A 72089-nucleotide genomic window follows, 5' to 3' on the forward strand; every position below is an offset into this window, starting at 1 on the left:
TCTTCCTCTTGCAACGTAGATTATAAATATGTCCACGAAATCGTCTAAAGATTAACGTACAAAAAGATCTAATCGAAAGAAGTTTCATACACAAATATTCGGATCAACATATCTAGCTCAATACTTAACGGAATCGCGCGATTCAAACATCAAATTAACCTACATTCCACGCACTATCTAAGCCACATCTTGATTTCACGAATTAAAGATTTCGAAAAATCACCTTCTTGAAGCGCAGCCGTGAAATTCTCGTGTTATTGGCCTTGATTCTTGAAAACAGATCAAGATTGATGATGTATGAGGTGAATGATGAAGAATTATGAGCTCAAAGATGCACGAGGAAGTGGATTTTTGCAGCTGCCATGTGAGAACTCAAGCTTCCAACAGTTGGAAATGGTGCGGTTTCTTGCTTCAATTCCTTCAAACAGAACTTCAACAGTACCTACACATGAAGATTCAAACAAAAACTTGCAAGAACAATGGTGAATTTTGATGAAATGGTGAAAAAATGCTTATGTGAAAATGGAGAAAAAGTGAGAGAATTTGGAGATTTTTTGGATGGATCTGAAAATTGTGATTATTCCCTGAGTTTCTGTTAGAATTAAGCTTATATATGATTGCCTAATCCACCTCATAATCATGATTAGCAAAAATTTGATAATTAGCAAATGTGCACTTGTAAGCAATTTGGCCTTTTTGCCCTTGGATGACTAGAACCAATGTAACAGTGATTTATCAATTTGAACAAGTCATAATTTTCATTTAGAAGCTATTGGAATTGGTCCCATGCCAAAATTCCATATACTTTGAGTTTTGGACCATTTTGCCCTTGGTTTTTAATTAGTACACTTGAAAAATGGCCTTTTTATGTGAAGGTTTTTGGCAAAATGTGGTGATGGATTATGAAAGTACATGTTAAATGTGGTTTGCTCAAAGAAGAACCATCCAATTTGGCCATTCCATGTGAAAGTTATGCCACTTTGAATTTAGGCGTTTTCTGAAAATGATTTGATCATAACTTGCCAACCATAAATGAGAATTGCATGTTCTTGGACTTTTTGGAAAGGCAAGAACAAGATCTTCAACTTTCATGTTGGACAAATTTTGGTTTGAAGCTTGGTTCATGATGTAATTTTGAGGAGCATAACTTTCCATTTTGGGCAGGTGAGAATTACAGGTCATTTCCATTTTGGGAAACTTTTCGTCTGACTTCAAATCCTTCAACCTTGATCTTTGAAATGCCAACTGAGGCTTATATGGACATGAATGAGACCTTTCCAACCATCTCACACCTTCAAATTCCTGATTAAATGCACAGTTGACCACAGTTGACTTTTCTAGGGTTTTGGTGGATTGGGCCATGTTCTGATGAATTTCAAGCCTTTTTCAATTGAGATCTTAATTCCAAATGATATCACAAGTTATATGAACTCTTGATGAATGATCATGGTGCCCAAATTCTTCAAGAATGGTCACCATCCAGCTCAATGGCTGATTTTGACTGTTTGACTGATGATTGCTTCAGCTGCAAGAAACAAGGTTAGATGACAATATTTTTGTACTTTTTGGTTAGTAAACAAATGAAACGCAATGATATACAAAAGCAATGCATGCTTGGTGATCAAGAACCACACTCACAAGGTGACCCACCCACTAGGAGGGAAGCTAAGGCATGCAATGATCCTTGAGGCTATGATATGATATGATATGAGCCATGAGGGATCTTAGGGCCAAAATTGGGGTCTTACAAGTAGCAACGGGAGACAACACCTGATAGCTCCACACTTACCATGCCTGTTGTGTATCGCATAATAGGTGTCGGATAACAAGGTAGGCACCGAGTTTCCTCCAATGAAAATAGTGATTGCTCCCAGGTCCACGAAACTAGGCATACTAGGGAACAAAACAACTCCATAAATCATGACAGCCAGCTGAGCGTTGAAAGCTATCCAATTTCCTTCCTTTGCTTCTTCCTTAGCCATCCTTACCAAGAACTTCAAGGATAAGCCCTCAACATCACCGCTTGGTTTCCAATTATCGCTCATTTCCTTGATGCTCAGGTAAAGAGCCTTAGCGACAACTTTGAAATCCACCTCCTTTGGCACATCCAGGAAAGGTACTCGATTTTTGATTCGGACATTCATAAGGATGGAATACTCTTCAAGAGTGGGCGCTAACTGGTAATCCTGAAAAGTAAAGCAACGAAGCTCCGGATCATAGAACTGTAAGAGAGTATGCAGAGGTACCGGATCAACCACCATCTTCAACAATGCCAAGATATCCCCATACTGATTATTAAAAACTTTCTGATTACGGTCGGTCACGAGATTACCCAATTCTTCCAAAGCTGTCAACGGCTCACGGTAAAAGTTGTAGGTGCAAGTCTTCCTCTTCAACTCTGGAATGGCAACCATTTCTCGGCGTGAACAGACTCCTGAATAAACCTGAAAAACTGATATGCATATGCGGGTTAACCCTTTTTTTTGTTGAAAATAAACATGCTATGATACAAAATAAACACGGTCATCGACTTAGAACCCATACTTCAGAACCAACGGTCACCAACAAGAACCAAACAAAAGTCACCAACATGGCACGGTCACCAACAGAACAAGTCACTATCAGTACCTGTAAGTGATTCATTCCCGCCCCACTCACGGGCGTAATCTAGGCCAGGGTAAGGTCAAGAGAAACGCAGGATAAACAATCCTTTCAAGAATATCATCATATGCATACCAGGTGTATGCAACGATAATACCCCATCAGAATTTGAACTGCTCGTGATACCATGTTCCGCTAAGTGGCGCCATACCACCCGCTTCCCATGAATCACTCTATTCCTAGGTGTCCTAAAGTTCACTCATAGCCTATGTATTGGGTCTTTTACCTCTTGTGACTCCCACCCAACAGTAAAACAGAAACACAACCAGCACAGTATGCATGAAACAGTAAAGCGCACAAAGGATGCAATGCAAGCAGATAAATATGCAAAATAATAAATAAATAATACACAATAGGCAATAAACAAACAAACGCTAGGAAAGGCCCACTAGGGAAAATAAGTCCCCAGTAGAGTCGCCAGCTGTCGTAGCCTAAAAAATATAGTATGCGAAAAAGAACAACCGGCGAAGAAGAAATGACAGAAGAGTCGCCACCGTGCGTTATTTATCCCAAAGGAGGGAAACGAAACGCTCGAAGTAAACCTGGAAGAAGGAAAGGAAAAGACAAGGTCTCGCAACCAAATCTTGGGTTCGGGAGCCGATTATGCGAAGGGAAGGTATTAGCACCCCTACGCATCCGTAGTACTCTACGGGATCCACTCTTGTTGTTCTTGTCTAAAGGGTGTGGGTTTATCTAATGTACTATCTACTAAAAGAGGGGTTAAAAGAAAATGACTCGCACAGATGTCGCATCCACTGCATACGTATCTCATCTGAATATGAGAATCAGAGTCTTCGTAGCTCGGCTGACCTATGGGCTAAAGAGGAGTGTGCTCGCTAAGACATCGCGTCTTATGCCTACGTATCTCATCTGGAATGAGAATCAGAGCATGCCGTAGTTCGGCTAACTACGGGTTTGTTTTGGGTTTTTGAGGTGAACGACGTTACTACGCAATCTACCGAATGCTCGACCTTTGGAGACTTACTCGCCTGTAGTAGAAGGAGTTAACGTGTTCTTAGGAGAAGAAAAATCAATGAGTTTGTTTGCGTTTTAGGAATGCTCATGCAAAAAAAGGAAGTCCTAGACGAAGGAACAATGCTACCTTAATTGACATGCACGAGAGACTATACGAAGCCTAGCAATCCTATGGGGAGACGATCACACCATACAAAACAAACATGCATAAAGTAAACAGTCAACAAGGGGGCTCAAACATACGTGGGTAGGGCTTTAGTCAAGAGGGGTCATATCAACCTCGACAAACAAGCCATGGAAAGGTAATCAAACGGGCTCTTAACCACTGACACTGAACGTCAGGGTGAGCAGATCAAAAGGGTAATGAGGATAAGACCTCATAGCTCTTAACCCTGGACAGGGTGAGCTCATGACAAAAAGTGGGGATTCAGAAAGGTGGAACCCTCTCCACTGACTGACCGGACAAAAGATCTTGGGCTTTTGTTCTAAAGCATCGACACGTAGTGTGAGCATAAAGAACGACACGCAGAATAACGGGGGATTGACTACTAATCCCTTTTATCCGTCAATTGCCTCTTCGGGGAGGTCTTTAGCACTGATGCCTCTTCTTGGAGATCTTTGGGCACAAAAGTAAACACACAGAAGAAAACATTGCCTCCTATTGAGGCCTTCCAGCTAAGAAAGCGGTAAAATGCAGGAAAGATAAAGAGATCAAGAGATATACCACACGGATAAAAATCCGAAGTAACAGCAACTAAAGGAACGAGAAACCCGGAGATCTCTCAAACTAGCACCATCAAAGAAAGCAAATCAGCAGAGTAATCAGAATAAATCTCTGAATGGTACCCCATAAATAAAGTGGAATACCAAGCAAGCTATCTCTTCAAGAGTCATGTGAGCCCTCACCAAAACTCAACAAACAAGTTAGAATAATAGGATGGGGTGCAATCAAGGGTTGCACCAAACAAGATGTAACCACATGAATCATGTCATTAAAGTTCACAAAAAAAAAAGCTCACAAGAAGCAACCAAGGGTAGGAGGCCTAAACCTCTTATCAAACAAATGCATCGAAAGGGTATCAAAGTTCAAAATTAGGGGGCAAGGATCCACACGTCAGTACATGACATACATACCAAAACATGTGCCCGGACGTAATAGAAAGCATGTCATAACAAACACCAAACAGATTAGAGAGCAAAAAGCAGCTACTGTCGCGATCGCTACTGCATCGCTTAGCGAAGGCTTAGCGAAGCTTCGCTGCAGGCTCGCCTAGCGAAAGTGCTAGCGAGTGCCTGCGGTTTCTGGATTTTTCTCTGATAATAGTACGATCCCAGGAATTAGGTGATCAAACATTCAAGGAATTGTTCTACATATTCAAGCATATCTAAACTCGTGGGCAAAACCGAACGATACCCACTCTTTCAAATTCACCATAATACCTCGTACATTTAGAAATTTCAAATTGAAGGCATAAAATAATGGGAATAAGGCAAACCTGATGGGAGAGATCGAATGAAATTGAATTGCACCGTTGGGTTTGCAAAACAATCTTAGGGTTTATATGAGGTGGAATAGGTTCTTTGCAAATGAGTTCCCTTCAGTGTCCGGAGGCTGCTATGAATCCTGTTAGCTCTTCTCATTTGCCAGGGTAATAGGAATAGAATAGGGTTTGGCTCAATGAAATTCTGAATTTATGACCTGATTTCGTGGCTTTGTGGGCTCAAATGAGGAAGGTCCAAGTCCAAGATTTTCTGTTATATTTTTTGAAAACGCGTGCGCTTCGCCTAGCGAAGAATTTGCTCACCTAGCGAGCATGACAGTTCAGATTCGCTAAGCGAACCACGTTGTTCGCCTAGCGAGTATGACAGACTTTTTCTCCTTCAAGATTAGCGTTTTGAATGATAAATAGACCCCATTTGAACATGTTGGAAGTAACTTAAGTCATTCCCTTGTGTTGACTGACCACCCAGATAGAACCCACAAAGTGTCTTGGATGATATTCAAGTTTCTTGGAGTTAATTCTGATGGACATGATGAAATGCAATATGAAATGTCAAATGACCTAAAAATGAATGTATGAATGAGGGGGGGGGGGAAATTTGAGGTGCTACACAAAGAAACACACACATCAAAAGGTTCTATTAACAATCAAAGAATGGACAATAGGGAGTTTAGAATATGGTCCTTTCAATGTTCATCTTCAAGCTTTAAGCATTCTAAAGGCATGAGGCCTAGTTGCTCTTTGACATTTATAGCATTCTAAAGGTATGAGACCTAGTTGCTCTTCAAACTCCAATAGCTTGGGTAAAGTCCTAAGATCTAAGTCCATTTTGTCCAATTCTTTGCATTTGGTTCACAACAAACAGACAAACATAAGCACAAAAGATATATACACAATTATGTGCTCAAGTGAGCAAAAGGCAAATTACATTAACATAAACATGTGCTCAAGTGAGCAAAGGAAAGAACAAATAGATAATATGTGCAAGAATAGTAAATTGCATAAAAGTAAAGAGCAAAAGTAAATGTTAATGGTTAATGGTTAGTGTTAGTAGTTAGTGTGCCATAAGGCAAATTTAGCGCTATGTTAAGCAATCGTAATTGGACTTATGTAGAAGCCACAACTATCTGGGGCCGGTCAATACTAATGTAGGCAACAACACAAGTTAGAAGTCTTGATTAGTGAACCAAGTTCCAACAACTTGCCATGCCAAAAAGAAAAAGAGAATTGATCTTGTATTGGTTTAAGTCTTTTGCATGATTTAGGAAACAACCTATCCTTAATGCAAAGCCATTCACTTGATCAATTGATCAAGATGAATTAGATTTGAATCAAGGAAGATTAAGTCTCCCTAATCAATTCTAACTTATCAACCTTCAACTCATTGATCAAAAAGAAAAAGAAGAAGAAGAAGAAAGAGATGAATAATGGAAAAGGAAATGGGAAGAATAAAGTGCATAAGGTGAAATAAAATGTACCAATCCATGTGTGTTGACCAAATGACATTTGAAGTCAAAGTCAAACCATGAGAAACCAGAAATGGGATGAAGATTGGAGGTCAAACAATAAGCAAAATATTTTTGGCATTTTTTAATATCAAAATAAACTTGAATTAAAAATAAAAGAAAGGTCAAACTTCAAAATCACTTCAAATCAACCTTGAAAGGTCCAAGTGATTTATCCCAAGTTCAACAAGGTCAAACAAGATTTGACAAAAAAAATCAGCATTTTTAAAAGTCGGAAACTATTTTTAATCAATTAAAAATGAATAAAAATAACCTAATTGAACTAAAATCTCAAATAAATCTCAAATCAATTAAAAAATTGATGAGAATATTTTTCATAGATCCATCATCATTCAAATAGGTTAGAAAAATATTTTTGTATTTTTTGAATATCAAAAACTATTTAAAATGAATTAAAAATAACCAGAAAAGAGAAAATTCACAAAAAATATCAAATGACAAAATAAAAAATATTAAAAATCAAAATTAGAAACTAGAAATTATTTGGAGAAGAATGCAATTGGTCCCATATTTTTTGAATTTAAAATGAAGAAGATATGAATTTTTGAAAATAATGGAAATAAAAGAAATTAAATCAGAAAATAGGAAAATAAAAAAAACCAGGAGCGTCTGATCAAGCCTCATTAATTGACGTGGCTGATCAAACGCTCCAGATGCGCGCTTCCACCATACGTCCAAGTCAATGTGTCACACAAACATTAAAACAAAGTCATAACATTGGATAGTGGAGATTAAATCTGGAGATCAGATCCAAGGGCTCACGATGCATCTGGCAAGGGGACGGTGACCGGAGCCACCGTCTTCTCCGGTGAGCATGAAGATTCCGGCCAAAATTGCAGGTTTCAAAAGCTTAACCAAAATACACAATCCATACATCATTGAAAAGCTGGGGTGATGTACATCACCCCTGTACCATTAGTTTCTCCTCTTGATCCTCATTGAGAGAGAAATCAGAGAGAGAAAAACATGGTGTTCATACTGAACTTCATGGATTTCAACAATTGAGCACTCAAAATAGTTGCCTCTATGAAGAGGACTTCAGCCAACACAATATCCAAGCAAATAGGTCAAGAAGTAGTGAGTTTCAAAGAAAAAACCAGTTGGAGAGAACCTTTGAACTGTGGTGATCTGAGCTTGCTTCCTTGCTTCCTTTGGCTAAACAGAGCTTCAATGGATTATGAAAGAGAGGTCTAGGAACTTTAGATCTAGAAATTCAACCAGATTTAGTTGAATTTCAGATCTGAGAAATTTGAGTGAAAATGAAATAGTTCCTTTGGTGAGAGGTTTGGTTTTCAGTTCAGCAGCATTTCAGGTTGATTCTGAAAGAGAATTGCCATCCAAGGCACAGCGGAATTTAAAAATTTCTCCATTTAGTGATCCTTACGAATGGGCATGATCAGTGATAGAATCGTTACCTCTTGTGGCGATTCAAACCTTTGGTGCAGATCTCTAATAATGATCAAAACCTTTGATACAGATCCACGGGGCGATCACGAACATTGAACGATGACAACGTCTCTACTCAGTCCACACGAACGAATTCCTTCAATCGCAGTGCTAGCTGTTATGAATGAAGGCTTTGAGTGAGAGAAAGAGAGAAACAAAATTCCAAGTCTCTACTTGAATTTCTGTCTGAGTGGATTGGAGTGACAATGCTTCTACCCAAGGGGTTCTATTTATAGAACCACTTGTGTGGGCTTCAAGCTAAAAAGCCCACTTAAGTGTATTTTGGCCCATATCTTATAATATACCCAAAATCACTTAAGTATTTGGTACCTTACCATATTTCGTCTCCCACTTAAGTGCACTGTACCTTACGGTGTTCCTTAGTTACTCTATCTCTCATCAATCCGTCCTTTGTGTGTGACCCTATAGGTTTTCGCGGCGTTGACAATTATATTAAATCACGCATTTAACATAATAAACAGTGAGCGGTATCTAGCAACACATCACTGCTACCCAAGTCACGAAAATGTCATGTGATCTGACAAAACCTCCTGTGATAATAATTATGTGTATAATTACCCATTTGCCCTTATGTCTATATTGAACACAAGGTATAGACCGTGTCATCCTTGTCCAGTTCAATATTGGGCCCATAGACATTTATCCTGTTACGCAGGATGGGCAAATTCCATCTAGGACACTCATGTCCCTCAGCATGCTTTGTGGAGTACCCATAAACTGTCTTTATGGTTATCCAGTTACGGACAACGTTGGATCAACAATAAAGCACTCGACTCTACATCTAGGATCCATAGTGGTTTCAGGTCGAAGAGTGGTATACACTATTATCACCATGAGAATAACTTATGACACTTTGCATAACTTTCTATATAGTATTCTCATAGCGGGTCAATCCGGTATAAATATTACTCCTAATATTCATACCTATGTTTAAGACTTGATAACTCTTTATCCATGATCCATGAGATGTGATCATGAGTCTACAAACATAATAGTCTTAATGCTTTAATGTTATCCCACTTCACACTAAAGCTCGACTACGGATACTTTAAGAATAGTGTCCTTATGTTTAATGTGTTCTCATGATTAAGTCACACTTAATACATTAAACGGACTATCTATTCCAGGGACTTTATTAATCAACCATAATAAAGAAAATGCCTTTAAATAATTCGATACAAGTACCAAAAGTATTGGCCTCTAGGGCTTACACCAACAATCTCCCACTAGCACTAGAGCCAATCAGGCATACCCCGTATGCCCATTGATCTAGTATGGCCATCATGCTTCTGCTGCGCAAGTGGCTTTGTCAGTGGGTTAGCAATATTGTCAAGTGTAGGTACTTTACATATTTTCACACAACGCCTAAGTATGTCTTTGGATCGTTGGTGAGATCTAGGCTCCTTAGCTTGTGCGATAACACCATTGTTATCATAATAGAGACCAATGGGATCCACAATGCTAGGGACTATGCCAAGTTTATTGATCCAAATAGCTTCCTTTGCTGCACTTAAGGCAGCAATATACTCGGCCTCAGTTGTAGAATCAGCAACTGCATCTTGCGTTGAACTTTTCAAGCTCACAGTGCCACCATTTAAGCAAAACACATAACCAGATTGGAATCATTCATATTAAAGCGTCTCAGCACTTTGTCTATGTATGTACTCTGACTTAAGCAGTTTTGTGATCTATCTCTATAGATTCTGATTCCTAATATATAGGCTGTTTCACCTAGGTCCTTCATAGAAAAGCATTTCCCCAACCAAGACTTTACTTGTTGCAGGGTAGGGATATCGATTCCAATGAGTAATATGTCATCTACATATAATACCAGGAATACGATCATGCTCCCACTAACCTTCTTGTAGACACAAGGCTCATCTTCGTTCTTGATGAATCCATACAGTTTTACTGTTTCATCAAAGCGAAGATTCCATGAGTAGGTCACAGGCTCATCTTGATCCATGAGTAATACATCACCTAGATCAGATATCCATATATCTCAGGTAGGTGACGTATCCTGCTTGACCTACGCTGGTCTTGTTCTACTTGAGCAGGTTGCTCTTACACAACTACTTGTGTTTCCTGCTCTAATTCCTCCATAGGTGTATCGATGCTTTGTGATTCTTGAATTTCTTCAAGCTCTACTTTCCTCCCACTGGTTCCTTTGGAAATAAAGTCCCTTTCTAGGAAAACTCAAGTTCGAGCGACAAACACTTTTCCCTCAGAAGGATTGTAGAAATAATATCCTCTTGTTTCTTTAGGATACCCCACAAATAAGCATTTGTCAGATTTGGGCTCAAGCTTAGTTGAAATTTGTCGTTTCACATAAACTTCGCAACCCCAAATCTTCATGTAAGACATATGTGGTCTCTTACCACTCCATATCTCATATGGTGTCTTTTCAACCTTTTGGATGGAACACGGTTAAGTGTGTAAGCTGATGTCAATGGTGTATGTCCTCAAAAGGAGTTTGGAAGATTGGTGTGACTCATCATGGATCGGACCATGTCCAGCAGGGTTCGATTTCTTCTCTCAGATACACCCTTCCATTGGGATGTGCCAGGAGGAGTAAGTTGGGATAGGATCCTACACTCTTTCAGATGGTCATCAAACTCTAGGATTAAATACTCACCACTTCGATCTGATCGAAGAGTTTTAATATTCTTACCTAGTTGGTTTTAACTCGTTAGGTTTCACCCTTTTGTATTAATGTTATTAATAGGCATTTCAAGATCAAGGACATATAGTCCATTGTTCATTTGTGCAGTAGCATAGAATATATCATTCAAATAAATTGAGCAACAATTGTTCTTTATTATAAATGAAAAACCAAACTTGTCCAAACAAGCAATGGAAATAATATTCCTGCTAATTGCAGGTACATAATAACAGTTCTCTAACTGAATTATTAAACCACTAGGTAAAGTCAATACAAAAGTTCCTACGGCTAAAGCAGCAACCTTTGCTCCATAGCCAACTCGTAGGTCGACTTTACCTTTTGCCAAATCTCTACTCCTTTTTAGTTCCTGCACATTTGTACAAATGTGAGAACTGCATCCAGTATCTAATACCCATGATGCAGAAGTAGATAAATTAATAACAAAAATACCTGAAGTTGAAGTCTCTACTCCATTCTTCTTATCTTCCAGGTACTTTGGGCAGTTCCTCTTCCAGTGTCCGGTCTTACCGCAATGGAAGCAGGTGCCTTCTTTTGCTATGCCTCCACTAGGCTTCAAAGCAGCAGTGGGTCTGGGATTGGCAACTTCCTTGCCTTTCCCCTTATCACTCTGCTTAGTGGGCCTTTTGTTCTGTCTCTTTCCATTTCCGATCATCAGAATGGACTTCCCTTTTGACTTCAGATTCTGCTCGGCAGTTCTTAACATGGCGAGCAGTTCAGGAAGAGATTTGTCCATATCAATCATATTGAAATTTAGGACAAATTGATTGAAACTATCTGGCAACGATTGCAAGATCAAATCAGTTGCAAGTTCCTTTTCGAGGGGAAAACCCAATCTCTCAAGGTTTTCCACATACCCAATCATCTTGAGTACATGGGGACCTACAGGGGCTCCCTCAGCTAACTTGCTTTGAAAAAGGACTTTTGAAACTTCAAACCTCTCATGCCTTGCTTGCTCTTGATAGAGCAACTTCAGGTGTTCGATCATATCGAACGCTGACATGTTCTCATGTTGCTTTTGCAATTCTGAGTTCATGGTAGCCAGCATGAGACAAGCAGTTTCATTGACATCATCGACATGCTTCTTATAAGCATCTCTTTCTGCCTTAGGTGCAGAACTAGGAGGTTCCTCTTCAGGAATAGGTGTCTCCAAGACATACAGCTTTTTATCATGTTTGAGGACAATCCTCAGGTTTCGGTGCCAATCTAGAAAATTTGTCCCAGACAATTTTTCCTTATCAAGGATTGATCGCAAGATGTTGTTAGAGGTGTTTGCTGTCATGGTAATCTACACAAGGATTAATGAAAAATATAAGTATCATTGACATATTTAATTAGGCCTTTTAATTAAACATGCTCCCACTATTTTACTCAAAATAAATGACCCTCATCATCTAATTCGGAAAATCCCGTTGGAAGATTTTCTAGTGGGTCGAGATCCATATTTCACTTCGTTCTAAGTCCGCGTAGGCGGATTACACAAAACTAGGTTATTTAGGTAGGAACTCCTTCCAATTGTATCTCATACAACTCTCGAAAATTTCATTTGGGTGAATAACTCCTTATTCCAATCCATCATATGGATCATTCCCAACTCTTGCTTCTAAACATACACTACGCCAAAAACTGGAATAGACAGCGCCCCTTAGAGGGCGCTTTATTACAAAAGCGCACTCTAAAGTGAAGAGAAAAAATAAGGAGCGAACAACTGGAATAGACAGCGCACTTTAGAGGGCGCTTTTGTAATAAAGCGCCCTCTAAGGTGAAGCGAAAAAATAAGGAGGAGATAGAGGGACAACAATACAGGGCGCTTCTTAGAAAGCGCCCTCTAAGGTTACCCTTAGAGGGCGCTTTTAAAAAAGCGCTCTATAAGTCCATGTGCATTTCCAGTTTATAAAGCGCTTTTGGAAAGCCTTAGAGAGCGCTTTTAGAAGCGCCCTCTTAGGCCCCCTTTAGAGGGCGCTTTTGTAACAAAGCGCCCTCTAAAGTGAAGCCAAAAAAAATATGGAGGGACAACAATAGAGGGCGCTTTTGTGAAAGCGCCCTCTAAGGTTACCCTTAGAGGGCGCTTTTGAAAAAGCGCTCTCTAAGTCCATGTACATTTCCAGTTTATAAAGCGCTTCTGGAAAGCCTTAGAGAGCGCTTTCATAAGCGCCCTCTTAGGCCCCCTTTAGAGGGCGCTTTTTTTAAAAAAGCGCCCTCTAAGGTCCCCTTTAGTAAACATTAAAAATATAACATACTGCGCGTTTTGTTATTTCACTATCTGTTATTAGCGTTCTTTTTCACGTTAGGGTTCTGAGGCGTTTTCCTTCCACCTCTGTTAGATCTACATGCGCGTTTCCTCCTTCTACCAATCAAAGGTACACGCTTTTCCCAATTACTGTTTTATGTTATTGCTTTGTTTTAGCTTTGCCCAATTTCTGTTTTACCTTATTACTGCGCGTTTCCTCCTTCTACGTTTGTTTCGACCATGATAGCGGATGCACTAGGAAATTGACGGTTGGTTTTTAGTGACCATGATTGCGGATGCAATGGGTTATACGACCTATGAACATCTGATTTTGTGTCAACACCAGTATCATTAGAAACCTAGGTCCAAATGTGTTTGAACTCTTCTGAAATTGTTTTTTATTTATTCTAATTAGTAATGGATAATACATGGATGTCTTCCAATCGGTTGTCGAGAGAGTACGAGAATGGGGTATCAGAATTCGTTAAGTTTGCCGTTGCGCACGCCGAAGACCCCAGTAGAATGATATGTCCTTGCTTGGGTTGTTGTTATGGGAAACGGGTTGACGCAGTTCAGTTGACATCGCATCTAATGAGGCATGGAATTGATCGAAGTTATACATGTTGGAATTTGCATGGTGAGAAAAGTAACGAGAATGTTGAACCGGGGGATAGTACGACATATGCCTCAAACTATAGTGGCGCAGATACATACGATTGTGATCGAGTTGAAGAGATTGCAGAAGCACTTGAAGGAGATCTTAAGGATTGTCCCGAAATGTTTGAGAGGTTGGTAAGTGATGCAGAGAAACCTTTGTATGATGGTTGCACTAAATTCACAAGATTGTCTGCGGTATTAAAGTTGTACAACTTAAAGGCGGGCAATGGGTGGTCGGATAAAAGTTTCACAGAGTTATTAGCCCTTTTGAAAGATATGCTTCCTGAGGATAATGTTCTTCCCAATCGAACATATGAGACCAAAAAGATGTTGTGCTCTATTGGCATGAGCTATGATAAGATACATGCATGTCCAAACGATTGCGTTTTGTTTCGAAATGAGTATGCATCGTTAAATGAGTGTCCTAAATGCGGTGTCTCGCGATATAAGAACAAGTTGTCTCCAGCAAAGGTCTTGTGGTATTTTCCTGTTATTCCGAGATTTAGACGCATGTTTCGTAGTGAAACCGATTCAAGACACTTAACCTGGCATGCAGATGAAAGAATTATAGATGGAAAGTATCGACATCCGGCAGATTCACCACAGTGGTTGAAAATTGATAATGATTATCCTGAATTTGGAGAAGAATCAAGAAACCTTCGCTTGGCATTATCTACTGATGGAATGAACCCACACGGTATCCAGAGTATCTCACACAGTACATGGCCTGTGATTATTATGATTTATAACCTACCTCCATGGCTATGTATGAAGCGTAAGTACATGATGTTGTCTATGTTGATTTCTGGACCTAAACAACCAGGAAATGACATAGACGTGTACTTGAAGCCCTTAATCGAAGATTTAAAGATTTTGTGGGAGACCGGTGTGGAGGTTTATGATGGATATAGGAAAGAAAGTTTCAACTTGAGGGCGATGTTGTTTGGCACAATTAATGATTTTCCAGCATACGGAAATCTATCAGGGTATAGCATAAAAGGTCAATGTGCGTGTCCTGTTTGTGAAGATAAAACAGATTGGAAGCGCTTGGAGTTTGGTCAGAAGAATGTCTTTCTCGGTCATCGGAGATTCTTAAATTCAAATCATCACTACCGTGGATGGAGAAAGGGGTTCAATGGAGAGACAGAACAAGGCAGAGCTCCACCTATATTGACGGGTGATCAAATTTTTGAAAAGGTGAAAGATTTGGATACTCAGTTTGGCAAGCCTTTTGCCCACACACTTGTCAAAAGTGGGTGGAAGAAGAGGTCAGTTTTTTTTGAATTGCCGTATTGGAAGTCCTTGTATGTGAGACATTTTCTTGATGTTATGCATATTGAAAAAAATGTATTTGAAAGTGTTATTGGCACGTTACTCAATATACAAGGAAAGTCTAAGGATGGCCTTAAGGCAAGAAAGGACTTGATAGCGATGGGAATAAGAGTTGAATTAGGACCCTTGAAGAAAGGAAAACGAACATATCTACCGCCTGCTGCTTATACTCTATCTAGAAAGGAGAAAAAAACATTGTGTAAGTTTCTAAGTGAAGTTAAAGTTCCAGAAGGGTACTCTTCAGATATTAGAAGACTTGTGTCTATGAAAGACCTCAAGTTAAAGAGTTTAAAGACCCATGATTGCCATGTTATAATGGAACATTTTCTCCCAATAGGTATACGTTCTATTCTTCCAGAAAAAGTAAGAAGCTCTATAACTAAGTTGTGTTCTTTCTTCAAGTCAATTTGCAGTAAGGTGATCAATCCTGCGATCTTACCAATGTTGCAAAAAGAAATCGTTATTACTTTGTGTGAGCTTGAAATGTTTTTTCCTCCATCATTTTTTGACATAATGGTACATCTAGTTGTTCATCTTGTGAAAGAGACACAATTGTGTGGACCAGCTTATATGAGATGGATGTACCCTGTTGAACGTTATATGAAAATATTAAAAGGGTACGTGAAGAACCGAAGTCGACCAGAAGGTTGTATGGTTGAAAGATACATTGTTGAAGAAGGGATTGAGTTTTGTACTGAATATTTGTCTAATGTTCAGTCAATCGGACTCCCCAAGTCTCAGCTTGTCGAAAAGAAAGAAGGAAAAATCTAATTGGAAATAAAATCGTGGCAGTATCAAGGGTCGAACGGGATCAAGTGCATTTGTATGTTCTGCACAATGAGAATGAGGTTGAGCCGTATGTTGAAATTCACAAGGATGTTCTCCGAGGTTTAAATCCCAATAGAAATGAAAATTGGATAGTACGAGAGCACAATCGATGTTTTATACCTTGGTTTAAGGATCATATTTATTCAAAGTATTATTCAGATCCCGCTTCAATAACAGAAAGGTTGAGATGCTTAGCATATGGTCCAAGTTTCCATGTTTTTTCTTATAGCGCATATGCGATTAATGGATACACATTTTATACCAAAGAACAAGATGATAAAAGTACTATGCAGAATAGTGGTGTCACCGTGGTAGCTGAAGCAATGCACATATCAAGTGTGAAGGACTTAAACCCCAAATTTGCAAATCTGTCGTATTTTGGTGTTATCGAGCGCATTTGGGTGTTTGATTATGAGAAGTTTCAGATTCCTATATTTGGTTGCAAGTGGGTTGAAAATAATAACGGCATTCGAATGGATAAGTCAGGATTTTTGCAAGTGGATCTTAATATGGTGGGATACAAAGATGAGTCTTTTATTCTAGCCTCTCAAGCTAGACAAGTGTTCTATGTCAATGATCCGAAAAGTACGAAATGGTCTATAGTTCTTTTTTCCAACAAAGTAATTGATGAAAACACTGGAGATCAAGGTGATATTGATGTTGAGATTGAATCGTTTACCAGAAATGATCAAGATGAGAATATTATATCAAATGATTCATATATTAGAAATGATCATAATGAGGGTATTTGGATCAATCCAACCGTCCGTGTTGTTAAGAGACATGTAGAACATATTCCAACCAAGAAAAGAAAGAGAACTTAGTGAAAAAGGTACAGGTCAAATGATTTTAATTGTTTTCTTTATTACAGGTAAAATGACTTTTATGATTTTAATTGTTTTTACATTTGTCATCTGATTTTAATTGTTTTCTTTTTTTACAGGTAAAATGATGATGCTGGATATTTGTTTAGATGGAGATGCTCTATTGTCGTCAAGCCTCATTCGCGTAGATGATGATGCTGGATATTTGAAAGTATCCCTCTACGACAATGGAACATGTCCATCTAAACATATATCAATTCTATCTTCAAAAGATAAGGGTTCAATGTTGGCAAGTTACATTGGTTTCCTTGTTCGACAACATATTCCGATTACATGTGATAATTGGAGAAGTCCGGACTTGAAGGTTGGCAAAGAAAAAATATGGTCGGAGATACAGGTACTTACCATATATTGTTATATGTTTTTTGTTGCATCAACTTTGCAGCCCTGTATTGTAGGCAGAATTTAGGACTTCTCAAAGTTGATTTCTTGTTACTTTGTCGTTCATAAAATACACCACTAAATTCTATGCGTTTAATTTTTAATTTTTTTTCATCAGGCTTGTGTCTCAATAGAGGATGGGTATCTACCTAAAGTTACTTTTGTAGTGGTCCAAAAGAGACATCACACCCGTCTCTTTCCTGTCAACCCCAAAGAGACCGATAGAAGTGGAAATATTATGCCAGGTTTTTTCAATATATTTCTCAACGCAGCTGGTATATATTATCATTTGAATTTATCACTTTTTGCTGATTTTGTTGTTCTAAATTGTCAAAGGAACCGTGGTAGACACCAGCATTTGTCACCCTAGGGAATTTGATTTTTACCTTAACAGCCATGCAGGAATTCAGGTAATATTAGCTATGTCATTTAACTTTATGCCATTGTTTACTATTTGTTGCTCAATCGCCTTTTGACAGTTCTGTGTTATTTGCATTTGGACGTGTTCTTTTTGCAGGGGACTACTTATGCTGCCATCTGTTGTTTTGGTTGAGCCTTATTTTGTATGGATGTGCGATAGAACTACTAGACAGCTTTTGGATATACAGAACATGTTTGCCACCATGGGTGGATGGGCGTTTTTGTTTAGTATTGGTTAGAACTACTAGACAGCTTTTGGATACAGTGGTCACTGGGTGTTGGTTGCTATGTTTTATTCTCTTAATTGTAGTACTTTGAGAATATGTTGTTGTATATTGTTGATCAAAGAATCATATATTAATGTTGTATATATGGAGGATTAATGTTGTATATAAATGGATTCATGTTGTATATATCAATGGATTAATGGTGTATAACATTGGATTAAAGGATGAAATCAATATGAATTTTACACTTTTGCAGCATGCGAACAGGTTACCAATTAAATATATATCCACTGTTTTTCAAACAAATTTTTTTAAAATAACTAACACTTTAGAGGGCGCTTTGTCCAGAAAGCGCCCTCTAAACACTTTACATTGACAACTTTAGAGGGCGCTTTTTCCTGAAAGCGCCCTCTAAACACTTTACATTGACAACTTTAGAGGGCGCTTTTTCCTGAAAGCGCCCTCTAAACACTTTACAATGACAACTTTAGAGGGCGCTTCTTCCTGAAAGCGCCCTCTAAACACTTTACATTGACAACTTTAGAGGGCGCTTTTTCCAGAAAGCGCCCTCTAAACACTTTACACTGACAACTTTAGAGGGCGCTTTTTCCAGAAAGCGCCCTCTAAACACTTTACACTGACAACTTTAGAGGGCGCTTTTTCCAGAAAGCGCCCTCTAAGGTGTCCCTTTATGGACCACTCCAGAGGGCGCTTTTTTCTTAAAGCGCACTATAATGTGGCCACTTTAGACAGCGCTTTCTCCAGGAGAACAAAGCGCTGTCTTTACCTATGCCAGCGCCAGATTAGAGGGCGCTTAAAAGCGCTGTTATAGGCCAAAATAAGCGCCCTCTTTTCCCTTATTTGGCGTAGTGATATATATAATCTTATTATAATTTGTTTAGTTAAGTTTGACCCATTGTTTTAACAGTTGGATATTACAATTATCCCATCGCACCTTACTAATATAGAACATGCACCTCGCGTAGGCGAAACCTACATTATTCGATACTAGTCTTGATGAGTGTTAAAACTTGGAAAGCTTAAAACTTAATATTTATTTTGAGGGAATTGCAATTTTTCTGATCTCACCGGCTTGTTTATCATATAAACCGTCTCTCACATGCATCAACATACATTCACATGCATCAACATACATACATACATAATGAAACAGTTATGGCCCCTAGCGCAATTGTTCTCCCAAGCCAATGAGAGAACCTAAGCTAACCTACAACGATCTAAGCTTCTCCAAGCAAGATCTTCAAGGTTGTCCTCCTTTGGCACTGACTTCTTTGCTTTCTTCATATCATTACATTACATGAAAGAAACTCGTTTTACATACGAGGGAGTGAGATGAGAAAAGAAGTTACATTTGGGAGATTAAGAGAGAGGCACGACACGCAGGTCATATTTTAAAAACCCAAAACAAAACAAAGGAAAACTAAGGCCATAACCGATCACCACAAGACAATAATAAACACTTTATTATTATTATTATTATTAATTCCTTTAATTAATTAAAATCAAATTAAATTTCGACGATCGATCACACTACGCAGAGTTAGAACGCACAACTCTTGTGCAGTCAAACCCCAATCGCATAACTCTCTGACAACATAACCCTTGTGCCGTCACTAACCCTGATGCACCAATTTCAGACCGTCAAACACATCTCGATTGTTAATTCAGTATGATTGATCAACACGTCATTGCTTCACCATACTAATGTCGGATCAAGAAGCAAACGACCATTGATCACTCAAAGGAAAACAATCACTGAGGGTTTGAATGAACGAAACGAGAACACTATATCATATATAATGTATTTTGCATCAGGATTACATATATCACGTATATGTAACTTGATCGATCTTAATTTAACCTTTGATTCATTCTGTCTTTAATCATATTATTACAGAACAAAAACAGTTATCAGATTCATGGTTTCGTAAGTGGCTCTGATACCACTGAAGGAGAATTGCCATCCAAGGCGCAGTGGAATTTAAAAATTTCTCCATTTAGTGATCCTTACGAATGGGCATGATCAGTGATAGAATCGTTACCTCTTGTGGCGATTCAAACCTTTGGTGCAGATCTCTGATAATGATCAAAACCTTTGATACAGATCCACGGGGCGATCACGAACGTTGAACGATGACAACGTCTCTACTCAGTCCACACGAACGGATTCCTTCAATCGCAGTGCTAGCTGTTATGAATGAAGACTTTGAGTGAGAGAAAGAGGGAAACAAAATTCCAAGTCTCTACTTGAATTTCTGTCTGAGTGGATTGGAGTGACAATGCTTCTACCCAAGGGGTTCTATTTATAGAACCACTTGTGCGGGCTTTAAGCTAAAAAGCCCACTTAAGTGTATTTTGGCCCATATCTTATAATATGCCCAAAATCACTTAAGTATTTGGTACCTTACCATATTTCGTCTCCCACTTAAGTGCACTGTACCTTACGGTGTTCCTTAGTTACTCTATCTCTCATCAATCCGTCCTTTGTGTGTGACCCTATAGGTTTTCGCGGCGTTGGCAATTATATTAAATCACGCATTTAACATAATAAACAGTGAGCGGTATCTAGCAACACATCACTGCTACCCAAGTCACGAAAATGTCATGTGATCTGACAAAACCTTCTGTGATTATAATTATGTGTATAATTACCCCTTTGCCCTTATGTCTATATTGAACACAAGGTATAGACCGTGTCATCCTTGTCCAGTTCAATATTGGGCCCATAGACATTTATCCTGTTACACAGGATGGGCAAATTCCATCTAGGACACTCATGTCCCTCAGCATGCTTTGTGGAGTACCCATCAATTGTCTTTATGGTTATCCAGTTACGGACAATATTGGATCAGCAATAAAGCACTCGACTTTACATCTAGGATCCATAGTGGTTTCAGGTCGAAGAGTGGTATACACTATTATCACCATGAGAATAACTTATGACACTTTGCATAACTTTCTATATAGTATTCTCATGGCGGGTCAATCCGGTATAAATATTACTCCTAATATTCATACCTATGTTTAAGACTTGATAACTCTTTATCCATGATCCATGAGATGTGATCATCAGTCTACAAACATAATAGTCTTAATGCTTTAATGTTATCCCACTTCACACTAAAGCTCGACTACGGATACTTTAATAATAGTGTCTTTATGTTTAATGTGTTCTCATGATTAAGTCACACTTAATACATTAAACGGACTATCTATTCCAGGGACTTTATTAATCAACCATAATAAAGAAAATGCCTTTAAATAATTCGATACAAGTACCAAAAGTATTGGCCTCTAGGGCTTACACCAACAGATTCATGGATGATTTCAAGTGAAGCAAGCAAGTGTATTTATAGTAGAAGCTGATGCAAGGAGGTGGAAAATCCGTGTGCATGGCAAGAGGATCTTCACTACATGGGCCTGCATGATCATGTAGAAGGCCCAAATCCAATGCCAAATGCAATCTGAAGTATAATTGAGCTGAAATGGACGTGTAGTTGGCAATGCATAGGCTTGTGTGATGAGTTTCAACATGTTATGCACAATTATGCCTAAAACTTCTCCTCTTCGAAAATGCCATTTGCCAAATCCAAACATGAGCATGTGAGTAATGGTTAGAAAGGTCTTGATGTAAGGAACAAATGTTATGTTGGGAAAAAAATCCATTTGAAGTGTGGAAATTAGTGAATTTTGAGTTTAAAGTGTAAGGTGCAAAACATGCAAAGGTGAGGTTTCCGAATTTGGCCAATGTTCAAGCCCCTCTGGTTTGATGATGCAAACTTCAAATGAAAAACCCTTAAACATCAAAGTTGTAGATCTTTTCAATAAAATCAAAATGGACTTAAATTTTGAATCATTTGGATTTTTGATGAAAGAGTTATGGGCACTTGAAGTTGGACTTTTTTGCCTTTCAATGCATTTGGTCCAAAGTGACCTATAATGTTTTGCATTATCACATGTATTTACTTTGAGATTTTGAAATTTTGTTCAACATAACATTTGAAGTAGACATCTTAAGATTTCCAACTAATTTAATCCCACCTAAAAATCATAAAAAATGAATGAGTTATGTTCTTGGGAAGTTAACCCAAAATTAGGGTTTCAGTCAAAATGACCTATAATGTATTGGAATGGGAGATGACCTTCAAAGCTTCAAATAAATTTTTGATGAACATGAAAGTTGTTCATATTGTCCTTAATAACAATTTTGATTTTGGGATCATCTCCATTTGACCAACACATAAAAAGTTAGGTCTCAGTGCATTTCAAAATAGTCAGATGAATTGACTGATCAACTTCTCAAGTCCATGCCTCATATCTTGATGAATTGATGATTGAGGACACTCAAATAAGTTCAAATATGCATGAAATGATGAATTAAAGAACTTCCCTTGATTGTATTTGATCATGGGCTGAGGTTGCTTCAAGAGCAAGGCATTGTGGTACACATATGAATTAGGGTTTCCTTTGGAAACAAATCTCAAACTCTTTGACTTGCTTTGATAAAAAATGATGAATTGAGATGCTAGGGAGGCATATTTGATGGATGAGAGCTTTGGGAACCATTACCATGCTTGCTATCATCTTCACTTGGCCATATCTCTACACAAAGGATCTCCTTGAAGCTCTTGACTTTGTGATTGCTCAAGCTACAAACAAGAAATGTTAGTGACATATTTTTGTGCTTTTGGTTAGTAAAAAAAATAAGAAAAGCAATAATATACAATTCAAGCATGCTTGGTGATCTCAAACCACTCACAAGAGGCCCCACCCAAAGGTAGAGGGAACCAAGATGCTTATGATCCTTGAGGCAATGCAAATGCAATGTTATGATGCCATGAGGGATCTTAGGGACAAAATTGGGGTCTTACAAGTCTATGGTTGGCAAAAAGCTTGCATCAAGAGAGCGCTAAAAGAAAATATATGCGCAAATGAACCTCAGCAAAGAAAAAATGGTGTCCAAAAGAAATACCCCCGAGTTTGAAATTTGAACAAACGGCACAAGGGTAACAACACGAAATCTGAGCCTAAACCCCTGGTATTCACTTTTTTTGTTTCTATTACCCACCTTACACCTTAGCCCTGTTACAACCGAGAAAGTCCTCAAATAGTGTGTGTTGTGTGTTACTTGTTATGAAGGTATCTGTATTTCAAACCTAAAAGCTGATTTTGCATACTCTATTTTCTTGAGTGTAAACACTTCGACCCCGAGAGATTTGGTGAGAGGGTGAAAAGCTACAGGCCAAAAGATGTGTCAAAGTTAAAGTGTGGTTAAAGTCGGAAATCGGGAAAGAGTAAAACTATGATTGAAAGTGAACAGGAGAACGCGAAAGATCGTGGTAGCATTGTGGATTCATTCATTTGGGGGCAACCGTCCTGATGTCTCGAGCATCACTTGAGGACAAGCAATGAGATAAGTTTGGGGTTGTGATCAGTCGGCAATTCTCCTTGTTTTCTGACATTCATTCGGCACCTTTGTAAGGAATCGGTAACACATTAGTCACTTATTTTATTATTTTGTTGCGTTATTTATATGTTTGATATTGTTGTCTCTATTTATGGAGCACATATTATATGCATTATCATACTCCGTTTTATGTCCTTTTGTGGTAGTTCTTTTGGTTTCAGGTATAAACAAGTGCACCAGAGGGATAGACAGGCAAAACAGACATTCTGGACCCAACAGAAGAAGAAAAATGGACCTACAATAGCCCTGACACGGCCACCCATGTTGGCCAACATGGGTTGTGTCAGGTGAGAAGGTTGGGAAATGGAAAACATGGAGCTGACACGGCCCGTGTCAGCCTCCCTGAAGGGCGTGTCACAACATAATTGTGCCCAGAGGCCAACACGGCCAGGCATGTTGCCTGACACGGCAAGTGTTGGCTTGGGCACTTGAATTTCCAATTTTTTGTTGTTTTTGGCACGACTTATCCAGGAGGGCATTTTGGAATTTTACGTAAGGAAATTTGTCATCAGGAACTATTTACAGTGGTTTTGAATTGGAGAAAAGGAACTTTTTACACGGTAGAAAATTGGAAACGATCAAGATTGAAGAAGTGACAAGAAGCGAAGAACGGGGATCTTTCAAGAGCGGACGCGATCGAAGATCAACGAAACTCCGACCTTTTTGTAATGTCTCAATTTTACTTTGTATCTGATTTGAATAATATGATAGGCTAAATCCCCCAATGCCAGGGGGTGTCCCTGAATTGATCATGTAATGACTCAGATGTTTGATTTCCCTTAGTATATGTTATTTGATTTCAATTTCACTGTATGATTTGCGTAATGCTTTCTTTTTGGCAAAAATTAAGATTGATGTATAGTTAACGATTAACAGAACTGCAATGGTTAAGGTTTTCATACAGTGAAACCATAGTAGAGATCACCTAAGACTAGGGATACCCTATGGTCACCGGATTAATCTTGTTAATTTAAAATGCTTGATTTCATCATAATCACCTAAGGACTTAGAGGTTAGATTTAATATCAAAGGTTTCCCTCCGAGGACTTAGGGGGAAATAATCTTAAGATCCGGTAATTGAAATAATATTCAGTATTAAGGAGATATACACTCAAAGGGTCATTACAGGAGATGTTTATACACCTTCCCTGACATATCATATTAACTTGTGAAAATATTTATTTGTTAAATTTTTCCTTACAGTGAATTCTTCAAAACCATACTTATAACTTTTGTTCAATTGAGTGACTGTTTATGTTTATATTGCTGCGCAATCCTCGAGATCGATCTTTGGGAAAATTCCCTCTTATTACTACATCGGCGAAAACAGTACACTTGCTATTTTTCCGATCACACATCATATTCCAATTCTTATGTCAAAATAGAACCACCACCGGAGCTCTGGCACCACCGTGCCGGAGTTGGCCGAAATCAAGAAAAAGTACCATTTTCTTACTTCTCTCAACCTCTTCCATCCTACTCTCTCATCCATTCTAACCACAAATTAATTAATTCTGGAAATTGAGCCATTAAAGTCAAGAACCCTAAGCACAAAATCTAAAATTAAATGGGGGTGGAGGAGAATCAAACCATCAAACCTTGGGGTTTTGATTCTTCACTACATATTCTACAATGTGGTATCAAAAATTCAGCAAACAAGTAAAGATGAAGATTCACCGACCTACAAGACAGAGGATTGTCTTGGAACTTGTTGAATTTGGAGGTGATGAAGATGAAGAATAGAAAACCATAGGTATGCTACTTTGAACCTTTAATCTTCTACTTCTACTATGAACTCATCCTCTTCAAGAATCAACTCTGAAAAATTCTGAATTGAATTATTGTTGTTGGTGTTAATTATGTGAATGTAGGGATGATTATTGAGTGCAAGAGGTTTAGCTCAATTGATAACAAACTTCAATGTGAAGCTTGCTCCAACGGTGGTTTGAGCTTTGGTGTAGGGTGAAGAATTGGAGAAGATGAAGTGAGAAAAGTTGAATTTGCAATGAGTAATTTGAGAGTAATGATCAAATTCTAAGAGCTTTGGTGTAATGAGAGTGATGTGTTTCTATAGGTTATAGGTTTGGATCAAATAGAGGTTCAGAGTTAGTTTTGATGTGGCTTAGAATGAGTTAAATGATGCTTGGAATAAGTTAAAATGGTTTGGAATTAGTTTGATGTGGTTTAGAATTAGTTTGATGTGGCTTGGAATTAGTTTGATGTGGTTTGGTTTGGGACTGTTATGACAGTTAGGGGATGTTAGAATAGCTTAAAATTAATGATTTAAAGTGTTGGGAATACTTGGTTTAATGCACAAATGTTATGGTTGGTTGCTGCATAATTGTGTAGAGACTTCAAGGTGTATTGATGGAAGCATTGGAGTTGTTTTTTAGTGCAAAGAAAACTGCATTATTGCTGAAATATGTTATATTTTGACCCACTGTTCCAGGGTAAATCGATTTACCAAGCATGGAAATCGATTTCCATAATTAAAAATGATTTTTTTTTGCTATTGTCCCAGGGTAAATCGATTTACCAAGCATGGAAATCGATTTCCATCATCCAGAAATGCATTTTTTTGCTATTGGAGCAGGGTAAATCGATTTACCAAGCATGGTAATCGCCTTCCATCATCTAGAAATGAAATTTTTGGCTACTGGTGCAGGGGAATCGATTTCCCAAACATGGTAATTGATTTTCATCATGCAAAATGAGTTTTTTTTCCTTTGTTTTGATGCACGAGGTCATGTGTGAGGCATAATGGCTTGGCTTTCTTTGAATGAATGAATGAAATTGAAATAATGGTTCATAGAAAGACTTGATCAAATGAATTTGTATCAATGAGACTATAAATCAAAGCATGAATGAATCTTGCCATTTTAATAAAACCATGAAAGTAATGGATGAAGTGGGGACGAAATAAGACTCGGATCAAATGGATCATGAGACCATGAGGTCAATGAAACATGAATGTAAACATGCCTCGAATCAATCACATAACACCATGAATTAGGGTTTACTAGGTCAAAGTTCAAATATGTGTATCAATCAAGAATCTCAAGCCAGGAGAGAAGTCATCTCGAGTGGCGCATAAATGCTATGAACCATAACTATGGTTTCCACTACCTCAATGCAAACTGTAGGGTTCACAAACCTCAAAGATAAGGACTAGGGTTTTGATGAACCGTAGATTAGAAAGCCAAACCAACAAAGCACCTGAATAACAATTATCCCTGATTAGGGTTTCAAACAAAGCCTAAAGCTCCACAGGCAACACCTCAAACCATAGACCCACAATTAGGGTTCAGAAGTCAGGTTAATTATACAGAAGGTCAAACACAAGATCCTATAGGAGCAAAAATCAGGCACAATATCTCATATAACTATAATAAAAAATCTCACAAAACCCTAAACTATAAATACGAATTCGTGATTAACCCTAGATCAGAAAAAGTACTTCCCTGTCGAAGATAACCGGAGGTATGAGTAGCCAAATCCTCTTCCAAGGAGTGCTTATAACGTTTGATATAAGCGCGTCTCATAGTAACAAATATATTCCAATATCTACGTTGAAATACTTCGATTCATAGATCTTTGTAAATCCTCCAAGAACTTTGTAATCTTTGTTGAAGAAAAGCAAGAGAGAAGAAAGAAGAAGAGGAAAAAAGAAGGAAGAAGAAGAAGATAGAGGTAGTCGACCAGAGAAGAAATAAGAAGAGGAAGAGAAAGGCAACATAAGAGAGAAAGAAGAAGAGGAAGAGAGAGAACATGATAATGCATTGTTTAGGGAAAAGAAGAAAAACCTTTTGAATTGGAGCTGACATTTGGAAAAGAGAAAATAGGAAAAACAATTGCAATTGAACCATGTGACATCATCAATTAATCCAAACTTAGGAAACAAAGACATAATACAATAAATATATAGTTGGAATGGAACAATGTGACGTTATTAGTTGCAAAATGTATTTTTTGAACTAAAATTGCCTTCATTTTGGTGAGGTGGCAAAAAAAGAGAAAAGGACAAATTAGTGTTTTCCATAACATCTAAGTTTCTTATATTATAGATTGAAAAGAATACACTTAATTATCATACATTATAGATTGAAAAGATTAAATACACTTAATTATCATACTTAATAAACATGAAAATTATCCTTTATATATATATATATATATATATCAAACATGAATAGTATAATTATTTTTTAAAAATCAACTCAAATAAATATTTTAATATATATTTATTTGAGTTGATTTAATCAAATACATTTCTAAAAAATATATTTGATCGTTATAAATATTAATCTCTTGAAAAAAAAATCGAACTAAACCAATCCGTTAGATCACTAAAAATTGAAAACCATAGTTAAAATTTAACCATAGTTAAGTTGGTTGGGTCCCATTCCATTATAAAAAGTAGTATGTTTGGGTTAAGAGAACAAAAATATAGACAAGAAAAAGGAAAATGATTAACCAGCAAAGCAAGAGGCAGTAGTAGTAAAATTGGGGCAAGATAGATTCTTCACAGTTCGTAAGGGCTTTGACAGATGGGTCACTGTACATCGTGACCGTCTTCTCAGATTCAAATTTCTCAACGTTACAACCTTTTTCTCCAATTAGGTAATTCCATTTGTTCGTCATTTTATCAAACACCTCGTGTTATGTCTTTTGCTGTTTAACTTTTTGTTCAATTCGATACGCGCGCAAGTTCTAGGGTTTCCATTTCTTGATCGACGAGCTCAATTGCGATCTTTTTGTGAATTTTAACCGTTCTTGTTTGTTTTCAATTGTTCAGCTCCTGTAGATCTGTGGCGGGATTTTGTTAGCTTCGAAATTCGTGTCCCAAAGTCACAGGTTGGTTTCAGAACATTCCTCACTCTGTCATCTCTTTTTATTATGCTTTTGTTGTCCTTTTTTTTCTCAGTAAGATTCTCTTAAGAATATGGATTTTTTTTTGGTGAGAATTTGGATCGTTTGGTGTGTTCGGTGCTTTTGATTTGTGATTACTTCACGCTAGTTACTATGTTCATAGAATAAGTTTTTTTTTTTAACTGGGCTGCGTAAGTGTATGTTTGGTTGAGTTTGTAAATGAGTAGTTGATTATGGAATGCCATTTATTAACCATGTTCTTGTGATTATGACTGGAAAAAGTGTTGCTATTTGCATCTTGGTTTTGTAAACAAGTTCTAACTATATGATTTGTGGCAGTTTGCGATGTCGAGCTGTCCTCCACATCTAACACATGCTTTGTATAAGGAAAAAATAGAGCTGGTCTTACTTATAGTGTTGCTAAAAACTTGGTATGAAGAGAATTGAAATATTTATTTTGTTAACGCTGATGGGTTCTGTATGAGTATTTGAGTAGGATATTTTTGTATACATGGATTGTCTTATTGCTATACCATAAAACAATGTAATTATGGAGAACAATCTGAAGGGGAGCTTATTAATGTTAACATTTTGTTCCAAGGTGTAACTCAAGTGATTGAGTTGGGAAATCCGAAGGACTTTGAGAATGAGGCTCAAGATTCAAATCCTAAATACTAACATAATACACTAACGACCAGCATTTTCCTATAAAAACTCAAGTTTACCTTTTCTGCCCTTTCAAAGTGTACTTGATTATTTGTTTAGGCTTTATAACTATATAAGTCAGTGATACATCAGTTCTATGCATTGATAGGTTGGATTAATTGCCAAATATCTTTCTGCATAAGTTCCACTTGAACTATAATTAAGTTCCACTGGCACACTTATTCCTGTATATCTCATTTCTCAAATCACGTTGGAATCAGACCTGGTTGGACACTGTTTTTCCATTTTTCTTTATTTGCTTTTATGCTGATTTGCTATGATGTTGTAATTTGAAAAAAATGACACTTGAAACTTGTCTCTCTTTGACACATGTAACATAGGTTGTTCCATACAGGTGCCCATAGAAATTTTCTATGATGCTCAATGCAAGACCCCAAGTTTAATTATTAAAAAATGAATATTCTTACAAGTTGCTAACATGATTTAAGAAATCATGGTCATTTTCTGTAATAGTTTTGAATATTGATATGTGATGCATACTTTGAAAAGCTGGTTTGGTTTAATTGTTGCTCAACACACCTAAATCTCAAGAATTTTAGTGATACGTCTCAGCTTGTTTTTCTGTTGGTTCAGGTACACGAGGTTTCTTCATGCAAAGGTGGCTTGCTACAAACTCCAGTCTTCGGGGGGGTTAAATCATTTGTCTTTTAGCTTAGTGTGGAAGAAAACATATCACAAGTTTTAAATGATGGAGTGCAACAAGGATGAAGCAGTTAGGGCCAAAGAAATAGCAGAGAGGAAATTTTCTGAAAGGGAATATATTGGTGCAAAGAAGTTTGCTATTAAGGCTCAAAATTTGTATCCTGATTTGGAGGATGTTCCCCAGTTTTTGACTACTATTGATATTTATATATCTGCTGAGAACAAAGTAAGTGGAGAAATGGATTGGTATGGTATACTTGGAGTGAGCCCCTTTGCTGATGAAGAGACTGTTAGAAAGCAGTACAGGAAGTTAGCTCTAACCCTTCATCCTGACAAAAACAAGTCTTTAGGTGCAGAGGGTGCATTTAAGCTGGTTTCAGAGGCATGGAGTTTGTTATCAGATAAGACAAAGAGATTAGAATATAACCAGAAGAGGAGTTTGAAAGGCTTCCAACATAATACTCCCAACCGTGGGCATCCATCAGCAGCGCCTAGTTCAAATAGTTATTATCATTTTAAGAAGAATGCATCTTCAAATGCGAGGACTGGGAATACTAACGTGAGGGCGCCTGCAACTTCTGTTCCTCCTCCTCAGAAAAAGGCTGAAACCTTTTGGACTATCTGTAACCGGTGTAGGACACATTATGAATATCTCAGAGTTTATTTGAATCACACCCTTTTATGTCCCAACTGTAATGAAGCTTTTGTGGCTGTAGAGAGGGGTCCTCCTCCCAATGTTTTTAAGCCATCAAGTTTGCCCTCCTCCCATCAGCAGCACCAGAATTCTCGACGTCATCCTGGAAGTAACAATTCAAACCATCTGTGGGGTTCCCACTCCAGAATGGCTGGTTTTGGTAGCACAGATGGATCATCATCTGTTGCTGCCCAAGCTGCAAGTGTTGTGCAGAAGGCAAGTGAGAAAGTGAAGAGAGAAGGAGCACCGTCAATTGCTGAATGGGAGAGGATTCAAATGTCTAAGAGGGCTGATGGTTCTATGAAGAAAAGGAGGACAGATGATATGCGCGCTAATGGTCATCCAGGATATATGGCAAATCATATGGCTATGGGACATGGAGCAGCAGCAGGTTTAGGCAGTTTCTCTGAACCAGGAAAGGTTAACATGGAAAAAGAAAAGATTTATGGTTTTTCAGGTCTCGCAAGCAAGCATTACAGCACGCGAGAGTTGTCAATGTATGAGTTACGAAATATGTTGGTAGATAAGGCACGGATTGAAATTCGTAAGAAACTTGAAGAATGGAAGTTAAGGGCTGAAGCTAGGATTATCAACAAGAACAAAGAGAACAAGAGACACAAAAATATGCCTAATGACAAAACAACCGGTTCAGAGAAGTATAGAGAGTCCAATGTTAATGGTAATAAGCATGTTGGTATTGATTCTTTACCTGTCACATCTGATGATACAGTTAAGAGCCAAGCCTATGTTACAATCAATGTTCCGGATCCTGATTTTCACAATTTTGACTTGGATAGAGCTGAAAGTTCCTTTGCAGAGGATCAGGTCTGGGCTGCTTATGATGATGATGATGGAATGCCTAGATACTATGCTAGAATTCACAAGGTGATCTCCATAAAGCCATTTAGAATGCGAATCAGTTGGCTTAACTCTCGAAACAACACTGAATTGGGCCCAATAGATTGGGTAGGTTCTGGTTTTTATAAAACTTGTGGGGATTTCAGAACTGGAAAGCATGAAGTAACCGAATCATTAAATTCATTTTCACACAAGGTTAGGTGGACAAAAGGCAACAGAGGAGTTGTGCGCATCTTTCCAGGTAGGGGAGAAGTCTGGGCACTTTATAGAAACTGGTCTCCTGATTGGAATGAACATACTCCTGATGAAGTGATTCATAAGTATGACATGGTAGAGGTACTTGATGATTTCAGTGAAGAGCAAGGAATATCAGTTACTCCCCTTGTTAAGTTTCCAGGCTTTAGGACAGTATTTCGAAGGCACCAGGACCAGAATGAGGTTAGGAGGATTCCTAAAGAGGAGATGTTCCGATTCTCTCATCAGGTTCCTAATCACTTGCTCAGTGGTCAAGAGGCTCATAATGCTCCAATAGGCTGTCGAGAGTTGGATCCAGCAGCTACTCCTTTAGACCTCCTTCAGATAGAAACGGAAGCTAATGAGACAGCAGGTAATGTTAAGAAACCCTGAGCAAGACACAACCTACAGTTCAGTTCTTCTAAAGAACATGCATTTTGAATAGGAGAGAGGATGCTTCAAAACCTTGTAGAGCAGAAATGTTCAAACGAGGATGACAAACAAAAAATGGGATGGTAGATGATAATGCGCAACATGGTGTGACCTTTTATGAAATAGGCTTGGGAAATTCGAATTAAAATTTGATGAAAATACACCCTCTTACTCAACTTTTTGATTTTGTAAGTCCAACCCAGATAATCTCTAGTGTCTTTTGGTTTTTTGGTTTTTTGTTGTATAATTTTTAGACATGTTATTCCTAGACTTTATATGGAATGTCCATACTCATGGTGAACACAGTTATTACTCATCAATCTTCAAACAAGATGATTATACTGTTGGTTTAGAATTACATGCTTTCCGTGCCTGGTGATTTGCTTTTCCAGTTTATGAACAGGCCCATTCTATTAATAGGTTTTACTTCCGTTTGATTTATTTGCTAATTGCAGTTTTATACGTGAGGCAGTGAAGCATTTTTACTTATATAAATCTGCACTTTATGTAGATTAAAAAAAAACGGCACATAGTTTATTATTACGACTTCCCGCTTATAATAGAAAAACACATATTCTTGTGTGATTTAAGGATGTTTTTGTGTGATCTAAGGCGGGTTGTGTTTTGTGCATATATTTCGTTTTGAATTGCCTATGGGTCTGTTTAAAGATCAATACATTAAAAAACACTCCGCTTGGCAACTACCACTAAGTAAGTATCGGTTGGTGAATGGTAGATTACATACCAAGTACATATGTTAGGAGGGGAAGTGAGACTCTGTGTCAATAGGAAGATGAGGTAGTAGGATTTTGTATGTGAAATTATTGTTAGTTCGCAGTGCACTTTTAGTTAAAAGAGAAAGAGATATAATAAGGAAATAAGAATTATATTATTGTATTATTGAATTGAATGAATAATAAAATTGAATTATAAAATATCTATTTATATACACCTAAGTAACTTGATTACTAAGTAAAATAATAAACTAAGTAACAAACTCAATATAGTTTTGGGCTTGGGCCACACAACTCAACTTGAATTATATCTAATATCTCAACATATCCCCTATAATCTAAGTTCTCAAAACACATTAATTTTTGTCGATCTGAATTATTTCTAATTTCTTTCTCAATGTTAGGAACCCGCGGATCTTCAATTCTTTGGTGAAAATGTCGGTCAATTGTGCTTCACTTGAGCAGTGTCTTACTTCAAGTTCACCTCGATTCACCTTATCCATTAAGAAGTGAAATCTAGCTTCTATGTGCTTATTTCTTTAATGCAAAACTGGATTCTTCGCAAGATTTATGGCTGACTTGTTGTCGATATGCAGTATCATAAGTTTCTTCACTTCGACCTTGATCTCTTCTAGCACAGATCCGATCCAAATTGTCTGACACGTAACTAAGACCCTGCTATATATTCAGTCTCACACGATGACAATGCCACTGCATGTTGCTTTCTCGAGCACCATGAGATTGGGGCACCAAATACTTGAAAGAAATATCCAATAGTGCTTATTCGATCTTCATTATCTCCACACCAATTAACATCTGAATAACAAGTAATCATATCTTCTTTGCTTTCAGAGTCTCGTCGAAATAAAATTTCATAGTTTGTCGACCCTTTTAAGTATTTCAGGATTCTTCTTACAACTTTCACGTGTGACACCCTTGGCTCACTCATATATCTGCTCACTAATCTGAATGAGAAACATATATCAGGTCGACCGTTGCACTCATATCTCAAAGATCCGACAATTTGTTTGAACAAAGTTGGATCGACTTTGTCCCTCTCCATGCTTCTCCAACTTCAAATTTGGTTCGATAGACGAAGATGCAAGAGTCAAATTATCCATCCCGAATCTCTTGAGTATCTCATTGACATACTTTCTTTGATGTAGCACCATACTTTGCTTCGACATTTCAAATTCTATGCCTAGGAAGAATGACAATTTTCCCAGATCCGAAATTTCAAATTCTTTCTTCATCGGCTCTTTGAACTTTGACAAGTTCTTCAAGCTATTTCCAGTTACTAGCAAATCATCGATATATAAACAGATGATTGTTATATATTGTGCCACAACCTGAACATATACACCATACTCATATTTACATTTGACGAATCCTAATTCGATCAAGTAGAGTCGATCTTCTTGTTCCATGCCCTAGGTGTCTGCTTGAGACCATATAATGCTTTGTGAAACTTGTAGACTTTCCTTGCTTCCTCTTGAATCACAAACACAGAGGTTGTGTGACATACACCTCTTAATCTAAAGGTCCATTAAAAAAAAATGCCGATTTCACATCTAAGTAAAATGTCGACCAACCTGGCTTACATGCCAAGGCTATCACTAGTAGAACAGTTTCCAATCTTGCAATATGTACAAAGACTTCAGAGTAGTCGAGTCCTGCTCGTTGAAGAAATCGTCGAGCTACCAATCTCGCCTTATGTTTTGCTATTGACATATCAACAATGTGCTTCAACTTGAACACCCACTTCACTTCGATAACTTTCGTATGTACTAGGAATTCGACCAACTCCCATGTGTTATTTCTTTCAATTGCTTGTAACTCTTTGACCATAGAAGACTTCCATTTCATATTCTTTAAAGCCTCGCTATAGTTGATTGGTTCAGCACCTACAAGTAAAGCAAAATGACTAGTTCTCCATCCGTTGTGACTTCATCATCACCGACCACTTCATAGTCTTGAAGTCTTGTTGGACGAGTTCTAGTTGTTTGAGGTCTCTTACTTATGCTAGCCATAACCTCTCAGACTTTGACTGTGTCAGGTATGTCAACAATAACTTTGACTTCAACTGGAATATTGACAATATCTTCGACTTCGACATCATTACCCGCTTTGTCGAAATCATAACTCATACATGGCTTGTCAATTGCATTACTAGAATTCCAATACCAGACATAATTTTCATCAATCATAATATCTCGACTATTCATAATTTTCTGGTTAATTAGATTGAACAACCTGTATGCTCCAGTCATATGATATCCTACCAGAATCATTGGTTCACTCTTGTCATCAAGCTTCCTTCTTCTTACATTAGGAACATGCTTGTAACACATAGATACAAACACCTTAAAATGACTCACTGATGATCTTTTTTCACTCCACGCTTCTTCACGAACATTGTTCTTCAGCTTCTTGGTAGGGAACATGTTCAGTATATAAACATCATTCGAAACAACTTCACCCCATAAGGATTTTGACAAATTCTTCTACTTCAGCATGCATCTCGCCATGTCCAATATAGTCATGTTTCTTTTTTATGCTATTCCATTATGTTGAGGAGTATAAGGAAAAGTTACCTCATTATCAACACCATGTTCTGCATAAAATGCTTCAAATATCTTGGATGTGTATTCGTCACCTCCATCTGTTCACAAAACCTTGATCTTCTTTCACTTTGGTTTTCGACAAGCACCTTGAATCTTTTAAAGATTTCAAATACCTCGTCCTTTCTCTTGATCATATAGATCCATAACTTTTGACTAAAGTCATCGACAAACGAAACAAAATACATGTTTCCATCAATGGTATGCTCCCCAAAAGGACCACATACGTCTGAATGTACAACTTCGAGTATGCAGGAGGATCTCATTGGCATAGTCGAAACAAAAGACTTCCTGGACTTCTTTCCGACTAGACAACCTTCACAGAGTTTGTCGGGTATCTCAAGACTTGGTATACCAATTACCATATCTTGAGTGATCAATTAATTAAGCAACCTAAAACTCATATGGCCAAACATCAGATGTCACAACCAACTATTTTTATGGTTGACAACTGTTTTCAGACATTGTACGTCAGTAGAATTGATCACGACAGAGGAGATTTAAGACCAAGTTATTCTGGATGTCAAAAAGTTCTAAGGCTCCATCTTTCATAACCACCGAGAACCCATTTTCAACCAGTTATCCAACACTTAGCAGATTCCACTTTATTCCAGGGACATATAGTACATCTTTGATCAAGGCTTTCGCTCAATTACTCCTTTGAATAACTATGTTGCCATTACGTTCAACTTGTAACAAGCTAATATCAGCAAGTTTGACCCTTCTCTCCTTCGACTCGTCGAAATGTACTAACCATACTTTTTGACCAGTCATGTGATTTGAGTAGCCTGAGTCGAGGAACAAAATCTTGGATTCGATATTGTCATCTGCAATTGCAGCCATAACCACCATATCGTCATAATCATATGACTCTTGACGTACAGGATTCACTCATTCGTCCTTGCCTTTTGTCGATCCCTTCTCTTTCCTATACCAACAATGCTTGGCCAAGTGACCCCACTTTTCACAGTTATAACACTGTACACCTTTTTTTCTCTTCTTTGTATTTTTGATAGGAATTTCCTTCTCCTCTTTTCAAGGATTCAGAAGCTCTATCATCGATCTTATTCTTGTGAGGATTCGACCAAGATTTCTTGCCTTGAGTCTTGTAGATTGTGCATTTGAACATGTTGGAACCACCATTCTTCTTCCATGACTGAGCATGTAGTGCTTGAATCGAGTCTTGAACTCATTTCCTTTCGACAATCCTAATCTCACGCGCCTCCAACGAACTTACCAAATCTTCTAGTTTTAGGTTTTCAAGATTATTGGATTCTTGAATAGTTAAGATAACGTGATCAAAGTGAGAGGTCAACTTACACATTACCTTCTTAACTTTCACCACAATCCTTCATGATATGGACGAGTTTCTGCATCTTCGACACATAGCCTGCAATCTTTTCGTCTTCTCCCATCGACAATAATTCATATTGTCCTAGAAAAGTTTGCAACTTGACAACCTTGACTTTCTTTCCTCCTTCATAGTACTTGACAAGAATATCCCATGCTTCCTTCGCTGATTCAGCATGAGCGATTCTGTCAAAATTAGCCGCATCAATCGCCGATTGAATGTAAAATGTCGCATTGCAATCCTTCTTCTTGGCATCCTTATGAGTGGTGCTCTGTGCGTCGGTTGCATCTTCACCAATTGTAGAAACACCATTAGTAACCACTTCTAGGATTTCATGAAAGTCAAATAGATATTGCATTTGTTTTCTCCGTCGAAGCTAATTCTTGTCGTCAAGAGTTGGAAGGGAGTTTGGTAAATTTCCATTACCATTCATCTTTGTAACGATTGATCAACAACAATCCAAGATCCCGGAAACACGATCTCTGACGTGCGATTCTTAAAAACACAATCAAGAATCTAACCAGAGCTCTAGATACCGATTTGTTAGTGTGTGAGGCACTTTTAGTGAGGAGAGAAAGAGAGAGAATAAGGAAATAATGATTGTATTATTGAATTGAATGAATAATAAAACTGAATTACAAAGTGTCTATTTATATACACGTAAGTGACTTGACTACTAAGTAAAATAAAAAAATAAATAACAAACCCTAAATCCTAATTAGCTTTGTGCTTGGGCCACACAACTCAACTTGGATTATATCTAATATTTCAACAATTAGAACTCAAGAGAATTCTCTTCAATCAAAAGAGATTACCATATGATTAAGATCATGTCAACATATATGATTCTTCAACTTGTGATGTTATCTGGAACTAATTGCGCCTCATGGGGTGTGTCGCAACGCGAAAAACAACCGGCGGAAAAAAAACAGTTTACAGAGCCTCCACCGGCGCTATTCATCCTATGACGGAAAGGAAGCGCAGGAATAACCTAAGAAAGGGAAAGGAACGGTCTTACGACCAGTGATTGCAAGGTACGGGAGTCGGTTACGCAAGGGGAAGGTATTAGCACCCCTCACGTCCGCCGTACTCGACGGGATCCACGCTCAAAAGATAGCTCAAAGAATAGGATAAGGTTGCTAATAAACTACTCAAAGAAATTGCACAAACTGGAATAATAAAACAGGTGAAAGAAGATGGAGGAAGTGGACTCGGCAGGATGTCGCATCCTGGGCCTACGTAGTTTGTCAGAAACAAACATCAGAGTCAACGTAGTTCGGGGAAAAGGGGAACATGCTCGCTAGGACATCACATCCTATGCCTACGTATCTTCTCTATCCAGAGGAAGAATCAGAGCACTCGTAGCTCGGCTAACGCACGCCGAAACAAGACACCAAAAAGAGACGCTGAGACGTCAAAAGAAACACTCAACAGGAAACAGAATGCCAATACATGGACTTACGCCTGACTCCCAAGAACAAACACAAAAGGAAACAGAATGCCAATACATGGACTTACGCCTGACTCCAAGCAGCAAACACAAAAGGAAACAGAATGCCAATACATGGACTTACATCCGACTCCAAACAATCAACACAAACAAGGAAACAGAATGCCAATACACGGACTTACATCCAACTTCAAATAAAAGCACACGCTAACCAGCGAACACCAAAGAAAAAGGTTATCAGAATGAACCCCAAATGAGTAACCCAATATCCAAAGATGAACCCCAATGAGTGACAACCGTCACAAATGAACCCCAAAGATGATAACCATCATCACAAATGAACCCCAAGTGAGTGACAACTGTCACAAATGAACCCCAAAGATGATAACCATCATCACAAATGAACCCCAAGTGAGTGACAACCGTCACAAATGAACCCCAAGTGAGTGACAACCGTTACAAATGAACCCCAAAGATGATAACCATCATCACAAATGAACCCCAAGTGAGTGACAACCGGCATAAATGAACCCCAAATGAGTGACAACCGTTACAAATGAACCCCAAATGAGTGACAACCGTCACAAATGAACCCCAAGTGAGTGACAACCGTCACAAATGAACCCCAAGTGAGTGACAACCATCACAAATGAACCCCGAGATGATAACTATCATCACAAATGAACCCTAAGGACGAACCCCATAAGGTATAAACATACTACACGCCCACGCTGGACAAACAAGTACTCACACCAAAGCCAACAAAGGAAAGGGGAACACACAAAAAAAAAACAAAAGGGTGCCCGGAGAGATTGCTCACAACCTCCTGCCTACGTATCTCATCTGGTATGAGAATCAGGGCAACGTAGTTCCCCTTAACAGGGGTACAACACTCTCCTAACCAGAGACCAGGGGAATAACAAACTAACTAGGGAGACTTTTGCTCGAGCCTAATAGTTGTCATGCCATCAATAATCCCTAAGTTGAGGTCTCTAACAGAACCTAACTCACACAGGAAGCAAGTCAATTCAGAGGAAAGCAAATAACCACACCAACACAAATGAACAAGCATCACACACTATATCCACACAAGAGGCCCAAACAATGGGTATACTTTAGTCAAGAGGGGTCATATCAACCTCGACAAACAAGCCAATCTGTAATGGGTAGTCTGTAGCTCTTAACCACTAACATTGAGAGTTAGGGTGAAGCTGATCAAAGTGGTAATGAGGATGAGACCTCATGCTCATAACCCTGGCCTGGGTGAGCTCATGATAATGAAAGCGTGGGGATCCAGAAAGAGGGACCCTATTCCACTTGACAGACTCTGGACAAATATCTTGGGTACATGTTCAAAAGCATCAACACGTAGTGCGAGCATAATGAACGACTCACTGAATAACGGGGGATTGACTACTAATCCCTTCTATCCGTCAATTGCCTCTTCACTTAGGAGGACTTATCAAGTAGCACATGCCTCATCTTGGAGGTCTTTGGCACAAATGTAAACAAACATAAACAGAGCCTCTTAAGGAGGACTTGCCAATAAAATGCCTGCCAAAAAGGTGATAGGACTTCCAGACTACATGGAGTAAGAAGGTAGCTACCTAAGTGGTGTATCAACCACAATCCAAAGCTCAAGCAAGAGCTAAATGCAAGCAACTAATGTACCTGTATAAAAGCTAAACAGTTAATAACTCAGACAACCAATCAGAAAACAAACAGTAAAACCATCCAACTGTTACACAATTCAATGAGCAATGTTCAAACAACCAAATGAAGCAATGAGCTCGACACATCAACTTAAATCCCTACAAAACACAAAGAAGTTAGAACATAATCCAATTTGCATCTCAAAAGGTGAGCAACTCAACCATTAATGCTAAGTGTCCAAACCTGAAACACAAGTCAAGGTTAGTTCATGTACAAAACACTAGTACAAAGACTAGGTTCAAAACCAAATCAAATGATCAAAACAGAAGTCAATCTTTCATATAAAGCAAGTTCAAACATTCAATAAAATGTCCTCAAAAGGACCAACATCAATTCACAAGGCAAGTAGCTCAAATGATTCATGTAAAGAAAAGGCAAGCAAATGAGCACAAAATGGACATCCAAATTAGAAAATCCAAATCAAAACAGAAAAGCAAGCAATGGCTTTGAAATTTTTCATACAAGTTTCTCATATTATGAACAATCATCATACAAAAGGTCAAATCCAGAAGAGCTCAAATGATAGATGAACAAGAATGCACAAATTCACTATAAAAAATATGACACAAATTGTCACATTCATCTTCATGTGTTAAAAACAATGATAGCCTATGATAAAAATTCCAAACCAATTATCAAAAATTCATATCACATGTGAAGATCAAGCATGCAAAAATTCAGATCAAATGGATCAACACATAGCATTTCACAAAGCATTGAATACAACATATCAAAATAGCATGGCATGGATCAAAAAATTCACAAATAAAAATCCAGCAAACAACAAATCATGAAAATAATGCTATAAAAAACTAGACATTAAAACAAATCTATGAAAAAAAATGGAGTCAATTTGGACTATTTTCCTATTTTTTATGCATTTTACAAAATGAGCTAAAACAAATGAATTATTAAATGAAATATGGAGGGAAAATAAATATTTTGAATTAAATCAGAAATGATCACAGCCACACGATGTGGCGCGCATGGCAATCCAATGGCTCAGGTTCAACTCCATGAAACACGTCGTTTCATTTAACAGTCATCACGCTCAGTCAGCAAGTCCAACACGCGTGGCAATGGTCAACACAATTAGATCCAATCAATTTGCCACGCAGTGACACACGTGTAATACACCTCAGCAAAAAACCCTAGCATGTTGCAGACGCCGGAGCTAAGCTCCGGTCGTCTTCTCCGACGACCTGGACGGCGACGCTTCCAAATATTTTTCCAGAAATGGACAAAACCTATGTCGTTCGAACCGTCCTCTCACGCACAATCCAAATACCATATTAATTAATCCTAATTCTTCCTAACTTTTCCAGATCGAGCAAGAACATTTCTATGATCAAAACTTGAAGTTCACATATCAGGCTCAATACTTGACTATTTTCACATCTAATCATATCAGCATGCTCCACTAGGTGAGATCTACACAAATATATACACAAAACAGCAAAAAGAGAGAATCGATTTTGAGTCACCTTGAACTTGAAGCTTTTGAATTCGTGTCCTCAGGTGTCCAAAAGTTCCAGATCTACTCCTCTATGTTCCTGTTGAAGCTTTGTGCAAGAATAATCAACTGAAACCACTCGAATCTAGCTCAATTTCAGAAATCCATTTCTATGTTCATGCACTTGATCTGCTCGAAACTGGACTGAATTCTTCAAACCAATGGTGGATTCTTACTCAATGATGCATGATAATCAAGAATATGCAAAGAAATTTGGTGTTTGTGTGAAGAAAAAAGAAATTCAAAGTGAGAGAAAATTGGAGGGAAATGGAAAATTCTAGATCTGAAATTCTGTTATGAGCAATTGAGATTAGGGTTTGGTATTTATATGGTTCACTAATGATGCTGCTAATCCAATTAAGCCTTGGTTAATCAAGATTAGGGAAAATTCAAGTGTCTTGCAAATTTGCAAATGGAACTTGCATGGCCATGTCCCACGTGTTTTTCCTCATGCAATGGTTGAAATTCATTTAAAATCAACCAATAATCAACATGGAATGGTTGTTTTGCTTGTAGCTTAAGCCAAATTTGAAATATGGAAATTCCCTCCAAAATGCACACTTGAGGAATGATGATCATACACACTTTTTACGTGCATGGTAAGGCTTGTTTTGAGAAGTATTGGTCATGAGGAGTATTTTGCAAAAAGAATGGACCAAATTGGAGCTTTGTATCAAAAGTTATGTCACTTTGAACTTCCATGCACACCTTGTGATCATTTGGCCATAACTTCTCAACCAATCATCATATGGACATGAATTAGGACTTTTTGGAAAGGGGAGAAAAAGATCTACAACTTTCATGTTCATCAAATATCCATTTGAAACATCCTTGATATTGATAAGTCAAGTTGAATGTGAACTAAAAACTTGCCATTTTTGGAAACTTGAAATTACAGGTCATTTTCCATTTTTGGAAACTTTTGCCATGACTTCAAAATCTTCAAGATAGATGTTTAGAACGACAAATGGACCTCTTTTGAACATGATTGAGGTGTCTCAACTCATTTCCCCACCTCATAGCCCTCAGTTGACTGCACAATTGACTTTTTGGTCCTCAAATGACCTTGAAATGCCTGGATCCACTTAAGCCTCTACCACTTGGGGAAATTGCTCAAAAATGAAACCCTAGCTCATGCAAGCTCTCCATAATAATCAGGTGATCCTCATCCCCAGCAAACACCTCATCTCTTTGAGAAACCCTAGTTGGAAGAATGACATTGATTAGGGTTGACCAAAGGTCACAACCCTAATCCAAAGGAACTTGAGAATGAACAATGAAACCCTTGATGATGATAGAACCATGATGATGGTAATATATCCTTGCAAATAAGATAATGCTCAAGACCTTTGAAGAATCAAGAAACCCTAATTGAAACCCATGCCCTCAAATGGTTGATCATCAATTCATAGAAACCCTCAGGCTTGAATCATGTAACTTCCCATCTTCTGAAAAGACTTTGGAGGATGACCTTCTTATTTCTCATGAGATGCAAAATGCAATGCCTAATGCTCTAAAAAATGAAATGCAATATGTCAAACTAGTCTCAAGAAGAGGAGGGCAAATTTTGAGGTGTTACAGCTGCCCCTATTCAATCCATTGTGAACCTGTCAATATGAACAACCTCGGCTTTCAGATGATCAGGGTGAAGAGTGGTTGAATACCAAGAACAGACGAACAATTTGTGCTCCGCTGGGAATTATTTTTTTTTTTTTTACTTTTCTTGAACCCCAAAACTTCTTTGATTTTTTTTGCTTTTCTTGAACCCCAAAACAAATATTTTTCTTTCGCGCGGATGATCCCTGATCACCGCATTCGGACCCCGACAACTTCATGTCACTCTTGCTGCCAGACAATGAACCCCATTCTCCATTTGAACCCCAGTCGCCTGACGATAACTCGCGATTGTCGTTGTGAATCCCGTTCTCCAGAAAACACCCCGTGTCTCCTTTTCTCCATTTGAACCCCGTTCTCCATTTGAACCCCGTGCTAATTCCGTTGGCAACGCCGGAAATAACACCAACCACCACTCTGACGACGACATATCAGAGGGTATACCTTCACAAAAGGAAGGTAACATGTGCGTTTCTTCCTCGGAAGACACCCATAACGACTTCTCTTGGCCTCAACCAAAGTCTAAGGTGACACATGATCAGAAGACAATCCTAAGGACCTCATCCCGGATACAATCTTCAACTCCAATCTCCAGTTGAACCCCGTTCTCCAGAAAATGCCCATCACTTCCTTTTCTCCATTTGCACCCCAATTTTCGCGCTGATCGCGTAATGTTCTCCGATCTTCATTTCCATCTCCGCCCGACGGAAATTCTTCCTCCAATATCGCGCCACTGGGGAATATTGTTGATCCAACGTTACGATGCTAAACTCCTCAGAGTAACATCTTCACCAACCAGCAAAACCAATTCTTGAACGGTAACCACGGCTCGAGACTAGTTTATGCTCGCAATGCTGATGCATGAATTTTTACAGCGTAATGCTCCATAACCATGGAAATGCTACGCAATGAGTTATGCAATATGCTATGCTTTTATAAATGATGAATGTATAAAAAGTATCCCCCTCAGGGGACGACACGAGCCACTCTACTGAGGAACTCGATATCTCTCCAATCTCCAACCCTGCTTGGGATAACACTGCTGATGGGGAAAGAGCAACCCTTACTAGGGATGACCTCCACTGAACTCGATCCGCTCGGGGACTTCACTGGGGAATAACCTACCAACGCACACCTCAGCTGGGGAAACAACAACCTTCAGACCTGCTGGGGAAATAACAATCTCAACCCCGCTGGGGAGATACGACATATTTGACACGGAACGCCCGTCGACTCGTCGAGCACTGGTGTTCACCATCTAACCACAGTGTCAACTTTCCACTTTTGAGAGCTCCCAGACTCATCTGGTCTCTTCCGATTCATCCCCTTCTATTCTCGACTTCTCCCTACTTCAGGAAGATCGACCTCCTTAGATTCGTGTCAACTCCAGTCTTCAGACTTTGAAGAGTCTTCTTGATTAATCCTCTAGGATCGTCGCAATTCTTTCGCCGTCTTTACACCATTCTTCAACTCCTTGTCCCTGATTGGACTCGAAGAATTCTTTTGTCAAAAACGCTTCACGTCACAACCTGCAAGTGAGTGAAAATCAACCAACAACACCTGCAAATGAGACGGTTAGATAAAACGTGCCCCAGGCGTTCCAAAATTTCAACACCCAGGTCACTTAACCTTCCGAATAAGATTTCAAGTTTTCAATCCTATAAACATGCATTGGAAGAGACCCCTATGTCTCAAAATGCAAATATTCTTTATCAAAATAAACACATGTTTTTGCAATCAAAGCGGCAATGAAAACAAAAACAAAATTATTTGACTGAATATGCATTTTATTGATTGAAAAAGGTGGCTCGTAACTGAGCAATACACAGGAAGCAATCCCTAAAAAGAGGTAGTTGCGCACAAAAGGAAAATCTATCCTAATGGCAATGTGAACCCGTGATCTCATCAAGTTCCAACCCGGTTACAACCCATATGTCCTCAAGACTCTCTGTGCTTTCTGCCTTCTGAAACAAGACGCTTCCGACCGATCTCCGCCGGGGATTATCCATGTGTCTTAACCAAAGTACAAACGATCATGCTAGACGCAGTTGTTCGTTTCACTCCCTCTTTTGCCTGGACCTCCCTTTCGGGTTTTCAGTCCACGAGGATACCCTTTTTTGCCCAAGCCGCCCTTGTGGGGTTTTCGACTTGCCGGGTGTACAGTTTTTTCCTTTTTATCCCTAATTTTTGCCCGAACCTTTTTCATTTTCATTTTTTTTTGGTTCGCCGGGATGCCCATTTTTGCCTGGACTATTTTATTCTTTTCGTCCAGCGGGTCTCTTATACGAAGTATTTTTTAACCGCGTCCGCATTCACAGGGGATGGAAAATCCTCACCATCCATGGTCGTCAACAACAAGGCTCCGCCAGAGAAAACCTTCTTGACCACGAATGGACCTTCATAATTGGGTGTCCACTTGCCCCGAAGATCGTTCTGAGGAGGAAGGATCCTTTTCAACACCATATCCCCCACATGGTATACACGAGGTCGCACCTTTCGGTCAAAAGCACGCTTCATTCGCTGCTGGTACAACTGCCCGTGACAAATGGCCGCCAGCCTCTTTTCCTCAATCAAGCTCAACTCTTCATACCGAGTCCTTACCCACTTAGCCTCTTCCAATTTCTCATCCATCAGGACTCTCAATGACGGAATCTGAACCTCAATCGGTAGCACAACTTCCATCCTATACACCAGCGAGAAAGGCGTTGCCCCAGTATATGTACGCACCGAGGTTCGATACCCATGCAATACAAACGACAACATCTCATGCCAATCCTTATAGGTCACGACCATTCACATTAACGGCCCCATCAAACATCAGAATCCATTCGGACTCAGGGTCAGGGCCCTCCTCCGGGATAGGTTCCTCACAGTCTTTCGATTTGAGCAACATGATGCCCTCATCAGGGAATTCAAACTTCATCGGTTGATAATTCTCAATGGGTTGTTGGGCGAGGTAATCAAACAATACACTCCCCTTTATTGCCTTTTGAGAAGTGTACTGGATATCGTATTCAGTCAAAATCATTTGCCATCTCGCAACCCGTCTGGTCAATGCTGGCTTCTCACATATATACTTGATCGGATCCATCTTGGAAATCAACAAAGTGGTATGAACCAGCATATACTGTCTCAGTCGGCGAGCAGCCCATGCCAAAGCACAACAAGTTTTCTCGAGCAGTGAATATCTTGTTTCACAGTCGGTAAACTTTTTGCTAAGGTAGTAAATTGCATGCTCTTTTCGACCAGACTCGTCATGTCGCCCCAGTACACATCCCATAGACCCCTCAAGGACTGTCAAGTACAGAATTAATGGTCGTCCCTCCACAAGAGGCATCAGAATCGGAGGTTCCTGCAAATATTCTTTTATTTTTTCAAATGCCGCTTGGCAATCATCATTCCACCTGACCGTTTGATCTTTTCTCAACAACTTGACTATGGGTTCACACGTGGCTGTTTAGATGAGATATGAACCGTGAAATGTAATTCAATCTACCTAAGAAACCACGAACCTCTTTTTCTGTTCTCGGTTCAGGAATTTCTTGTATTGCTTTTACTTTAGCATGATCAACCTCGATTCCTCTTTCACTCACAATAAACCCCATCAACTTACCGGACCGCACTCCGAAAGTGCACTTATTCGGATTCAACCTCAATTTGAATTGTCTCAACCGGTCAAACAACTTGGCCAAGTCTTCCAAATGCCCCTCTTCTGTTTGAGACTTTGCTATCATGTCATCAACATAGCACTCGATCTCATGATGAATCGTATCATGAAACAAAGTTATCATAGCTCTTTGATACGTGGCACCGGCGTTCTTGAGACCGAATGACATCACCTTATAGCAAAAAGTGCCCCATGGTGTGATGAACGTTGTTTTCTCCATATCATCTGGCGACATTTTAATTTGATTATAGCCAGAAAAGCCATCCATGAAGGAAAACACCGAGAATTGAGCTATATTATCTACCAACACATCGATGTGAGGTAATGGGAAATCATCTTTCGGGCTAGCTCTGTTCAAATCCCGGTAGTCCACACACATTCTCACCTTTCCATCCTTCTTCGGCACTGGAACAATGTTCGCGACCCAAGGCGGATAATTAGTGATAGCTAGGAAACCGGCATCCAACTGCTTCTGTACTTCCTCTTTGATTTTCATGGCCATCTCGGGTCGAGTTCTGCGCAACTTCTGCTTTACTAGAGGACAATCTTCTCTCAATGGCAACCTGTGCACAACAATATCGGTATCCAACTCTGGCATATCTTGATAAGACCAGGCGAAGATATCAACATACTCTTTCAACAGCGCTACCATTCTGCTCTTGACATTTACCTCCAAAGCGACCCCAACCTTTACTTCCTTTCTGACCTCCTCGGTACCTAGATTAACAATCTCGACTTGCTCTTCGTGCGGTTGAATCACCTTCTCCTCTTGTTTCAACAACCTGACTAATTCTTCCGGCAGTTCACAATCTTCTTCCCCTTCTTCTTCGGCATGATAGATCGGATTGTCGAAGTCATATAAGGGTGTAACCGAATTGTTATCAATGAGATCCGGAGAATGATCGCATCTGCATGAATGTTGATTCATGCATTGCTTTAGGGTCGGAATGAGACAAATGAAAATAAACATTGCCATTTTTATTTTTTATATTAAATTGCAAAAATAAATGAAAAACAGGGAACATCGCTTTTAATGTGAAAAAACATCCTTTTATTGATGATGCAAATATTGCAAAATGAAACACATGAGGTGGCCCTTACAATGAACTATTACGTTTCGGGCAAAACGTATGGCTTTCATGCAAACAGAATTAAAAAACAGAAATATTACTCTTCACGCAGAGTGACAATGATGATCTTTTCGGCCTTCCAATTCTGGATCTCCATCCCTGGTACGCACGGTTTTATCCACGAGTCGAGCTCGCAGTCACTGTCAATCTCTTCACCCACCGCACAGATACGGCCTAGATCTAACATTCTAGCACTGGTGAACGTGAATGGTTGATGACGTCCTCTATCATGTCCAGACGAGCCTTGGCCCGACTGATAGCCAATCCCAAACCTGTCTTCTTTCACCGCAATGTCTATCATTCTTCCCCAACCTGGGGCTTCTCCACTCTTCACCACCTCCACACCCTGTTTGTAAGAAGCAATGGACGGCTTTTTCTCTTTCTCCATAAAAATGGCACTCTCTACCTTAACGGTTTCAAACGCCTGACTCAGTGTTTCAAATATTTCACCGTCCATTTCTACATATTTGAATGATGATAATTGGCTGACAAAAATATCCTCCTCCCCCCAATCAACTTTCTCAAATCGGAGACGTCCCCCATCCATCATTCTCTGAATCGTCTCCCTCAATATTACACACCTATTCATAGTGATAGTGCAAGCAGCACAACAATTATCACAACCAGGGAAAACTCCACTCTTCATCAGATGTCTCTTGACCACAGACATTGGAGTCCTCAACTGATCCACATCCGTCACCTCTATTTTTCTCTTATCCTCTGACATCACGTTCACCCCCATAGGACCATGCATCGGCATGGGGTTAGCATCAACATTCGGCGTCGGTGCAAAATTGATGGCTTTAGAATCCACCAAATCTTGAACGACATGCTTAAAAGCTTTACAACCCTCAATGTTATGCCCGGGTGCACCAGAATGGAACTCGCACTTGACGTTCCCATCGTGACTTGCAGGCCCTTGATCTAGTCTTAACGGAGCCAACATCCTCAGCTGAACCAACCCAAGATCCTTCAACTTCTTAAACAGAAAGGTATACGTCACGGGTGGCCTATCAAACTGACGATCTGTCATCCTTCTTCTCACTTGGCACCCAACTCTCTGTGTTCTCTGTTGAGGTGACTGTTGTTGCTGTTGTACAGATTGATTACCAGTAGGAATCGTAACTGCCGCAACATACGGGTGGTAACGATGCCTACCGTGTCCCCTTTGGGCATACACATCACTCGATTCTCCCTCCTTCTTGCGCTGACCGTTACCAAAGGGCTTCTTTACTCCAGACGACGAAGCATTTCCTTGTATTTCCCCCATTCTCAACCAGCTTTCAATCCTCTCCACCTTCTCGGCGATTGCTTTCTGCCCCAAGGCGAACCCTTGCATGATGTTGATCAACTAACTCATCTTCTCTTTCAGCTCGAGAATGTCAGCGTTGGATGGATCCATCAGTTTGAGTTTGTTGCGTCTGGTAAAGTATCTATGCGGACGAGCTATGTGCAGAGGGATGATTCTGCGTGCGCGAGCAACGATTCCTAAGTCAATCAAACATGTTAGATACTGACACCTGCAAAACAGAGGACACGTTATTATGACTCACGCATGAATGCAATGTCTATCCATATGAGGAACATTCTGTCTTTCAATCCTGGCTTCATTGAGACGGATAATAATCCGACAACAACATTCTGATGTAAATCATCTGGCTTTGCCATACAGAACAGAGAGTTATGAAGATGTCTCTCAACCAGGATCTCAATCAAGAATGTACCCCACATATGGATAAACATGAGTTAGATGCGGATGAATGCAAAATGGGAATGATGCAAATGCATGAATGCAATGCATAGTGCCATCCTCCAAGACATCTGAACATCAACTGTACTGGAATTCCGGTCTCTGAACTGATCACAACCATCTGAGGGATCGAGTAACCACAAATTCAACTTGGGAGTTCCGAAATAAACAGAACCGGAGGATACATCACCATCATCACAGGTAAATCACTGACCAAATATCAACCAGATCATCTGAACAAGTACCCTCAAATCCAACTCAGGGGATCCGAAATAAACGGAACCCGCTGATAAATACCACGGACAGAACTCCGGCGTGTCAAGAATAAATATCCATAAATCCAACTGAACCAAAGTCACCATCACAGAATCGCCAACAGAACCTGTATCTGTAGGAAACAAACCCTCCCCTCACGAGTGAATTCTAATAAGGTCATCCTAAGGCGGATAATGGTCTCGACAATCGTACAAGATACTCAACGGGTTTGCCCTTTCGGGTGTGCCGTTGCAGCTCTCATAAGATCATCTAAACCCAAGATCCGGGAAAGAACGGTCACCGAAGTCAACAGCTCAAAAGAGATAACCCAACCATAGTGGATACTCCACAAGGAAGGGCTCTCTCAAAAGAACCTCGTCCAACTGTGGTATGTCACGTCGCAACAACATGCTGATCCAACATGTGATGAGACGTGAGACCATGCTAATCCTAGGTGTATACTCGGGCTTTGGGTTTTAGCCCCACTCAGAACACCCACCCCAAATCATAGGAACCACACCTGTCCAGAATCCAGCACAGTGATAATATGATGCATGCAAACATATATGCAAATATATACAATCACAGTATAATAATCACAAATGCAAAAAATAAAGCAGTAAAAGCAACCAAAACTACTCTAAGGAGCACTAGGATTGACTCGCTTAGGGAATATGGACCAGCAAGAGGTCAACTTCAAGTTTCCCCAGCAGAGTCGCCAGCTGTCGCAACGCGAAAAACAACCGGCGGAAAAAAAACAGTTTATAGAGCCGCCACCGACGCTATTCATCCTATGACGGAAAGGAAGCGCAGGACTAGCCTAAGAAAGGGAAAGGAACGGTTTTACGACCAGAGATTCCAAGGTACGAGAGTCGGTTACGCAAGGGGAAGGCATTAACACCCCTCACGTCCGCCGTACTCGACGGGATCCACGCTCAAAAGATAGCTCAAAGAATAGGATAAGGTTGCTAATAAACTACTCAAAGAAATTGCACAAACTGGAATAATAAAATAGGTGAAAGAAGATGGAGGAAGTGGACTCGGCAGGATGTCGCATCATGGGCCTACGTAGTTTGTTAGAAACAAACATCAGAGTCAACGTAGTTCGGGGAAAAGGGGAACATGCTCGCTAGGACATCGCATCCTATGCCTACGTATCTTATCTATCCAGAGGAAGAATCAAAGCACTCGTAGCTCGGCTAAGACACGCCGAAACAAGACACCAAAAAGAGACGCTAAGACGTCAAAAGAAACACTCAACAGGAAACAGAATGCCAATACATGGACTTACGCCTGACTCCCAAGAACAAACACAAAAGGAAACAGAATGCCAATACATGGACTTACGCCTGACTCTAAGCAACAAACACAAAAGGAAACAGAATGCCAATACATGGACTTACATCCGACTCCAAACAATCAACACAAACAAGGAAACAAAATGCCAATACATGGACTTACATCCAACTCCAAATAAAATCACACGCTAACCAGCGAACACCAAAGAAAAAGGTTATCAGAATGAACCCCAAATGAGTAACCCAATATCCAAAGATGAACCCCAATGAGTGACAACCGTCACAAATGAAACCCAAAGATGATAACCATCATCGCAAATGAACCCCAAGTGAGTGACAACCGTCACAAATGAACCCCAAAGATGATAACCATCATCACAAATGAACCCCAAGTGAGTGACAACCGTCACAAATGAACCCCAAGTGAGTGACAACCGTCACAAATGAACCCCAAAGATGATAACCATCATTACAAATGAACCCGAAGTGAGTGACAACCGGCACAAATGAACCCCAAATGAGTGACATCCGTCACAAATGAACCCCAAATGAGTGACAACCGTCACAAATGAACCCCAAGTGAGTGACAACCGTCACAAATGAACCCCAAGTGAGTGACAACCATCACAAATGAACCCCGAGATGATAACCATCATCACAAATGAACCCCAAGGATGAACCCCATAAGGTATAAACATACCACACACGCCCACGCTGGACAAACAAGTACTCACACCAAAGCCAACAAAGGAAAGGGGAACACAAAAAAAAAGGGTGGCCGGAGAGATTGCTCACAACCACCTGCCTACGTATCTCATCTGGTATGAGAATCAGGGCGACGTAGTTCCCCTTAACAGGGGTACAACACTCTCCTAACCAGAGACCAGGGGAATAACAAACTAACTAGGGAGACTAGAGCTCGAGCCTAATAGTTGTCATGCCATCAACAATCCCTAAGTTGAGGTCTCTATCAGAACCTAACTCACACAGGAAGCAAGTCAATTCAGAGGAAAGCAAATAAGCACACCAACACAAATGAACAAGCATCACACACTATATCCACACAAGAGGCCCAAACAATGGGTAGGCTTTAGTCAAGAGGGGTCATATCAACCTCGACAAACAAGCCAATCTGTAATGGGTAGTCTGGAGCTCTTAACCACTAACCTTGAGAGTTAGTGTGAAGCTGATCAAAGTGGTAATGAGGATGAGACCTCATGCTCTTAACCCTGGCCTGGGTGAGCTCATGATAATGAAAGCGTGGGGATCCAGAAAGACGGACCCTATTCCACTTGACAGACTCTGGACAAAGATCTTGGGTACATGTTCAAAAGCATCAGCACGTAGTGCGAGCATAATGAACGACTCACTGAATAACGGGGGATTGGCTACTAATCCCTTCTATCCGTCAATTGCCTTTTCACTTAGGAGGACTTATCAAGTAGCACATGCCTCATCTTGGAGGTCTTTGGCACAAATGTAAACAAACACAAACAGAGCCTCTTAAGGAGGACTTGCCAACAAAATGCCTGCCAAAAAGGTGACAGGACTTCTAGACTACATGGAGTAAGAAGGTAGCTACCTAAGTGGTGTATCAACCACAATCCAAAGCTCAAGCAAGAGCTAAATGCAAGCAACTAATGTACCTGTACAAAAGCTAAACAGTTAATATCTCAGACAACCAATCAGAAAACAAACAGTAAAACCATCCAACTGTTACACAATTCAATGAGCAATGTTCAAACAACCAAACGAAGCAATGAGCTCGACACATCAACTTAAATCCCTACAAAACACAAAGAAGTTAGAACATAATCCAATTTGCATCTCAAAAGGTGAGCAACTCAACCATTAATGCTAAGTGTCCAAACCTGAAACACAAGTCAAGGTTAGTTCATGTACAAAACACTAGTACAAAGACTAGGTTCAAAACCAAATCAAATGATCAAAACAGAAGTCAATCTTTCACATAAAGCAAGTTCAAACATTCAATAAAATGTCCTCAAAAGGACCAACATCAATTCACAAAGCAAGTAGCTCAAATGATTCATGTAAAGCAAAGGCAAGCAAATGAGCACAAAATGGACATCCAAATTAGAAAATCCAAATCAAAACAGAAAAGCAAGCAATGGCTTTGAAATTTTTCATACAAGTTTCTCATATTATGAACAATCATCATACAAAAGTTCAAATCCAGAAGATCTCAAATGATAGATGAACAAGAATGCACAAATTCACTATAAAAAATGTGACACAAATTGTCACATTCATCTTCATGTGTTAAAAACAATGATAGCGTATGATAAAAATTCCAAACCAATTATCAAAAATTCATATCACATGTGAAGATCAAGCATGTAAAAATTCAGATCAAATGGATCAACACATAGCATTTCACAAAGCATTGAATGCAACATATCAAAATAGCATGGCATGGATCAAAAAAATCACAAATAAAAATCCAGCAAACAACAAATCATGAAAATAATGTTATAAAAAACTAGACATTAAAACAAATCGATGAAAAAAAAATGGATTCAATTTGGACTATTTTCCTATTTTTTATGCATTTTACAAAATGAGCTAAAACAAATGAATGGTTAAATGAAATATGGAGGGAAAATAAATATTTTGAATTAAATCAGAAATGATCACAGCCACACGATGTGGCGCGCATGGCAATCCAATGGCTCAGGTTCAACTCCATGAAACGCGTAGTTTCATTTAACAGTCATCACGCTCAGTCAGCAAGTCCAACACGCGTGGCAATGGTCAACACAATTAGATCCAATCAATTTTCCACGCAGTGACACACGTGTAATACACCTCAGCAAAAAACCCTAGCATGTTGCAGACGCCGGAGCTAAGCTCCGGTCGTCTTCTCCGACGACCTGGACGGCGGCGCTTCCAAATATTTTTCCAGAAATGGACAAAACCTATGCCGTTCGAACCGTCCTCTCACGCACAATCCAAATACCATATTAATTAATCCTAATTCTTCCTAACTTTTCCAGATCGAGCAAGAACATTTCTATGATCAAAACTTGAAGTTCACATATCAGGCTCAATACTTGACTATTTTCACATCTAATCATATCAGCATGCTCCACTAGGTGAGATCTACACAACTATATCCACAAAACAGCAAAAAGAGAGAATCGATTTTGAGTCACCTTGAACTTGAAGCTTCTGAATTCGTGTCCTCAGGTGTCCAAAAGTTCCAGATCTACTCCTCTATGTTCCTGTTGAAGCTTTGTGCAAGAATAATCAACTGAAACCACTCGAATCTAGCTCAATTTCAAAAATCCATTTCTATGTTCATGCACTTGATCTGCTCGAAACTGGACTGAATTCTTCAAACCAATGGTGGATTCTTACTCAATGATGCATGATAATCAAGAATATGCAAAGAAATTTGGTGTTTGTGTGAAGAAAATAGAAATTCAAAGTGAGGGAAAATTAGAGGGAAATGGAAAATTCTAGATCTGAAATTCTGTTATGAGCAATTGAGATTAGGGTTTGGTATTTATATGGTTTACTAATGATGCTGCTAATCCAATTAAGCCTTGGTTAATCAAGATTAGGGAAAATTCAAGTGTCTTTCAAATTTGCAAATGGAACTTGCATGGCCATGTCCCACGTGCTTTTCCTCATGCAATGGCTGAAATTCATTTAAAATCAACCAATAATCAACATGGAATGGTTGTTTTGCTTGTAGCTTAAGCCAAATTTGAAATATGGAAATTCCCTCCAAAATGCACACTTGAGGAATAATGATCATACACACTTTTTCCATGCATGGCAAGGCTTGTTTTGAGAAGTATTAGTCATGAGGAGTATTTTTCAAAAAGAATGGACCAAATTGGAGCTTTGTATCAAAAGTTATGTCACTTTGAACTTCCATGCACACCTTGTGATCATTTGGCCATAACTTCTCAACCAATCATCATATGGACATGAATTAGGACTTTTGGGAAGGGGAGAAAAAGATATACAACTTTCATGTTCATCAAATATCCATTTGAAACATCCTTGATATTGATAAGTCAAGTTGAATGTGAACCAAAAACTTGCCATTTTTGGAAACTTGAAATTACAGGTCATTTTCCATTTTTGGAAACTTTTGCCATGACTTCAAAATCTTCAAGAAAGATGTTTAGAATGACAAATGGACCTCTTTTGAACATGATTGAGGTGTCTCAACTCATTTCCCCACCTCATAGCCCTCAGTTGACTGCTGTAACACCTCAAAATTTGCCCTCCTCTCTTGGGACTAGCATATCATATTGCATTGCATTTTTAGGCCATTAGGCATTGCATATTGCATATCATGTGGTTACATTGTGCAAGTCATCCTCACAAGTCTTGATCAGGAGATGAAGAGGTCATGTGCATGCTGGGGTTTCATTGGACTGGTCATTAATCATCTGAGGATGTGGAGGTCCAAATTAGGGTTTTGTGATTCTCAAGGAGATTGGTCTTCATCTTGATTACAATGATTCATCATCATCATCATGGTTTGACATCATCAAGTGTGGGATCAGATTTCTTGAGATTAGGGTTTTGACCACTGGTCAACCCTAATCAGGTGCATTGGGCCAATCAGGGCATGGTTAGGAGATGGGGTCTATGATGGATATGGGGATAATTTCATGATTGTATTGAGCTTATGGAGGCTAGGGTTTCATCCTTGAGCCATTTCATCAGGGGATTGGAGCTCAGATTGATCAGTGCATTGCCAAATTCATCTATCAGTTGAAAAAGTCAACTGTGGTCAACTGTGCATGATTTTATGGATTTGGAGAAGGAAATGAGTTGGATACTCTTCATTCATGTTGGAACAAGTGTTATTTGACATTTCAAAGCTTAAGAATGGAGAAAATCAAGTCAGGACAAAAATTGCCAAAAATAGAAAGTGACTTGTAATAGAAGTTTCCAAAAATGGAAGGTTTTTGACCTCAAAATTACATGTCCAAGGAAGCTTCAAATGAAAATTTGTTCAACATGAAAGTTGTAGATCTTGTTCTCACCTTTCCAAAAAGTCCAAGAACTTGAATTTCCCATGTATGGTTGGCAAGTTATGGTCCATTCAATTTCAAAAATGACCCATAATCAGAGGGGCATAACTTCCACAGGGAGTATCCAAATTGAGTGATCTTGTTATGTGCAAACTCCATTTGACATGTACCTTCATGGTGCATAATTGGAATTCATCAAAAATGGTCAATGCAAAAAGTCAATTTTCAAGTGTACAGTTAAAAATCCAGGGGCAAAATGGTCCAACTTGAGAAATAATGAGAATTTTGGCATGGGGATTTTTGCAACACCTCACATATGCCAATTGGAAATTGTTAGAATGGTCATAACATGTTGAGGTTCATTATTTGGTTAAGTCACTTGTGAATTGCACTTGAAAAGTATACAAATTGCCATGGCATAGTGAAAATGCAAAATACACAACCAATGACCATGGGACAAGTTGCAACACATCACACATGTCATTTTGAGAGTGTGTGAGTTGTCAATGAGCTGTCATGGGCCCCAGGGTGAAAAGTCCATTTTGCCCTTGTTTAGTGAAATGCATTTTTGCTAATCACATTTCATTTTGGTTAATTCATGATTAAGAGTGTGATTAAGTGGAAGTATAAGAGCCTAATCATAACTAACTTTGGATCAGAATCACATTTCACAAGAAATTGCAACCAATTTTCCCTCCAAATTCTCCAAAAGCTCAAGAACATTCAAGAACAAAATTGAGCAAAACTCCTTCAATTCTCCATCAAATCGTGTGATTCTTCTTGCTGCCATCTCCAATCATCTTCTTCTTGATCTGTTTTGGCAATTCATCACCAAAGAACATCAAATTCTCCACTGTCCAATCTTGATGCATCCATGGTGATTTGAGGATTTCTTGCACTAGGAGCAAATTCGAGCCAAGCTAAGCACTACATTCACCTTCTTTATCATCAAGCTCCACCTGTTTCAAGGAATTGCACATCAAGAACTCAAGATCCAACACTGCCGTTGCAAGGTACCTCAGATTCGAATCTCTTCATTCTTTACATGTTCATATGCGTTTTGTAGATTGCTTAATGTAGATGATCATGATACATTTAGATTTTGGAATGGTTGATTGTGGAGAGAGATATCTTGACTTTTAGTTTGAATGTTAAAACCTAATTCGCTCGATCCAAGAGATTTAGGAACAATTAGGCAAAATCGTGTGTATATTCGTGCTCTACATGATGAGACCTTTCCAATGACTATCCATTTGTGAATTTTGGTTGAACTTTGATGTTCTTGATGTTCATGGCATTTCTGGAAAACACGATGAAGAGGAAGCAAATTTTCTGGAAAATTAGGTGTTTGATCCATTGTTTCCGTGTGCAATTTCGAATTTGTGTTTCCCTCCGTTTCCAACCAATCACGCCGTGCCACTGAATTAATGAAACGCGGTCGTTTGGTCCATGAGCGCTGGAATTACGAGAGTGCCACTGCTTCCATTTAATTAATCAAAACACTTAAATAATTATTTCAAAAACTAACAAAACTTTGAAAAATCATAGAAAATTAATTATTAATCCAAAAATAGTGAGATTTTTTTTGATAGATTCATAATTCTCTCTAGTTTTTTATAGGCATGGTTACATAAGTTGTGCATGGAAAAATGTTGACCTGGCCTATTGATCTTTGACTTGTGTACAATTTTTGCATGTTTTGCCATTTTTAACATGAAATGCTCATACTTGTAAAGAAATGATTGAAATTTTTTGTGCTCATTCTGGACATGTTGATGGTGATTTCCATGTAAAGTTTATGATTTTTGGATACCTGGTGATTGAGATATGATTTTTTGAATCTAGGTGTGACAATTTGTGTCACACCTAGCTAGGTCAACTTCATGAATTTATTTGCATGACCTATGATTGTTGGATTGGATTGAAATTTTGCATGAATGATCATTGATGTGTTGAGATAACATGTGAATTGTTCTGGATTTTTCTATGGCATTTTCCAATTGATTGATAATTTTCTTCACTGTTGGTTCATTTTGCAACATTGTGTGACACATGTTTGTATATCTTTTGTGAAATTCTCATATGGTTTTGGATGAATGTGAAATTTGGTGTGCTGATTATAGACACATTGTAGGACATCACTGTTTTGGTCCCATTCATTTCTAATATGTTGTCACTGTTTTGTGAATTTTTGAAGTGAATGCATGTGTTGGTGCTATGAATTGGCTTGAATAATTGTGTCTGGATTTCTTGATTTTTATTGACCTAGTTCCTTTTGTCCAATTGAGCTGAAAATTAACATGCTATACCTTGAATAGGTCCTGTTTAGGTGTGAATTATTTGAGGATTTTTGGAATTGTTTTGGTATGCTTTTGATTGAAGTTATTCTGTTTGGACATTGGATGTTGCATTTGACCTAGTTTGTGATGTTTTGGTCATGAAATGAATATGGTGAATGATATAAACATGGGATCAATTGCCTTGGCTTTTGAATTGTTTTAATTTGATTTTGGTTGAGAATTACTTGCTGTTTAGATCTTTTTCTCACTTTTGGACCCTAGGCTTGGCCTAGTGGTCTAGTTTCTCACATTTGGTGTGGATTTTCAGGATGAAATGCACAATGCTTAAGGAGATTGCTTCAAGGCAATTTGAATTGAGTTTGGTTGATGGTTATAAACTAACTTGACTTTGTTTTGTAGGGATTGATGCTTGAGCTTGAGCTTATAGCTTGCACTTGTGTGCATTAACTTGTGTTGTCTGTATAGATTGACTTTTGTTGTTTATTGTTGGTTTGTCTGAGTACTGATGATACTTGATTGATTTCAGGTACATTTAGTCGCTTACAGTTCTTTAAGAACTTGCTTGCTGCTGCTTGGTTTTTAAACCACTTGAGGTAGGACTTCTATTCTTCATGTAGTCTGGAAGACCTGGCCTGTTACTTGGCCAGGCAACTGTCTGAAGTCCTCCTTAAGAGGCGATGTTTGTGGTTGTTTACATTTGTGCCAAGCAGGTAAAGACCTCTATGAGGCAATTGGTGGATCAAAGGGATATGAAATCTATCCCCCACTATTCTGTGAGTCGTCCCTCTGCTCACACGGCTGTGTGTTGATGCATTGGGACACAAACCCAAGATCTTGTGCTGTTGCACAATCGAGTCAGAGTCTTTGAGCGTAGAAGGGTCCCTCCATTCTGGACCCACGCTCCTTTGTCTGAAGCTCTCCCTGGTCAGGGATAAGAGCTGTGAAGTCTAATCTTCACTTACCTTTCATCTGCTTCACCTTAGCCTCGTAATGGCAAGGTTAAGAGCGAATACTACCCATGTACAGATGACTTGCTTCGGCAGTCAAACCCATTGTTTGAGCCTCACTTGACTGGTTATAGTGTGTGCTTTGTGAATATTTGTTTGCTCTGTTTGCTTGTATGCTTGTATGCTCGTTTTCCTGGATAGGATTAGCTTGCAGTTGTGCAAGTAGGTAGAAACCTGAACGTAGGGCAATGATGCATGACAACACTAGGCTCGAGTACAGCTCCCTGGTAGTGTGTCTTCCCTTGGTTTCTGGCTAGATTTTCTTTCCCTTGAGGGGGAACTACATCGCCCTGATCCTCGTTCCAGACGAGGTATGTAGGCAGGAGGTCGTGCGAGACCTCTCCGGGCACCTTTTTTCTTTTTTGCGTGTGTTTGCTTGTTATCTTCTTGCGTGTGTTTTGGGTTCGGATGCCGACGTAAGTCCAGTGATTGGCGGTCGGGCTCCCCGTTTGCCCTCTGGTGTGTGTTTTGGTTCGGATGCTGATGTAAGTCCAGTGATTGGCATTCAGGCTCCATGTTTGCCGGTGTGTTTATTTGTTTGTTTGGCGTGCGTGAGCCGAACTACGGCAGCTCTGATTCTCGTTACAGACGAGATACGTAGGCATAGGATGCGACGTCCTATCGAGCTCTCTTCCCCTTAACCCCACCTGTGTTGTCTTCGGTGCGTGTGTGTGTGATGTTTAGCAACCTATTCTTTCTTTTAGAACGTGGATCCCGTCGAGTACGACGGACGTGAGGGGTGCTAATACCTTCCCCTTGCGTAACCGACTCCCTTACCCTTTCTCTTTGGTCGCGAGACCATTTCCTTTCCAGGTTTCTCTGAGCGTTTCCTTTCCCTATTTTGGGATAAATAATGCGCAGTGGCGGCTCTGTGTTGTGTTTTTGTTTCAGCCCGCCGGTTGTTTTTTCGCGGATGCGTCAACTGCATAGTTGACTTTTTGGTCCTCAGATGACCTTGAAATGCCTTGATCCACTTGAGCCTCTACCACTTGGGGAAATTGCTCAAAAATGAAACCCTAGCTCATGCAAGCTCTCCATAACAATCAGGTGATCCTCATCCCTAGCAAACACCTCATCTCTTTGAGAAACCCTAGTTGGAAGAATGACATTGATTAGGGTTGACCAGAGGTCACAACCCTAATCCAAAGGAACTTGAGAATGAACAATGAAACCCTTGATGATGATAGAACCATGATGATGTTAATATATCCTTGCAAATAAGATAATGCTCAAGACCTTTGAAGAATCAAGAAACCCTAATTGAAGCCCATGCCCTCAGATGGTTGATCATCAATTCATAGAAACCCTCAGGCTTGAATCATGTAACTTCTCATCTTCTGAAAAGACTTTGGAGGATGACCTTCTTATTTCTCATGAGATGCACAATGCAATGCCTAATGCTCTAAAAAATGAAATGCAATATGTCAAACTAGTCTCAAGAAGAGGAGGGCAAATTTTGAGGTGTTACAGGGTGTTCTTACTTGCATGGAGGCTATTTAATAATAGATTACCTTCAAAGATTCAAATGTGGAGTTACTCAATTGAAATCTTATTTGCGTGAGAATTTGTGATGTTCAAATTTTTCAATGTTCATTTTTTATTTGTCTGTATGCATGAAAAGTCTAGTCATATGTGTTGGGATAGTTAGTTATTAGTAGTCTTTTGTATAAGGGGATTACTTTTCCGATCTAAGGATTCCTCCTCCACTTTAGTGAAAAATCAAAAATATCTATGAAATTCAAAAATATACTTTCGGATGTACTCTATTTACACACAATTCATTTGTTTCGTGAGATAAAACTCAATTCTATGACAAAATATAATATGGAAATGCATCTCCATGTACATTGCAAAAGTGTATTTTCGAAATCCATTAGAACCAAGAACAAATGCATAAACTAAACAGATGCAGAAACATAGATAAATTAACATCGACAATTGTTAGGACATACATAAAAAATGAAACATTACATGGATAATCGTTATCGTAAATCGACTAATACATTTCAACATCAAGTATGACGTTTCAACATTTTCCTGAATATCTTCGTTCAATCACAATCTTTGCATCCAGCTCGATCAAACATTTTGTTTCGCAACAATAAAATATACTCCACATAACCCTTAAATCTTCATCCGTATTCACCTCAAACTTGATGAAATGAATCTTTCCTATGTCAACCGAGTGGTAACGGTAATCGAGCTTCACAACTCTTTAATTGTCTAAGTATTGTAAGATATTCTCTAGTATGGATTTCAGATATACAAGATAGGTGTATTCTTTGACCCTAAATTCGAGTGAGGCCTTAGTGCCGTTGAAATATTCAAAGGCTATATGCCAATATATGCTCTCAAATCTAGAAGTATGCATCCAAATTTCTCGACGGGTTGTTAAATCATAAAAATCCTTGATGGAGTGTGTAATACCCCAAAATTTACCCTTCATTTTTCATGGAAAGCATGGGATTATTGTTTCACCTCATTAGCATCATAATAGGTCATACTCATTGCATACTGCATCAGTGACTTGGGAAATCAGGGTTTGATTGATCACTCCTTACCAGAAGGAGCCCACACAAGGAAAGACTGAGAATTGAACTTCATTCTCCAAATATACAAGTCTCAAGGTGTTCCATATGTCTTATGATGGTCCTCAGTTCATCAGTGGAAGATTCAAAGCTCTCAGAGTGTGCATATGGATTTAATTAGAAATCAGGGTTTCGTGGCTATCTGCAACAAGCAATGTTTGGTTGGAAGTGAAGGGGCTCATTCATGTCATGATTAAAGAGGCATCTTGGCCTAGGAAGATTCACAATTATCACAGAAAGATCCATTGGCAATCAGTGCAATTAGTTCCTAGTCATTTTTGCCCTAAAACTAGGTTTTGGTATAAAATCGGTTTATTTCTGATTCCTTGACTGAAACTCATTTCCATGGCCCTCCAAATGTCCACAAGGATCTACATGCAAAAAATCAGCTCTTTATTTGAGCCAGAGGTGCTTCAATTGATCAATGGAATCGGAAATCAGACAGTTTGGGAAAAGTCAACTGTGGGGCCAAAAAAGTCAACTCCTGACATTTTGAAAGTGGAATCTCAAAATTTATGCCTAAGGGAGCCTACATGTGAAATTTGATCAAGGTTGGATCATGGATTCATCATTTAATCAGGAGTTGGAAAAGTTACCAAATTTGGAAATAATTGACTTTCCATTTAAGGCAAGTTTTTATGGTTTTTGCACCCACTTTAAGCCTATATTCTATCAAGATGCAAGCTTCATTTGTAAATTTCTCCAACATGAAAGTTGTACTTCTTGTTCCAAGCTTTCTAGAGATATAAAGTTTGTTTCATTTGGATTAAAATTGAGAAAGTTATGCTTGGTCAAAGTAAGACCTTATTTTAGGACACTTAGAAATTTTTCTAAGTCCAAAATTTGCAAAATTTGTCAAGACTTATGGGCCAGATTTCTTGCACTTCAAGGCTTCTTTTGAAAACACTTTATTCATGACAGTTGTACCTTGATATGTCCTCTTTCACACCTTTTTGGAACCACCCCATTTGGATCATTGGTTTGGAAGATACACTCATCTAAAGTTGGTATCATAGGCTGAATTTTTTGACAGCATTTAGGCCAAACTGGCCCAACCATTTTGCAGCTATGGGACCTGAATTTTATGGCCATTTTTCACCTCTTTCCACTCATCATTTCAATTTGTGTTCAACATGAAAGATGTTAAGCTCCATTCCCTCTTTCTACTATTTGCATTGCCTTTCCAGTTGGACATGTATTCATCAAGATACAAAGCCTTAAAGTCACCTATTTGGTTTGTTTTTATGCTGCACAAGAAAACCAGTCAGACCACAAAATTGACCAACCCTTGCATTTCCTCATTTGGCCATTTTCTTTATGTCCACTAACTTTAGTTTTGCCACAATTGGATTTCCTAATATCACCTCACTTTTGGCACTTTTTGCTCATGGATCCAAACCAAGCATTTAAGCCCATTAGTCACATTAGATCTACATATATAAACTTCTAAAACCCTAATCAGAATAGAGGCTGCAGAACTTTAGGGCAAGGCAAGCAAAGGCAAGCTTGGTTTTCATTTCAAGATCCATTTCTCATTTTTCATTTTCTCAAGCACAAGCATCAAAAGAGCATCTCTTTTTTCTTCCACCCTCTCCATCTTCAAGGGGCAGTGGACCTTTCATCCACTAGGTAAGCATCTTATCACTCTCTTCCATGAATATCTTGCTTGCTCATTATTGTTTTTCATGCTTACCATGCTTATGCTTACTATTGTTTTCATGCTATGGCCATGCTTGTATCATGCTTGTTTTTCCATGTAAATAATGTGTCATGTTTGTCTATGAAGCCCTCACCAAGAGGCATTGTGATTGAGCTTGATTTTGTAACATTGAATTTTTGCCGTATCCTTGTATGAGCCTACCTTGTTGTTCTCTTTTCTCTATGCTAGAGCCATTATTTTTAATAAAACAAAGCACCATTGTATTCTACTCGTTTCAAACTTGAACTTTGATTTTTACATCATCTCATTTGGAGCCCTGTAGCTTGAGATATGTTTAGTAGAAGATGGAAGAATGTTGGCCGCGTTTCTCACATTTTTCTGCATTTGCATGGGCCTTTTACGTTTGCATGAATGAGATAACGCGTGGCAGGCTGTACAGCCGTCCGCTCGCGCGCTCCCTGTTCGATCCTGGTCGTGCGCAGTATTTTTGTCCTGTAGTGCATTAATGAAACATGGACCAATTGATTTATGTGACATATTTTTTTTTAAAATGAACATTTTGTATATTTTGTCACGCCTGGCATCTTATCCTTGCTGGACCTGGGCTTGCACCGCTATCAGCACCCCCCTGCGCTGGGCCATTTCACTTTCTTCTATTTCATTCATTTATTTCCACTTTATTTCTTATTTTAATTTTCTGTTTTGTTTAATTAATAAAAAATATTTTATTTATTCATAAAAATACCAAAAAATATTTTTTACTTTCCTTAATGTTTTATTTAATTTATTTAATTTTTATTTTTATATTTTATTTAATGTTAATATTTTATTTTAATTATTTATTTCAAATAGTCCATTTTAACACACTTTTTTTTCATTTATTTTATTTTCATGACTTAGAATTATTTTTAATTTCTGATTTTTGGGATGAGGGTTAACCAATGTCTCATGGTCAACCTGACCTTTTATTGGAATTTTATTTCTCATTTTTAATTTATTTTGGATTTATTTTTTGACCTAGTTTGCTTGGTTGACTTTTCATTTGACTTCTATTTTATTTCAATTAATTTATACACTAATTTTCATTATTTTTAAAACCTTTTTGGGGGATAATGATGTCCTGACCCCAACTTATTTAGTTTAATTTTTCATAATTTTTGTGATTAATTTACTATTTATTCTTGATTTATTTCTAACCTAGTCTTGTTGTTGGACTTTTGGTTTGACCTTTGTTTTGATTCAATTAATTCAATAACCAATTTTCATTATTTTTAAAATATTTTTGGGGGATGATGATGTCCTGACCCCACCTAACTTAGTTTAATTTTTCATAATTTTTGTGATTAATTTACTATTTATTTGACATTTTTTAAGTTGACTTGACTTTTTGGTTGACTTTTTCTATGATTGATGTTTGACTTAGGGATTGCTTATGGCAATTGAAGAGATCTTTTGATCATCCCTTGTTCATCTCATATGCCATGTATTAGGGGCCTCTCATCTTGATTTTATTCGATCCTTACATCATTTCCCGATTAAATTATTCATTGATCCTTTGTGTGCATAGTTGCATCTGTCTGATTCATCTGATATTTTTTATACTTGTTTCTTTCATCCATGCTTCTATTGTTTGATTGTTTAACATGTTTATACTTCTCATGCATTGTATAATGTTTCATTATTTAATTCTTTGATTATTTGACTTGATCATATACCTGTTTATATCTTATCTGTTTGATTAACTGTTGCCTACTTGTATGTTGTATGAGGCATATATTTTTATTGTCTGATTACCATGAACATCCCCATTCATAACAAATGTACCCCTCTCCCATGAATTGTATAATGTTTATTCTTTCATTCTTTATTCATCTGTTAATATAAGAACTAAAACGAACATCCGATAATCATCTCAAAACAAGATCAAAACCTCGATCCAACGTCGAGTAATCATTTTCCAAACTTAACAGAACCAGCACGTATTCATCCATCCTCTTGTAAGTCGATTGCTTCATGCATCACCATTTCTCTTGTAAGTCGATTGCTTCATGCATCGCCATCTACCTGTAAATCGATTGCTTCATGCATCGCCATCTACCCTTTACCCCACTCCTCTCCTTGCTCCATTCGACGATTCTTGTTCCGTTTAGGTAGCACCCATTAGGTAAAACCCTTTGTATGATAACATAGGTAGAATTCCCATATTCTTTTGTATGATAACATAGGTAGAATTCCCTTATTCTTTTGTATGATAACATAGGTAGAATTCCCTTATTCTTTGCATGCTAACATTAGGAAGATATTCCCATTTGTAAATCCTAACACATAGGTCTACATTGCATGACAACCCTAGGGCAGAGCTTCCCCATTTTTTAGACCTTCCGTGCGTCTCCGATCCTGTGGCATGTCAGTTCGTCCTATTGCAAAGAGGTAACTGCCTAAGACTCGATTCAGCGAGCTGCGACGCCTGCTGCTAGGACGTGAACACATTGCCCACTCTCCTTTGACACAACTGATGTCCTCCTTTGTAAGTCCATGTTCAGATGGCAATCCCTATGTAGACGAACTACGACAACTCTGATTCTCATGTCCAGATGAGATACGTAGGCACAAGATGCGATGTCTTGCCGAGTTTGACTAACAACTAACAACTAATCCTTGTTTTCCTTCGCCCTTGTTGCGATTCTTTTCTCTCGCCCTCGTTGCGATCGAGACCTTCCCTTTCTCTTGCCCTAGTTGCAATCGAGACCCTTGTTCCCGTAGTTAGCTGAACTACGTTTTGCTCTGATTCTCATCCCGATGAGATACGTAGGCATAAGATACGATGTCTTAGCGAGCACACATCTCTTTCACCCATAGGTAGCCGAGCTACGAAGACTCTGATTCTCATATTCAGATGAGATACGTATGCAGTGGATGCGACACCCGTGTGTAGCACCTCAAATTTGCACCTACCCTTTGTACATACATTCTCATATTAGGTCATAACATTAACATAGTCCACTGCATAACATTGCATTGTCCCTTTTGCCCAAGTGCAAGCCATTCAGAAGAATTAGGTCAAACTGGTCAGGAGATCAGTCAATCAAGCAAGTCAGTGCATTTTCCTTTGAGGCAAGGCCCTAGGGTTGGTCCAACAAGTTCACATGACCTAGGGGTCCTTTTGAAGTGTTTTGGTCAAAGATTGGGTGCCCAGAAGTCATCAGTCATGGCTCAGTTCACCAGAAACCCTAAAAAGTCAACCATGGTCAACTGTGGTCAACTGTGCCTGATTTTATGGATTTCAAGGTGGGAAATGGTTTGAAGGGGTTCATTCATGTCCATATAGGCCTCATATAACATGTCAAACATCATCATGGAAGAATTTGAAGTCAAACAAGAAATTTCCAAAAATAGAAAGTTGACCTGTAATTGGAATTTGCCAAAAATGGAAAGTTTTGATCCTCAAAATTACATCATGATACAAGCTTCAAATGAATTCTTTCCCAACATGAAAGTTGAAGATCTTGTTCTCCCATTTTCAAAAAGTCCAAGAACACTCAATTTCCATGAATGGTTGGCAAGTTATGATCAAATCATTCTCAAAAATTTTTGAACTTCAAAGTGGCATATCTTCCAAACCATTTGGCCAAATTGGGTGGGTTTTTTTGCTACAAGTCACATTTGATGCCCTCTTTCCAAATATGTCATCACAATTTACCAAAAACTCACCAATCAAAATAGCACTTTTTGAAGTGATTTGAATTATTTCAAGTGAGGTGAAAAAGTGATTTTGCAATTTAAGCCCTTCCAATATATTTTGCCAATTGAAATTGCTAAGAAATCATATTTGGAGTGTGTACAAGGCCCACTTTCGCAACTGTAACCAAAAACTTTGCCATTTGAGTGAAAATTGACAAATTAACCAAAACACCTCCAATTACAAAAATCCAATTACCACATAACTAACCAAGCTTAAGGACACTAAAACACAGTATATATTCTTCATTTTCTGCAGAAGAAACCCTAGCAGCCACATTCAAAACAGAAAAAAGTTCATTTCTCTCAATTGCTCATTCTTCCATTTTTGAACTTTCTGCAAAAATCTTCAAAGAGCATAAGCTTTGGTCGAGGGTTTCATGATCTACCATTATCTTGGTACCATCTTCAAACCCCATTTCTCAACTGTAAGCAAAAGAGAAGAACTGTTTCACCAAGAACACATCCATGGCAGATTTGGTTAGAGGTCATTTCAAGCTTTGCTGAGCTAAACTTCTTCAACCATCCATCATTACAAGCTTGAGTGCACATCTGTTTCGAGCAAAAACTACCAAACAACACTTGAATCACGACTGCACTTCAATCTTGGTCAGTTTTCGAGTTTCTCCATTTGCAAAACTATGATATGCTTTAGCTAGGTCTTCTTGTGATGGTCATTTTAAAACTTAAATCATTGAAAATGGTGGGCTATTCTGAAAGTTATGCTGATTTAAAGGTTGTTGCTCCAATATGTTTTTGCTTGATTCATGATGTTTGGCTTGATTTGATGTAAATGGTGTTTGGATTCGTGTTGTTCATGTTTAGATGTATCGATTGGTGTGTTCAATTCCATTTTCTGGGCAAATAATTTTTCCACGATTTTGATGAAGAAGATGATAACACTGTAGCTTCATGAAACCCTAATGTCATTTGCTGCCCAGATTTTTTCACGTGTTGCATGTTGTTGCTACTGTTGGATTGCCATGCCCTATCGCTGAGTGACACATCTCTAACCAATGCGCAGCGTTTCATTTAAATTTCTATCTATTTACGCTTCTGCCACTGCCGTGCCATTTGGTCTTATTAAGTCATGTTGTTTTCAATATTTATTTCATTTGGATGCTCAATCTTACAAAAATCATAGCTCATCCATTGTTAATCCAAAATTCATGAAATTTTTTGCATTTTGTTCCTCTCAATCTCTACTTATTTATCATGATTTTTCCTGAATTTTTTGATGAGTAGATTTTTAATGGTGCTAGGGTTTGTGACATGTGCTCATATTTTGTACCTTTTGCCAAATCAATTGTGAAATGATGATGCTTTGTCCAATGGCTTTGAAATTTTTTGTGCTTAAACTAGACACATTCATGGTGATTTTGGTTTAGAGTTTGTGAATTTATCACTTCTGGTTTGTGAGTTATGATTTTTTGAATTAGGGTGTGACAATTTGTGTCACACCATTGATGTGCAACTTCATGATTTTCTTTACCATACTTCTTGACCTCAAATTGCTTTGAATTTTTGCATGATTGAACTTATGTATGTCTAGTTTACATGTAATTTTTCTTGGAATTGTTTGTGGCATTTCCTAATTGTTTGAGATTTTTCTCCCCTGTTTGGTCTTATGTTGACTTTTTGTGACACATGTTCCCATTTAATTTGTGAAATTCTCATACTTTATTGGATGGACATGAAATTTGATATGTGATTAGTAGACATCTTAAGCTTTGCCATGGTTTTGATCCCATTCATTTCTCATATGCTATCACTAATTTATGATTTTTTCAAGTTGATGCATGTTTGGTTGACTTCTTTGAGCATGCTTAAACTTGCCTTGCCTTTCTGATTTTCATTGACCACCTTCTACTTGTCCAAATGAGTTGAAATTTGACATGCTTACCATGCTATGGGTTGTGTTTGATCATGATTTATTTGATGATATTTTGGAATGTTTATGATTGGTTTTGAATTGAGTCTTGCTGTTGACTTCTATGAGCTTCCATATGCCTTGTCTTGACTTAATTTGTTCATGAAATGGTGATGATGAATGATATGATTGTGGAACCAATTGAGTTGGTTTCTTGATTGTTTGAAATTGATTTTGGACACTTGCCATTTGCTGTTTTGACTTTCTCATCCCCTTTTGACCCTAGGCTTGTCCTAGTGGTCCTGTTGCTCACATTTGAGTTCATGTTTTCAGGTTAACCAACAAATACCCAAAGAAACTTATACAAGTTGAATGAGTTTGATTTGATTATCATGACTAACTTGTTTGTTTTGTAGCTTGCTTGGCTCATATGCTTGAGCCTTATGCATTGCACAGTTAACTGACTGTGTTGACTGTTGATTTCTATCTCATTTTGCTTTAACTTTGAGTTGTGTACTGATTCTGTTTGACTAGTTTCAGGTACCTTTAGTTGCTTTTAGTTCCTTGTGAACTTTGCTTTGCTTTGCTTAAGAGCAATTTGCATTGAGGTATATTTTCTTATCTTCATGTAGTCTGGAAGACCTGGCCTGTTACTTGGCCAGGCAACTGTCTGAAGTCCTCCTTAAGAGGCAATGTTTGTGATTTGTTTATAATTTGTCCTTGTATAGAGTCAAAGACCTCCTAAGTGAAGAGGCAATTGGCAGAACCCAAGGGATATGCAATCTATCCCCTGCTATTCTGTGTGTCATCTGCTTTGCTCACACTACTGTGTTGATGCATTGCAGATACAAACCCAAGATCTTGTACAATTGTACAGTTGAGTCAGTTTCAAATGTGTAGAAGGGTTCCCCCTTTCTGAACCCACACATTCTTGTCTTAAGCTCTCCCAGGCCAGGGATAAGAGCTGTGAAGTCTTATCTTCACTCACCTTTCATCTGCTTCACCTTAGCCCCTCAATGGCAAGGTTAAGAGCTAACACTACCCAGTTACAGTGGTTTGTTTGTTGAGGTTGATATGACCCCTCGACTAAAACCTAACCTTGATTGAGCCCATTGTTTGCATATAGTGTGTGCTACCTGTGCTTGTGTGTTTGTTTGACTTGCTTCCTGTGCAAGTTAGGTTTGCTTTGGCTTGCTTCCTGTGCAAGTTAGGTTAGGTGTGGCTTGCTTCCTGTGCAAGTCATGTTTAGGATAGGCTTGCTTCCTGTGCAAGTTAGCTAGAAACCTTAACTTAGGGATGATTTTGCATGACAACATCTAGGCTCGAGTCGTAGTCTCCCTAGTGTTGTGTCTCCCTCTGTTATCTGGTTAGGCTAGTCCTGTATCCCTATGTAGGGGAACTACGTCGCCCTGATTCTCATACCAGATGAGGTACGTAGGCAGGAGATCGTGCGAGATCTCTCCGGGCACACTTTTCTTTCTTTTTGTGTGTGTGCTTGACAGTTATAGGCTCGAGTTCCCGACTCCCTATTAACTTGTTTGGTTGTTGTGTGCTTGGAAGCTGATGTAAGTCCATCGAGTGGCATTCGGGTTCCAGTGTGCGTGTGTTTTGGTTCGGATGCCGGTGTAAGTCCAGTGATTGGCGTTCGGGCTCCACGTTTGCCTTTTTGTGTGTGTTTTGGTTCGGATGCTGATGTAAGTCCAGTGATTGGCTTTCAGGCTCCATGTTTGCCTGCTTGTGTGTTGTTTGTTTGGCGTGCGTGTAGCCGAACTACGGCAACTCTGATTCTCATGTTCAGATGAGATACGTAGGCACAAGATACGATGTCTTGCCGAGTTTGACTAACGACTAACAACTAATCCTTGTTTTCTTTCGCCCTTGTTGCGATCCTTTCTCTCGCCCTCGTTGCGATCGAGACCTTCCCTTTCTCTTGCCCTAGTTGCAATCGAGACTTTTGTTCCCGTAGTTAGCTGAACTACGTTTTGCTCTGATTCTCATTCCCGATGAGATACGTAGGCATAAGATGCGACGTCTTAGCGAGCACACTCCTCTTTAACCCATAGGTACCCGAGCTACGAAGACTCTGATTCTCGTATTCAGATGAGATACGTATGCAATGGATGCGACATCCGTGCGAGTCATTTTCTTTGACCCTTTCTTTTAGTAAATAGTACATTAGATAAACACACACCCTTTAGACAAGAACAACAAGAGTGGATCCCGTAGAGTACTACGGATGCGTAGGGGTGCTAATACCTTCCCTTTGCATAATCGACTCCCGAACCCAAGATTTGGTTGCGAGACCTTGTCTTTTCCTTTCCTCTCTTCAGGTTTACTTCGAGCGTTTCCTTTCCCTCCTTTGGGATAAATAACGCACGGTGGCGACTCTTCTGTCATTTCTTTCTCGCCGGTTGTTTTTTCGCACCTCTGTATTTTTCAGGCTGCGACAGCTGGCGACTCTGCTAGGGACACGGTTTCCCTAAGCGAGTCCCTCCTAGCTTTTGTAGGTTTCTTGTTTGTTGGGTGTTTATTCTTTTGTACAGTTATTTATTTTCAGCATTTACCTGCTTTACCTTATTGCATTCATGTACATATGTTTGTTGTATCTGTGGGTTCTGTGGGTTGTCTGTTTGTTGGGATGGGATATTTTGTGAGAAATAAGCCCACTACCCAGGCTTGAGTGTACACATAGGTGTTAGAGTGGATAGTCATGAGGCTTGCGTGGCATGTTGCTATGATAAGTCGTTCATGAGACCCACATTCCAAACGAGGTTTCTGTTGGATATATTTTGTCCTATGGGTGTTCCATAACGACAAATATTCCTTTAGAAATCGTCGACTCTGGTGACCATTTCCCGAGAACTCAGTCGAGGCCTCTCCTCCGAGACGTGATTATGTTAGCTCTGGTGGGCGCATTCTCGCTGCTCAATCCGAGGACCCCGAGACTGGGAACTTGCTTTAGGATATCCTGTTGAGGGGAGTCAGCAGAGGTCTTTTATCCCGTAATAATGCCAAACCTTCAGTGGTAAACGTATTATTCTCGACTGAAGGGCTGAAGCTGACAAACTTCTGTTCTTAGAACCTACCAGTGAGGGGAGG

At 38.9% G+C, this 72089-nt stretch overlaps 1 protein-coding gene across 2 annotated transcripts; it reads left to right on the forward strand.

The window, feature by feature from the left end:
* The first annotated feature begins 27696 nt into the window (after positions 1-27696).
* LOC127082184 (uncharacterized) lies at positions 27697-32068 on the forward strand. Of its 2 annotated transcripts, XM_051022420.1 has the most exons (4): positions 27697-27878; positions 28054-28112; positions 28467-28558; positions 29427-32068. In XM_051022420.1, the coding sequence occupies exon 4, from the start codon at positions 29539-29541 to the stop codon at positions 31672-31674; it is 2136 nt and encodes a 711-aa protein (XP_050878377.1). In that variant the 5' UTR covers positions 27697-27878; positions 28054-28112; positions 28467-28558; positions 29427-29538; the 3' UTR covers positions 31675-32068. The 2 variants fall into 2 exon arrangements, with proteins under 2 accessions (XP_050878377.1, XP_050878376.1); XM_051022419.1 differs by lacking the exon at positions 28467-28558.
* The last annotated feature ends 40021 nt before the right edge of the window (positions 32069-72089 follow it).

Source organism: Lathyrus oleraceus, chromosome 5 (genome assembly GCF_024323335.1).
Source record: "Lathyrus oleraceus cultivar Zhongwan6 chromosome 5, CAAS_Psat_ZW6_1.0, whole genome shotgun sequence".
Classification (NCBI taxonomy): Eukaryota; Viridiplantae; Streptophyta; class Magnoliopsida; order Fabales; family Fabaceae; genus Lathyrus; species Lathyrus oleraceus.

Excerpts from the sequence above, each read along its gene's own strand:
- LOC127082184 (XM_051022420.1), top strand. The coding sequence starts at position 29,539 with ATGATGGAGTGCAACAAGGATGAAGCAGTTAGGGCCAAAGAAATAGCA.